The 72,089-nt window shown below is 37.6% G+C and overlaps 1 protein-coding gene across 2 annotated transcripts; it reads right to left on the bottom strand.

Annotated features, from left to right (window-relative positions):
• Positions 1 to 13,000: 13,000 nt before the first annotated feature.
• On the bottom strand, positions 13,001 to 57,091 carry Pcsk1 (proprotein convertase subtilisin/kexin type 1). 2 transcript variants are annotated; one of them, XM_042690876.1, is made up of 14 exons: positions 56,767 to 57,091; positions 53,204 to 53,308; positions 49,121 to 49,231; positions 46,035 to 46,181; positions 44,176 to 44,252; positions 38,833 to 38,921; positions 35,692 to 35,864; positions 33,316 to 33,528; positions 30,940 to 31,040; positions 22,340 to 22,573; positions 20,876 to 21,033; positions 19,502 to 19,635; positions 17,764 to 17,925; positions 13,001 to 15,865 (listed from the first exon to the last, which is right to left on the bottom strand). In XM_042690876.1, the coding sequence occupies exons 1-14, from the start codon at positions 56,944 to 56,946 to the stop codon at positions 15,491 to 15,493; spliced, it is 2,259 nt and encodes a 752-aa protein (XP_042546810.1). In that variant the 5' UTR covers positions 56,947 to 57,091; the 3' UTR covers positions 13,001 to 15,490. The 2 variants fall into 2 exon arrangements, with proteins under 2 accessions (XP_042546810.1, XP_042546811.1); XM_042690877.1 differs by lacking the exon at positions 17,764 to 17,925.
• Positions 57,092 to 72,089: the final 14,998 nt, after the last annotated feature.

Here is a 72,089-nt window from a genome sequence, read left to right as displayed (position 1 = left end):
ACCCTTGTTTCTTTGTGTCTGGCTTATTTCACTTAATATGATTTTTTTCCCAAGTCTAGTCTTTCCATTTTCTTACCAATGGGGCAATTGTCATTCTTTCTGATGGAGGCATAGAATTCCATTGTGTATATATACCACATTTTCTTGATCCATTCATCTACTAAGGGGCATTTAGGTTGGTTCCAAATCTTAGCTATCGTAAATAATTCTGCAATGAATATGGTTGTGCTATGTGCTATATGCTAGCTATGTCCTTTGACCTGCAGAAGCTCTGCTGTTTAATGCAATCTCACTTGTTCAGATTTTGTGCTTTGTTTTGTTTCTGAGTCTTTATTTAGGAACTTTTAACCTGTACCAAGGAGCCCTAGTGTATACCCTATCCCTTCCTGTAATATTTTCAGGATATCTGCTCTTAGCTCAAGGCCTTTGATCCATTTGGCGTTGATTCTGGTGCAGGGTGATACATAAGGATCTATCTTCAGTTTTCTACACATGTATAACCAATTCTGCCATCATCATTTGTTGAAAAGTCTGTTTTTCTTTCATCTGATAATTTTAGCTTGCTTATCAAAGATTAGGTGGTCACAGGTCTGTGGGATCATTTGTGGGTCTTCACTTCTATTCCATTGATCCTCAGTCCTGTTCATGTCCCACTCTCAAGCTGTTTTTATAACTACAGCTTTATAATAGAGTTTGAAGTTTGGTATTGATATTCCTCCAGCACCATTCTTCCTGCTAAGGATTGTTTTTATTAAGAGTCTTATATTATTCCATATGGATTTTTGGATTGCTTCTATTTCATTAAGGAATGTTGTCAGGATATTGATGGGTATTGCATTGAATTTGTTGATAGCTTTGGACATTATTGATATTTCCATGATATTAATCCTCCCAATCCAGGAGCATAGGAATTTTTTAATATATATTTTATTGCAAAAGTACTGTACAGAGGGGTTACAGTTACATGAGTAGGGTAATGAGTACATTTCCTATCAAGAATTGTTACCTCCTCCTTTGTTTTTCCCCTACCATCCCTTCCCTCCCACCTCCCCAACTCCTCCCTCCCCCCCCTACCCCACCCACCCACTCCCCCCCCCCCCCCCCCCCCCCCCCCCCCCCCCCCCGCCGCCGAAATTGCAAAGTTTGCTGCATGGGAGGTCCACTTTCTTAAATCTGCTTTAATTCCTTTTTCAGGTTTTTAAGGTTACCATCATAGAAGTCCTTCACCTCTTTGGTTAAGTTAATTACTAGGGTTTTTCGGTTTTGTTTTTTTTTGAGGCTATTACAAAAGGAGTTGCTTTTCTGATTTCAGCCTTGCTTTTCTCATTTTTAGCATAAAGACAAGCTACTACTATTTTTTTGGATTATTTTTAAACCCTGCTACTTTGCCAAAGTTTTAGATCAGGTCAAGTAACTTAGGACAGGAGTCTATGAGATTCTTTAAATATAAGATCATGTCATCTGCAAAGAGGGGGGTTTTACTTCATCTTTCCTTATTTGGATCCCTTTTATGTTTGTCTCTTGCCTTATTACTTTAGCTAGGAATTCCAGTACTATATTGAAGAGGAGTAGAGCTAGTGGATATCCTTGTCTCATTCATGATTTTAGTTGAAATGGTTCTAACTTTTCAACTGTAAGTTAATCATACACAGCCTTTATTATATTGAGGAATGTTCTATGGATTCCTAGTCTCTCCGGAGCTTTCATCATAAAGGGGTGTTGATCCTTGCTGTAGTTTTTCTTTTTACTCAAATTCATTTAATGCTGATTTAATTTTAATTTTTTTTTGTTTCTGTCTACTGGATTGGAATTTGGCTTGTTGCTTGTTTTCAAGGAGCTTAAGGTGCTTCATTTAAATTGTTGGTTTGAGACTTCTCCAATTTTTGGATGTAGGAACTCAGAGCTATAATTTTCCTCTGAGTACTGCCTTTGCTGTGTCCCAGAGGAGCTGCTATTATATATATTCATTTTTGTTAAATATCATGAACATTTGAATTTCTTTTCTGATCACTTCAGTGACCCATTGGTGACTCAACAATGAGTTGTTCAGTCTCCATAAGTTACAGAATTATCTATGGTGGCTTTTGGTCTTGAGCCCTAATTTTATTCCATTGTGGTCTGAGAGAACACAAGGAATAATTTCAATATTTCTGAATTTGTATAGATTTGGTTTATAACTTAAAATGTGTTCTATTTTGGACAAAGTTTCATATGCTGCCAAGAAGAATGTATATTCTGATTCTGTTGGGTGAAATATTCTGTTGATATCTGTTAAGTGTAGTTTGTCTATACAATTGCTTAGTTCTTTGTTTCTCTGTTGCATTTTTGCCATGTTGATCTATCCAGAGGCAACAGTGGTGTATTAAAGTCACCAACTATCAATGTGTTTGGATTTATGTATGATTTTAAGGTAAATAGTGTTTATTTGATGATTTTGGGTACTTTAGTATTTGATGTATAGATGTTTAGAATTGTTATATTCTCCTGTAGGAAAGATCCCTTTATTGGTAGTAATGTCCTTCTTTATCTCTTCTCATGAACTTTAATTTGAAGTTTATTTTATGTGATATTAGGGTTGCAACTCCAGCCTGCTTATGGGGGACTGTTTACATGATAGATTTTATTCCAGCCTTTCACTTTCAGAGTGTTTGTTTTTGAGGTCAAGGTGTGTCTCTTGGAGACAGAAGAGAGATGGATCTTTCCTTTTGCTCCAAGTAGTCAATCTATGTCATTTAATTGGAGAGTTAAGTCCATTAATATTGAGAGTTAGTATTGAGAGGTGTTTGGTAGTTCCTGGCATTTTTTTGTATTTTTCTTTTCTTTTTTTTTAATTTTTTTTTTGTGTGTGTGTGAAAATACTGTACAGAGGGGTTACAATTACATGGGCAAGATAATGAGTACATTTCTTATCAAGCATTGTAGCCTCCTCCTTTGTTTCCCCTTCCCATCCTTTTCCATCATCCCCCCTCCCTGCCCCCCCCAATCCTCCCTGCCCCCCTCCCACCAAAGTTGTAAAGTTCGTTTTCAACATAACGACTTGTACTTCTTATTGTTGCAATGGGTCCACCTGTATCCCTATTTAAACGACTTGTTTTTTCCCTTCCCTTCCACCAATTATACCGACATCACATACAGTGAAAGCACTGGTTATACTGTGCCATAAAAGAAATGCAAATCAAAACATCATTAAAATTCCACCTCACCCCAGTTAGAATGGTAAAAATCAAGAGCTCTAATAACAACAGATGCTGGAGGGGATGTGGACAGAAGGGAACCTTACTGCATTGTTGGTGGGAGTGTAAACTTGTTCAACCACTTTGGAAAGTAGTATGGAGGTTCCTCAAAAGACTCCACATAGAGCTCCCCTATGACCCAGCAATCCCACTTTTGGGCATTTACCCAAATGGTTACAAACAAGACCACACTAAAGCTACCAGCACAACTATGTTTATTGCAGCATTATTTACTATAGCTAAGATATGGAACCAACCCAGATGCCCCTCAGTAGATGAATGGATCAAGAAAATGTGGTATATATACACAATGGAATTCTATGCCTCCATCAGAAAGAATGACATTGCCCCATTTGTTAGGAAATGGAAAGGCTTGGAAAAAATTATATTAAGTGAAGTAAGCCAAGCAAAGAAACATAGGTCCCATGGTTTCCCTTATTTGCAATAACTAGTATATGTCTGAGTCAAGCAGAAAAGGTCAGATAAGGTGATGTTAGGGAAATGAACCCTAAGATATGTATTCAAATGTTTTTTTTTTCTTTCATGTGATTGTTTCTAACACATTTATAAGATAAGTTCTTTGTTGCTTTGTATGTCCCTCCCCCACATTTCCTGGCATATTTTTATATACTTTTTATTGTAAAAATACTGTACAGAGGGGTTGCAGTTACATGAGCAAGGTAATGAGTACATTTATTATCAAGCATTGTTACCCTCCTCCTTCGTTTTTCCCCTACCATCCCTTCCCTCCCACCTCCTCAACTACATTTCCCCCCTTCCCCCACCCACCTAAATTGTAAAGTTCGTTTTTCAACATAGTGTCTTGTGCATCTCATTGTTACAATGGGTCAACCTGTATCTCTATTTAAGCACATTTTTTTCTCTTTCCCTTCCCAAAATTAGATGTATATATACAAAATCCAGGGCACCAGAATCAAATGCAGTGAAAACAGGGGTTATACTGTGGGGGAGGAACATACAAAGAAACAAAAAAAATCAGATGGTACATTATAAATACATTAGAAACAATAGCAAGAAAAAAAGACACCATGTCCCTATCTTGGGGTTCATTTTGCTTAACATCATCTTATTTGGTCATATGTACATAGCTTTTGATCTTTTCTGCTTGTCCCAGACATATATTAGTTATTACAAATAAGGGAAACCATGGGACCTATGTTTCTTTGACCCTGGCTTACTTCACTTAAAATAATTTTTTCCAAGTCTTTCCATTTCCTAACAAATGGGGCGGTGTCATTCTTTCTGAATGCCATTATCTATCTATCTATCTATCTATCTATCTATCTATCTATCTATCTATCTATCTATCTATCTGTCTATCTGTCTGTCTGTCTGTCTGTCTGTCTGTCTGTCTGTCTGTCTGTCTGTCTATCTATCTATCTATCTATCTATCTATCTATCTATCTATCTATCTATCTATCTATAGCACATTTTCTTGATCCATTCATCTACTGAGGGGTACCTGGGTTGGTTCCATATCTTAGCTATGGTAAATAATGCTGCAATAACAAAAGTGAGATTGCTGGGTCATAGTGGAGCTCTATGTGGAGTCTTTTGAAGAACCTCCATACTGCTTTCCAAAGTGGTAGAACAAGTTTACACTACCAATAATGCAGTAGGGTTCCTTCTGACCACATCTAGTCCAGCATCTGTTGTTGTTAGAGTTCTTGATTATAGCCATTCTAACTGAGGTGAGGTGATATCTCAATGTTGTTTTGATTTGCATTTCTTTTATGGCTAGAGAGATTGAGCATTTCTTCATATGTCTATTGGCCATTCTTATTTCCTCTTCAGAGAAGTTTCTCTTTAAATCTTTAGCCTATTGATTTATTGGGCAGTTGTTTCTTTGAGGATTTGTTGTTGGGGATTTAATTTTTTGAGTTCCAAGTATATTTTAGATATGAGACCCTTATCCATTGTATGGCTAGTGAAAATCTTCTCCCAATCTGTGGGCTTTCTATTGATCTTGCTAGCTATGTCCTTTGCTATGCAGAAGCTCTGCAACTTCATGCAATCCCATTTGTCCAGCCTTTCTTTGATTTGTTGTATTTCTGAGTTTCTGCTAAGAAAATTTCAGCTTATGCCAAGGAGCCCTCGAGTTTCTCCTATTCAGTCCTGTAATGTTTTCAGGGTGTCTGCTTTGACTCTGAGGTCTTTGATTCATTTGGAATTGATTCTGGTGCAGGGTGATATATAAGGATCTAGCTTTAGTTTTCTACAGGTAATTAACCAATTTTGCCAGTACCATTTACTGAAGAGGCTGTCTTTCTCCATTCTATTATTTTTTTAGCTCTCTTATTGAAAATTAGGTGGCTATAGGTCTGTGGGTTCATTTCTGGGTTTTCAGTTTTATTCCATTGTTCCTGAGGTCTGTTCTTGTACCAGTAAAAAGCTGTTTTGATTACTATGGCTTTGTAGTAGAGTTTGAAATTTGGTATTGATATTCCTCCAGCACTGTTCTTTCTATTAAGGATCATTTTTGCTATTCGGGGTCTTTTATTGTTCCATATGAATTTTTCAGTTTCTTCTTCTATTTCATTGAAGAATGAAGTTGGAGTATTGATAGGTATCACATTGAATTTGTAGATAGCCTTGGGAAGTATTGCCATTTTCATGGTGCTGATCCTTCCAATTCAGGAGCATGGGAGGTTTTTCCACTTCTTAAGTTCTGCTTTGATTTCCTTTTTCAGGTTTTTAAAGTTTTCATTGTAGAGGTCCTTTACTTCTTTAGTTAATTCCTAGGTATTTTTTTGTGGGACTATTACAAAAGGAGTGGCTTTCCAGATTTCAGCTGCTCTCTTTTCATTGTTGGCATATAGAAAAGCCATTGATTTTTGAGGATTAATTTTATACCCTGCTACTTTGCCTAAGTTTTGAATTAGCTTGAGTAATTTGGGAGTGGACTCCGTGGGATTCTTTAAATACAAGATCATGTCATCTGCAAAGAAGGAGAATTTTATTTCATCTTTCCTATTTGGGTCCCCTTTATGTTTGTGTCTTGTCTTATTGCTGTAGCTAGGCATTCTAATACTAAAGGGCTACGCCCTGTCAGTTCTTACTATGATGGGGAGCTGCTTCTTGATTCTCAAAGTTGTTACTTTAAGTTCTCTCTTGGCATTGCAGTCTAGATTATCTTGATATCCAGTGCACATTGTCTATGATTAAACAGTTTCCAGTGTGACCATAGGTTCACAGTGGAATGGCAAGTTCAAAGTTAACACAATCTTAGCTTGGGGTATTTTAACTACCTTTCTATATTCATTGATGCTGGATATTTGCTCTTTCTTTTTGGGGTATACAGAAAAGGGCCACAAATGCACATCTGTTTGGCTCTGAAATTCATTTTTTAAACATCACAGTCATAAGAAGAGCAATAATTACACTAATGACAAAACTAACATTTAATTTGTTAGGTATAGGGATCATATGAAAACTTTCCCTGCTTTATAAAATTAAATACTAACTGTAAACCTATAAGAGGTAGATATCATTGTTATAAATAAGGAAATAAAGCCTAGAAAATTGTAGTATTCTGTTAGAGAACACACAGCTGGAAGGTGGAATAGCCAGGATTCATATATATAAGACTGACTCGAGTGTACATATCCAACCATTCTGTATTTTTGCTTTATTTTCAGAATTTTTGTGTACTTTTATAATTAAAACAGTAAAATTTATAGCAACTATCTTAAAATATAAGGCTGGTTTTTTATTTCTATAAGGAGAAATAGTGACATAACAAGACAATGACAGGTCTATGCTATCCTTTATATTATGGGTGCTTAGAAAGTGTCCATAAAGAATCACCAGAACTAGTTCTGGATGTTGAGGCATCCAGCTGTTGAGACATGAAGATATTGAGACATCCAGATTTTGAGCATCTGTCTGGAATAAACATGCAGATAAGCAAAATAGGTTTGAAAGGCCTGATAGATGGATAGAAGCTCATGCATGAACTATATTCTTTCTGGATCTCTCTGGTAAGAGAATTTGAAAGAACTCAAATGCCTATTTTATAAACTATAAATCTCTGATCTTCACAAGTTTTGGTTCCAAAGGTCAACTACATAAGAAGAACTTTTCTCATCCAAACAGACTGGCATCATGCCCACTTCAGGAAGACATCAAGTGATACTCATTTATTTAAAAGTGACTGTGAAGTGAAACCTATGCATGAGATAGTTGTGAACCCTGGACCTCCTCAAGAGTGAGTTTTACGATAGAAAAGAAAAGGCGATGATACAAGAAGTAACTGTAAAGTAATTGGGCAGAGCCAGCTTGCAGGCTACTCTACACAAATTCAAGCATCATCTAAGTTTATAAACTATGCTTTGTTGTGCTACTAGGGGCAGGGATAAAGTAACTCAAGGGGACAATTGTGACAGACACAGTGAGACATACCTGGCAGAACATTTTACCCATGTGCCCACTTCTGCACATAAGAATTCCTTTTGCACTGAAGCCATACCTTCAAGTAAAGATTCAATGAGCTTATACAGATAGAGGAGACCAAGGTGCTCTGTGGCATTCCATGCAAATTGACTGTAGGTTACACACATGGTAGAAGAATGAGGAGAGTAGTCTCTGCTTCTCTGGAGAAATAGCATGAAAATGATAGATGTATAATGACTACTGTTTTTTTCTTGTCACTACATTGATGAGAGAATAATGCTTGCAAAGTATCTTTATGTAGCAACATACAAGCAGTGTATGCAAGTTTCTAGCCAAAATCTCAAGTGAGAAAAAGTACCTTTTTTTTTTTTTTTGTCATCATGGGGCTTGAATTCTGGGCCTGTTTGTTATCTCTGAGCTCTTCAGCTCAAGGCTAGTATTCTACCACTTGAGCCACAGAACCACTCTCAGTTTTCTGGTGGTTAATTGGACATAAGAGTCTTAAGGACTTTCCTGACCAGGCTGGCTTTGAACTGGGATCCTCAGATCCCAGCCTCCTGAGTAGTTAGGATTATAAGCGTGAGCCACCGGTGCCTGGCCTTTTTTTTTTTTTTAAAATACCAGAATTTCTCTTTGTTAAAAGTTGGCTTTTTAGCTACTGTAATCCTACCTACTCAGGAGGCTGAAATCTGAGGATTGTGGTTCAAAGCCAGCCCAGCAGGAAAGTTGGTGGGACTCCTCCAATTAACCACCAGAAAACTAGAAGTAGAGCCATGGCTCAAGTGGTAGAGCACTTGCCTTGAGCTGAAGAGCTAAGGGACAGCCACACACCAAAAAAAAAGTTGCCTTTCTAATAAATGGCAAGAACTTGATCTTTGTCACTCATGCTTTCTTCTTATCCTAAAATTACACCAAACTTCTGACATTTGTAGAAGAAATGCCAAAGCAGTGGATAGAGGAAGGGTAAGGGTGGCCACAGTTTGTTCCAAGTTGTCTTCTACTAGTAGTATCATCTGAAATAGCCATTTCAGCTTTCTGGATGCTCTATGTGTTTACTAACATTAGTCAGTATTTCCATGTTACTTTAATGGTATGTGTTAGTTACTTCTTGATATAACCTCCAAAATACATGTCATTATCCAGAGCTGTACTCTGAAGAGTAACTTAGCAAAGGCAGGTGTTTGAAAATGAGAATTTCAATGTTTGGCAAAGTCTCTGCTTACTTATGGGATCATAGTAAGAGATGAGTGGTTAAACACAGGATCTTTTCTTTTTTTTTTCTTCATATTTTGGTGAATGGATTCAGCTTAACATGACTGTCACCATTTTGAGTTGCAATTACCATGATTGTCCCCAAAGTAACCCTAGCTAATTTTTCCTATACGGTTTTCCAGCAAACTAGAAATAGTTATATGTGGTATTTTATAACTGGGCTATGAGTACAGGATGTGTCTAATTCTTTCATATTAGCCTAAAATAAACTGGGTACATTCTAATTAAGATGAAGTCACTTTTTTCCCCTTATGTATCAATTCCTCTTTTTCACTCAAATTATGGGTATTTAACTAGACTTGCTGCTGTCCAGGACCACAAGTCCCCCCCACCCCAAAATTGCCTTTTGCACAATCCTACATCTATGTCCCTCTCATTCCTTGGTGTCTTTGGACCTTGTGGGGGTAGGGGGAGGGAGGTGGTACTCATAGTCTAGAGCTAGAACATCTGGGATCAAGAAGACACAATTTGATGATAGAATGAATTAATTAATATATATTTTATTGATTTTGTTACACAAACTACTCCCCAAGACTTACAGCAGGTATTTAATTCCTATACCCACAAGTTGAACAACAAAGAAAAAAAATTTAGTTTAGCCTGTATTCAACAGGGCATCTTTGCTGCATGCTTTCATGCTATGAAATGGCAGGATTGAATTTTGGAAAGTAGTATGGAGGTTCCTCAAAAGACTCCACATAGAGCTCCCCTATGACCCAGCAATCCCACTTTTGAGCATATTTACAAACAATGTTTACAAACAAGACCACACTAAAGCTACCAGCACATCTATATTTATTGCAGCATTATTTACTATAGCTAAGATATGGAACCAACCCAGATGCCCCTCAGTAGATGAATGGATCAAGAAAATGTGGTATATATACACAATGGAATTCTATGCCTCCATCAGAAAGAATGACATTGTCCCATTTGTTAGGAAATGGAAAGACTTGGAAAAAATTATATTAAGTGAAGTAAGCCAAGCCCAAATAAACATAGGTCCCATGGTTTCCCTTATTTGCAATATCTAGTATATGTCTGAGTCAAGCAGAAAAGGTCAGATAAGGTGATGTTAGGAAAATGAACCCTTAGATATGTATTTAATTTTTTTCTTTCATGCATTTGTTTCTAATGCATTTATAAGATTATTTCTTTGTTACTTTGTATGTCTCTCCCCAACAGTATAACCCCTGCTTTCACTGTATTTGATGTTGGTATAATTTTTGGAAGGGAAGGGGAAAAACAAGTCGTTTAAATAAGGATACAGGTGGACCCGTTGCAGCAAGGAGAAATACAAGTTGTCATGTCCAAAACGAACTTTACAAGTTTGGTGGGGGTTAGGGGGAAGGATTGGGTAGGGGGCGGGAGGGAAGATGGAAAGGGGAAATAAAGGAGGAGGCTACAATGCTTGATAAGAAATGTAGTCATTATCTTGCCCATGTAATTGTAACCCCTCTGTACAGTATTTTCACAATAAAAATAAATAAAAATTAAAACAAAAAGAAATGGCAGGATTGAGCTTAGTTCTGGAATGTGGACTTGGTTTAGGTCTATTTCATTACATTTGCTCTGGAAAGTAGGCTGAAGGATCAGTAGCTATCAGGGGCATGCAAGTTGCCCCAGCACTGAGTTGCTGCCAAGTAAGAGCAAAGCCTAACTGTAACAGCACATCTAAAGGCACTGTTAGTTCACGTTGACTAATATTTTAGGGGTCAAAGTAAATCACATGACAAAAATCAACATCAGTTGTTTAGGGAAAATATACTCATCCCACAAGTTAAAAGGAACAGAATAAATAACACAGTCTATCATTTCTAATAACACTATAACCTTGCAAATTATGAAACAGGAAAATCATCACCTCTTTCTTTATTGGTTTAATTTTGTAGCAAAGGTAAAAATTTATTTTTGCTTTAGATTTGTGTGTGTTTTGTTCATCCTCAGCCTATACACAATTCAATAGTTTTCAAAAGCACATTAAGGGCTAGGAATGTGGCTTAGTGGTGGAGTGCTTGCTTTGCATGCATGAAGTACTGAGTTCAATGTTTGATTCGTCAGTACCACATAAACAAACAAACAAAAGCCAAAAGTGGCTCTGTGGCTCAAGTGATACAATGTTAGCCTTGAGCAAAAGCTCAGGGATTATGCCCAAACCCTGAGTTCAAGCCCCAGGACTGGCAAATAAATAAATAAATGTAAAAAGGAAACAAAGACCATGAATGGATGAATGGATCAAAGAATATGAGATACTGGGTCACTTACCTATAATCCTAGCTAATTAGAAGACTGAGATCTGAGGATTAAAGTTTGAAGCTAGCCCACGAAGAGCCATCAGAAAAAAGCTCATCTCTAATTAGCCAGCAAAAAGACAGAAGTGAAGGTATAACTCAAGTGGTATTGTGCCAGCTGTGAATGAAAATGCCTAATGAGAGCATGAAGCTCTGAGTTTAAGACCCAGTACTTGTTACACACTTACACACAACACACACACACACACACATAAGCATACACACTCATACACACAAAGAATGTGAGATAGTGCAGTATGCATGTGTATAATAATGTATTTTTAGATATCGATGTATATATGCCTGTATATAGCAAAATATTATTCAGTTTTAGAAATTGGGGATTCTGCCATTTACAACACATAATGATTCATTATAAGCAAAAGAAGTGTCACACAGAAAGAAAAATATTGTATCACCTCATTTATATAAAAAAGTCAAAGAGAATGGAACTGTAGTTACAAGAGAAGGAAAGGGAAAATAAATGGTGAGATGTAGGTCCAAGGATTCAAAACTGTGGTTATATAAAATGAGTAACTTGAGTGTTAAAATATACCACAAGAACAAAAGCCCCAAACCATTTATTTATTATATTTTATAAATTTGCTCTTATGACAAAGGGTATAAAAAATATGTAAGTGGCTGGGTGCCAGTGGCTCACACTTGTGTTCCTAGCTACTCAGGAGGCAGAGATCTGAGGATCAAAGCCAGTCTTGGCAGGAAAGTCCTTGACACTCTTATGTCCAATTAATCACCAGAAAACTGGAACTAGCACTGTGACTCAAGTGGTAGAGCTGAAAAGCTCAGGGACAGTGCCCAGGCCCAGAGTTCAAGCCCCATCACCACCAACAAAGAGATAAGTAAGTGAAGGCACATATAAGTTAATTTTCTTGAGCATAATAATAATTTGTGTGTATAAATGACAAAACATCATAACTGTGAATGATAATGATAATAGATGATATATATAAATAGATGATATATATATAAATAGATGATATGATGTAGATGATTGACAGATAAAGATATAAAGATAGCTAAAGAGATAGATGGATAGATAGCATACAGGTATGTCTAACATATCCTGATAAGAAGATTTGGGAGGTGTCTAGACTTAGATGATAAAGTCCAATTAGAACATCCTTTGGGAATTCTGAAAGATTATTCTAGTTCACCTGGATGACTCTAATTTGGGATAAAGGAATGGATTCTGGGGGAAAAAAAACCCATTTGTCACAGGTAGAAAGGTAAGAAAGACTCTGGTAGAAATTCTGGTTGTGGGTAGAAATTTCAGGGCTGGAGGTTTGGTGCAGGAGAGAAAAGCAGCCTGAAGACAGGAGATCAAAGCAAGGCCTCAGGGCTTCTGAAGGTAGAACCTCTGGGAAGAATTTAATGCTTGGCTGCTTTTCTTTGGCCTACAAACCTAATGTTTCCTGAACTGTGGCAAATGATTTCTCTTTTAAGATGTAAGTCCCTTTAATTTGGTTCTCTTTTTTCCCCATAACACTTCAGTTAAGGCTCAGTCACAGAACCTTTTTTTGTTAAGAGAGTGAAAGTCTGGCTAGGAAGGACAAATGAAACATGCCTTATTCATGTAGCTTTGTAATTTGCCTCCTGGAAAGCCTATTTTCCTAAAGGAGATGTAATTAGCTTTTCAATACAAACTTTCTACTTTTCTTTTTTATTATCCATTTGGGGAACACAGAAAGAAGGCGGATCCTATTTTTGTTGGAGACATGAATTTTTTTCTTTTTTCTATAGTGAGAAAACATTTATTCTTCTGACTTAAAAGCATATTTTACATAGTCTGATTAATCCACCAAGTGTATTGGGAGTTCCCTTATAAATGCTAGGACCACAAATGGTAAGCTCAGTTATTAATTGTATTAGAATATTAGACAAACATCACTTTCAATATCATAGTACATACATATATGTATATATAGTATTTTCATTGACAGAGGAACATGCCTTTCAAAAAATATTTTATTGGCTGAAACTTTCTTACTCTCACGAAAACATTTAGTTCTTTAATATAATTTATTATGCCTTTCAAAATTCTGTTTGATAAAAGCATTGGTACATTATAAATACCTGTAAAGAAAATAGAGCTTAAAATTCCAAGGGAACTATGATATAATCTTCTGCTTTAACATTTTCACAAAAAATCCACATAGGCACTAAGAAAGACCGACAAAAATATTTTATGACTGAACAATATACTCCAGGTTGGAAACATTCAAACATAATTTTTATCTAAATATTAAAGCTTCTCTAGAATGAACCTTTGGCTATAATCCAATGATCTGGTTTGGGTTTAAAAGTGAAAAGGCAGGAAGGATTTTAAAAAGCTCCATATAGTCAGCAGATTAAGAGCAGGAAAGAGATGGGTTTTTAACTCCAACTCTGTCATTTATCACTACTCATTGGCTTCTCTGGGTAAAAGGTTTTCATTGAAATTTAACAACTCTTGGATCCTGTTCAGTTTTAATACTTTTTGGTATGCTTAAATATTCAGATAGTCAAAATACTATCTAACACTTTATATCAAATAATATGTGAAACCAGGACAAAGTGTTGCTGCAAACCTTGTAGGCTTCCTGGGCATTTCTCTGGAGATAACTTGGTTCTCTACAAATTCAAGGGGCTACACTTGAAATTAAAGTAAATAAACACGTGGCCTTGTGGGCTTATCATGTTCAAATTTTATGGAAGATTTGAAATCTGAAACTCACTTGTAGATGTCAGCTTTGTGGGTGGCTGGAGAGTTCATTGCCATATTAAGAAAGAGAAGCCAAGGAGCTGGCAATTCATGAATAGCAGAAATGAATATCCAGGTGAGATGAGATCAAGTGAATAATTCAAAGTAGATCTCAAAGATATTTTGAGCATCTAAAATATGTTTTTGCTTATAAAGATAAATTATTTAATCATAGCAAACTCATAAATTATTAATGACAGAGCCTGCTTGAAAGAAGTTTAGGATAGTCTTTTACTTAATCTATTTACACTATGTACATATTCATTTAGTGCTGGAGTGGACAAAATCAAATGCCTATTTATACAGACCAGTCATGAATATAGTGGTCATACATAGTGTGAAGCAGACCAAGGGACCTGGACTTCAAATCTAATGTTGCCATCAGGGAAGATAGCTCTAGGGATCAAGTTTTATGTTATATCTCACATTTTCAATCATTTCTAACCCTCAATCCTAAAAGCATACTTTAAACAAAATAAAATCTATTGGAGGGACAAATAAAGTCAGTTTTCTGATTTGAAACATGGAAGCAATTTGATACTAACAGGATGCCATCAGCTATCAGATTAGAAAAGATCCTGTTGTGCCCAAGGATGAATATTCAGTTGCTAAAAGTCCAGAACAATCTGTTCTCATGAATACAATTAAGAAAAAGTAACTGGCATTGTTTCTTGCCATCAGGAATATTTTTCTCTTGTTAGATTGGTTCTAAAGATAAAGGTAGCTAAACAAATTTATGACTAAGAATTTCCTGAGCCTAAGTGTAAGTTTTTTTTCTGAGTCAGTGCTATGAATTAGTTATCTCAATATTGAGTTTTTAGCTAAGAAGCCAAACAAGGAAGAAGGGAAAAATAGAGGAAGACAGAGTAAATAGTGTGAATCATAGCTACCTTTAGATTCTCTGAGGTCTTTAGCCAGATAACACAGATTTCAAGATCAGTTTGTAGATCTAAATAGTCCAGGCTTTTTCTCTAATGACCAGATTGTCACTCCTGCAATGAGTAGTACTTTGGAATACCTAGGGAATGGGACTCCTTGTGAACTTTCACATTAGATACTTTGCAAATATTTCTTTGGCATCAAAATTTAAGGGAAAAAAAAAAACATGGCAAAGAGGAAAGAAGCTATAGAGAGTTTTCTTCCTCCTTCATCTTTTAAATTACATTTTCAAATTAATGGATCTTTCAGGTTTTTCCATTTCTTGTGAGAAATGAAATGTGGATTCAGGAGGTCAATCTAATGGGACATAGAGATCCTACGTCAATGGTGACTGCAGAAAGGAAAAAACACTTCACATGTGTAGGCAGGGAAGACATGTTTTTAAAGAGCTGGGATCAATTTTGGAAGTTGGATTTCCTATTGGAGTTCATTGCAAAGAAAAAGCAAAAGCAGCACAAAAGATGTTTTTAAGTATGGGACAATACCAACACAACCACTCCAGATCTAGGCCAAAAAAAAAAAAATAATCTAAAGAAAAAGAAGATGTGTGAATATTTCCAACTTGGGACCATCCACTTATTTTAATTTTCCTCACTTAGAATGTCCACTAAGGCTTGCAGCAGTCGGTCATCTCTGTGCTTGTAAGGTTTCCTGTTATAGAAAACATCAACGTAGTCGTTGTACAGACTGTCCTCGGAGTCTTTAAGCTGGGAAGGTTTGTTCAGCTTTTCCAGAGCTTCATAAAAATTTTCGTAAGGGATATTGAGCTTTGCACTTGGAGTCTTCTTAGGTGATTGCTTCGGTGGTGAGGTTTTGCTGAATGCATTTTGTAGGAGTCGCAGCATGGCCTCAGAAGGGGCTGCTTCTGCTGGCTGATTTCTTGTGCTCCCTGCACTGCTGCTGGGGCTTTTGGAAACCAGAGCATTCTCACCCAGGTTCTTTTCTGTAGGTTTCTCCTAAAATACAGAATGTTGTCAACAAAGGGGTAAAGCTCATTATTTACAGCTGGGCAAGCCAGCTGTAACCCTTAGAACAAACCCTGAATATCCCTTGAGGGGCAACTTGGAGAGCAGAGGCGCCCAAAAGCACAAGGCTTGGAATCACACAGGCTTGTTTCAGTTCTCATCGTTCCATGTTCTATTGTACCTTTGGCAACTATTTTAATGTGCTTGTAAATTTCCTGTAAAATAAGAGTTAGAATGCCTCCACTTGTGATGTTTTTGAAGGCTGATGGGAACACATGGATGAGTGTACATTGGTTTCCTTCACTGCTATGGTGGAATCCTTGGGAAGAAGATGCTATTCAATATTCACCAATTCATGTATAATGCACCAACTAGTGCTGGGTACAGTGGCAGCTTTCTAGAGGCCTGTTGCTCTGTGAGAAGCTACTGAATTGTAAAAAGAACCTAGGGGAGAGACAGATGTGCTGGGTTAGATGGAAAGGAACTGGTGAGATCAGGAAAGTGGCTTTTTGTTAACTATTATGGAAAAACAGTTGTTCTCCATGACTTTCTTTAGATACCAAGATCTGTGGTTGCTTTTATACGTTTGATTTACATGTCTTTTCTTGTACAATTTAATCATCTTTAGATTGACTATAATATCTGACATAATGTAAATAGCACTGTATTGGTTAGGTAACAATAGGAAGGAAAAAGCTTACACACGTTCAGTAAAGACACATTTTTCCAAATATTTTTTTATCTGCACTTGGTTGAGTTCAAAATAGAGAGCCCATGAATTTGAAGGGCTGGCTGTATTTCAGTATTTTAATAATGTAAGGTTCCTATTAATTCCTTTGAAGAAATCAAACGAGAGAAATACTCAAAAGATTAACCCATTTTTAAAAGGTGTTGTGGAGCAGAGGCCCTTTGCATTCAGGTTCAGGAGGGAAGCTGATTAGCAGAACATAAATTTGGCCAGAATAAAATTTTGGCCAGAGTCTAGAGTTGGTTTCTTTCTAGTAAAAAATAGCCTCTATGTTTTTTTTGAGTAAATACTATGGTACTGTACCTTCTAAAACATGCAGGACAGAGCTCAACCTATTCAAGGCAGGCCATTTTGGAAATTCTGAAAACCTATCATTTGAGGAATGGTAGATTTGAGGCACATTTGAAGCATGGTGCCAGTTACTGGGGATAAAGAAAGATTTCTAGTAAGTTTTATCTACTAACTGATAGAAGAGAAAGTAGCACCTCCTGAGACTCGAGAGCATGAGTGGCTTATGTTCACCAGCCTCTAAAACTTTATAAGAGAACCTGTGATTCCAGTGGACTTTGACTGGCTCTGAACCACGATCAACAAATCTCAGCCTCTTGAGTAGCTATGATGGGAAGAGTGAGCCACCAGTGAGTGAACAGCTCCCTTTAGTGGTGCCAAATTGTGTCAGTAAAGTGCTAATTGCTAAACAAAAATCCCTAAAGAGAAGCCCTCATGGTTTGGTTGCCTGAGCATTCGCATTCTTTCTGTAAAATGGGCACACTAATGTCTATTCTTCCTAGGTTACAAAGATATAGGGTAAGCTGAGACAATGTGGAAAATGCTTAAATATAAGTGCCATACAAATATTAGGCATACGTTATTATGAGTAAAGAGCTTTCTTTATAATTTGCTTCATCACAAATGATAAAATTCATGTTAGGGAATTAATAATCTTCAATTTATCAACTACAATAAATAAATTCTCAATTAAAGAACAAAAATGAAGAGGAAATAAAGAGCTTACCACTACCACATCCTTCCTCCACATGAGTATCTCATCCTTACCTGCCAGAATGTGTGATGCACCCTCACTCACACATTGACTAGGAGATTTCAACAGAGAGCATGCAAATTGTAGAGCCACACAGACCTCTCCTATGTCCACCATCTTCTCCACTCCTCGTCTGTCATTCTGAACCGTGTTGTAGGATGTGTACACACGGGGCTGTTTCATATGCTCTGGCTGGGAAGAGGTCCCATGCAAAATCAGCTTCCAGTTCACAATTCTTCCTTCATTTTGCACTCTTCCAGACTAGTGAATAAGCAACATGTATTTTAGTCTGTTTTTAACAAATTCATCCAAAATATCAGAAAAGAATATTATAATTACCATCTAATTTAAAGTGTATTATGTATTCTGTGTTCAGAGCTCTTTTTTTTTAAAGAAACCATTGAATTCTTTTCTTATGAATTCAGTGGCTTAAAATTCAATCTTTTCGTAATCTATCATTTAATAAAAAAAATGAGCTCTCTGATTAAATCTTTTTTGTTGTTTTTATTCTATTGGTTGTATCCTTAGAAAGTTGACTGTCTCTGAAATCTGAAATAGATATCTAAGAAAAACCTAAATGCACAGTGCCTTACTTTAGAGATTTGATATAAAGTAGGCCCGTTTTGGTAAATAGATTCCCTTAGTTTCCTGACTGTGAAACTGAATGAAAGAATTGAAGATAAATTCAAGAACAGTATCACCAACAAGGAACATTTTCTTGGTCTCGTGAGAAATTTTTATTTCTAAACAACAATTTTAGCCATCTTTAGATGAAGAAAAACTTGTTCTCATTGGAAAAAATCAGGTAACAATGACTATATAATTTTCTGATATCTTTTAGAATTTAAAGCAATTCCTTTTCAAAAGTTTTCTAGACACTGAAATCTGCTCTGTCAATATTTATTACAATTTTATCTCAAAGCAATTAGAGGTTAAAAAAACTGATGAAGAATTCACAGGTGAAGCACTGTTCATTTATATTCTTTACCTACAGAGAAGATAAATGTTGGAGAAATTATGCAAAAATAACTAATTCAACTATATTTATCTTTTTTTTTAGATATTCTGGCTCTGTTCTTTCATTATTGTGACTAAGTATTAAAATTATGAAAACATAAATAGTATTAGTACAGGTAGAGAATCTTTTACTTAAACATCTGGGATAGTGTTTCAAAATTCCAAGTTGCTCCTAATTTATAAATTTGTATGAGCTGAGCATCCCTAATCCAAAAATTTAAAAATATATCAGGAATACTCAAAAAAGGTTTTAGATTTTTATCATGACGGAGCCTGGAAAAAAGTCATATTTTAAAACATAACTTACACCAGGTGTCATGGCTCATGCCTGTAAGCCTAGCTACTCAAGAGGCTGAGATTTGAGAATCATGGTTAAAAGAAAGTCCATGAGACTCTTATTTCCAATAAACCACTAGAAAACTGGAAGTGGCTCTGTTGCTCAAGTTGTAGAGCGCTCACCTTGAATGAATTGCTGAGGGATAACGCCCAGGCCCAGAGTTCAACCCCACAACCGACAAAAATAAAATAAAATAAATAAAAGATACCTTGCATAATATTAAACTACTTTTTTTTAAGTGCTGACACTGGGGCTTGAACTTAGGGCCTACGTGCTGCCCTTAGTTTTTTGCACAAGGCTGCCACTCTACCATTTGAGCCACACTTCTATTAGGTGGGCAGGGCTCTACACACTATGCTATTAGTTCTACTAAAGAGTAGTAAAACTCTCTATGGTTCTGATTAATGATAATACAAACTGTAAAAGTGCTTTACAGTGTGGAAAAGTGAGCTCATGTTTCCTCAACCTTTTCTTAGTTCTTACCATGTCTGTAATTCTCAAAGTCCACGTGCCTATAGGATTCTCTCCCCATGTATGAACAGACATGAAGTCCCAATTCTTAAAGCCATTAGGAGATGTGTCCCGCTCTCTTTCAGCCAATAGGACAGTGCTAGTTCCTGTTTTCATACAACAAACACAAATCAATCAGTGTCTTAACAACTTTGATAGTAGGATGCACTCTAGCATCTCATAACTAGAAAGGAAAACTAGAAGAGATCAGTCCTTCAATTTTTCCCTTTTAGTATTAAGACAACGATAGAGACATTCACAAGAGAAATGAAAACATTTTGGTCTATAATAGTTAGCATGCTGCCTTGCAATAATAAGTCTTCAGTAATACTGCAGAAAAATAGTAAGGGAACATGTTAAGATTTATTCAGTTAAGACTTGACACTACATTTATGACTAAGATTGAAGAATGGAGTCAAGGATGTGAAGTGCATTTTACTAGCAGAATCATGTTTAAATATAAAAGAAAATCTTGAAAATTTGATAGGTGCTTAAGTCTAAACACTAATGAAGATATAAGAATTAACTTATTTAATTAACTTATTACTTATTTCTTAAGTACTGTTAATAATTTCATCTATTCACTAAAATACACCAATTTATTCATCTCCTAAAAACCAGTAGTTTACTAATTTTTCAAGTCTAAGCCCTCTATATATCAACAAATTTTATTACATTGTAAGTAACAGAGCCTATTTCAAAGATCTAAGAATTAATATACTAAAAGGAAAGCTCAGCTTTCCTCAAATTTTGCCTATAAAAATTTGAATTTAGTCAGCTGAATCCTATCAAAATTTGAAACTGCATTGGGACAATGCCTGGTTGGACTCTAGATTAGTACCTCTCTGTTATTTAAGACCCTATGAGGAAAAGGGCAAATGTTCATATATATTATATAGCCTTACTCATATTATCATGGAGATTTTATTAGTCTCCCTATCTTCTTTTATGGACCAGAATTCTGAATGTCTCAATGGATTCTTTTATATCTTAGATGTACCTGTAGGTTTTGTTCATTATTAATGAGACTAATTTTCACTAACGTGTTACCTAAGGAATAGAAAATGAAAAGTGGGTCAGTGCCACAGGTAATTAAGTATAGTTTGAAGATGCATGACTTCTAAAAAGTTAATTAACATGAATAGGCCACATTCTTTTCTCATTTAAGAGTCCAAGGGAATGAGCAGGACAGAGAAAAACTAACACCAAGAAAAATTAGTGCACTGCTAATATTTGAACACACCTATTAGGAGATTTAGTTGTATAAATAAGCAAGAATAGTCATTGATTTGAAGGCATTGATTTCAAAATTGATAGAGGTTAAAAGAATTTTGTCTGACTGTTTACCAGCAGCTGAAGTAAGGGTGACATGAAGGTCTCCTCTACGCGAATATTCAATTGTTGCTTCCAATTGCACATGCTCCAGGGACTTGATACTGTTTTCTTGACCTTCACAAGCTCTTGTTGGAATTTCAATGATAACTTCTCCATTGGCTTTCAGGGCTCTAAATACCATTAAAGGATCAACTTTGAATAAACTGTACGCAAAGACATCTACATCAGTCTTCACTACATACTCAGCTTGTTGTCCTTCCTGATATGAGTAGAATCCTATTTATGATGAAATATATATCAATTTAATATCTAATAAAATATCAAGAAACACAAATATTTAAATGTCATATTTCTTGCTGGAGAATCAAATTTAGGAGTATTTGTCTTGGATTTGTGAAAAGGGTCGATCATTACAATATCAAAAAGATTCTCTGAAGAAAAACAGATTTTATCCATAAAGACTTACTCCCAAATCTTTCCAGGCTTAGCTATTTTTTTGTGGGTCTTGGGACTTGAGTTCAGAGCCTAGGCACCAAGGCTAGCACTCTACCACTTGAGCCACAGTGCTACTTTCCGCTTTTTCTGTTTATGTGGTACTAAGGAATCAAGTCCAGGACTTCATGAATGCTAGGTGAGCACTCTACAATTAAGCCACATTCCCAGCCCATGGCTTAGCTATTTTGTGTGAGTGAATTTTCAGAAACATAGGATTCCCTCAATTGAAACAAAATATCTATAGCAGATTCTGTTTATATGGTCAGATATGATAAACCAGAGATAGTCTATATAAAAGGAATATGACAAAGGAACTTACAAGGGAGAAAAGTCATGAATCACATAGAAGTAAATGTTCTCGATATAGGGGAACTGGTTAGCAAGAAGTAAATTTCATCAGTCCTAAGACTGAAAAAATAGTATAATATCATTGAGCTGAGAATGAATCTTAAAACTGATGGTTGGGGTGGGGGGTGGGGCAAGGCTGGGAGGGTGGCTCAGTGATAGAGTGCTTGCCTTGCATGCATGAGGCCCAGGGTTCAATTCCTCAACACCACATAAGCAGAAAAACAGTCAAAAGTGGAGCTTTGGCTTAAATGGTGGAGCACTAGCCTTGAGCTGAAGAGCTGAGGGATAGCACCCAGGCCCAGAGTTCAGGCCCCATGACCGACAAAAACAAAACAAAACAAAAACTGATGGTTGAGCAATGATCTTCCTAAGTGGTACATAAAACATGGTGCATTCTTAATTTTCTGTGGTAGGTAGTCTGTAAGAAAAGCATAAAAATATGCTAACGGAGTTCATTGCTCTGGTCTTTCCATGGTCTTCATAGAGAGCCACAGAGGACACTGGAAAACTCTATCTCCACTTACTTAAAAGAAGGGTAGATGTGAAAAAGTATAATAATATATAGAGTAACAAGAATCTTTACCAAATTGTGTTCTGGACATATATTCACCTAAAACTCTTGGAAGTACTTACCTGGGCTCAAAGTCATTGTCTTTTACAACACATTCTTTCTTCTCAGGAACACTGGTCCAAGTCCTGGGGTCAGCTAAATCCACAAGAGCTTTGGCATTTAGCAAGCCAAATCCAAACCGACTATTCACCATCAAGCCTGCTCCATTCTTTTTCCAGCCAGGGTTATTGGCCAATGGGTCATACTCAGAGGTCCAAACAACCAAGTGCTGCATATCTCGCCAAGTGAGGTTTGGGCTAGAGGGGAAGGGACACAAAACATCTTGTAGTAACACAATGGCATTTCCTTATAAAAGCAAGTACTAAAAATAAGCGTTTCCATTCAGGGATTATAAAATGCCTTTTGTAACTGTGCTTATTTTAGGGGCTACTGGCATACTTTTTAAAATTTAGAAATCAAAATACAATATGAAAAACTCCCACTCATAATATGTACTATGAGTGTCACTCAATCCTTAGCCTCATAGAAGCATAGACCTTTGCATGTGATTTCTAATTTACATTTAATTGGAAAAAATAAATGGTAACATTTGCTCTATTATGCTATCTTCCAGTCTTAAGCTATCCATGGCTTAGTACATTTAGTGCTATAAACTGACAGACCATGTCTTGGCTTTTTCTTAAATCACATTTTAAAGAAAAAGACTAGCAACCTGAACATTGCCATCTTTCTTCACACAGTCAACTTTACATACATGTGTTCCACATTCTTGGATTTAATCAACTATGGATCAAAAATATTTGAAAAGAAAATATTGCATCTATACTGAATACTTTTCATGTCATGATTCCCTAAACAATACAGTATAACATCGCATTCACATTATCTAAACTATTATAAGTCATCTAGAAATAATTTAAATTATAGGGAGAATTCACCTAAATTGTTTACAAATACTACACCATTTTATATAAGAGATTTCAGCATCTACAGATTTTTATACCTTCAGAAATTCCTGGAACTGAACCTTGGAAGATATTGAAGACTGATCACATTAAAAAAAAAAAAAAAAAAGATAAGAAGCTGAGCGCTGGCAATTCATGCCTGTAATCCTAGCTACTCAGTGGACTGAGATTTGAGAATTGCTGCTTGAAGCCAGAATAAGGAGTGAAGTCTGTGAAACTCTTATCCCCAATGAAGTAGCAAAATGTAGGAAGCGGCACCGTGGCTCATGGTGGTACAGCACCAGACTTAAGCAAAACAGCTACAGGATAGCACCCAGATCCTGAGTACACACCCAATATTAGCACAAGTGCATGAATGCAGGTTAGTGCACATATATACAAAGAAACTACATGAGCTTATATTTACAAGGAACAAAAATTGTAGGTATATGTAAGATTTTTTCTTCCTACTAAAGATGATTACAATCCATTTTTTTAGTATTTGTATTTGTTTATTGTTATGTTCATGACAATAAATTATTTTATATATCACAGTCTGCTCTACTGGTACAGAGAGGCAACAAGGAATAAATATGGTGACAGAATAATAAGGACCACAAGAAGAAATGCCACCAAGTGGAGTTTAGCATTTGGGTAGTGAGGATCCTTGAGGATGTCTGAGCAAGGAAATGGTAAAATCAAAACTTTTGGTAAGATTAGTTTGGCAATAATATGAATAAATTGGAAATGCAAAGGATTGTTGGATTTATTATACACCAATCTCAATTTTCCCCACAGACTCTTCTATTGCTAAACATTCTCTTAACCGTAGCATGATCACCTACTGAGCAAATTCACTTGTTTTGTCTATTGTCTGTTACTCTAGCTAGGATTTAACATGAGAAGGGGTGAAAACTTTATTTTGTGTTCCCTGTGTGCCAAACACTCAGAAGAATGCTAGGCACAAGAGTGTATGCTGGATAAACTTGGTTAGTTTGAATGATCAAACGAATGTGTCTACATTAAATAGCCTGCTATAATTTCAAATGTTATGGCTACAAGCAATTAGATTGTTTCCAGACCTCAAGCTTTTTCTTCCATTGGAGACCTACATTGTTTCCCTGGAGCATTGTTATAAGTCATAATGCCCTAGAGGCTACTCCATAAGGTTCCTATCTTACTACAGGACTGTAGAACAATCATCAGGGGGGTCTGGCTCAATTTGCTGCTCTCCAGAGCCAGTAACATCCCCCAAACAATAATACCCTGGTAACCAAAAAAAGACAATGCATACTTCTAAATATTGAGAAGTTAAGCTCCTGCTTAAAAATCACTGTTTTTTTTTTTTCTGGCCTGACCAAAGACAATTATAAAGACTTCCCTTTCACTAAACATCATCTTATATGGTCACATGTACATAGCTTTTGATCTCTTCTGCTTGTCCTACACATATACTAGTTATTGCAAATCAGGGAAACCATAGGACCTATGTTTCTTAGGGCCTGGCTTACTTTCTTTAATATAATTTTTTCCAAGTCTTTCCATTTGCTAACAAATGGGGCGATGTCATTCTTTCTAATGTTAAGCGAAATAAACCCCAAGATAGGGACACAAGCGTTTTTTTTTTCTTTTTTGCTATTGTTTTTAATGTACTTATAGTGTACTGTGTGATTTTTTTGTGTCTTTTATATGTTCTTTCCCCATGGTATAACCCCTGTTTTCACTGTATTTGATTCCGATGTCTTGCATCTTGTATATACATTTTTCTAATTTGGGGAGGGGAAGGGAAATAACAAAATGCTGAAATAAGGGTACAGGTTGGCCCATTGTAACAATGAGATATACAAGACACTATGTTGAAAATGAACTTTACAACATGGAGGGGGGTTGGGGTTGGGGAGGTGGGGAAGGAAGGGATGGTAGGAAAAAAACAAAGGAGGGTGTAACAAGACAGGAAATGTACTCATTACCTTACTTGTGTAACTGTAACTCCTCTGTACAGTATTTTTACAATAAAAAATATAAAATAATAATAATGATAAAAGTAGAAAAAAAGACTTTCTTTGGGAGCTGGGAAGGTGGCTCAGTGGTAGAGCGCTTGCCTTGCATGCATGAGGCCCTGGGCTCGATTCCTTAGCACCACATAAGCAAAAAAGAAAAAAGCCAGAAGTGGCGCTGTGGTAGAGCGCTAGCCTTGAGCTGAAGAGCTGAGGGACAGAGCCCAGGCCCAGAGTTCAGGCCCCACGACCGCACCCCCCAAAAAAATAAATAAATAAAAAGACTTTCTTTGGTAGGCCATGTGGTTAAACCTGCTGCTAGCAGGAGATTCAATACATAGTTTTTGTATGTGTCTCTGAAGGGAGTTTAATTCAAGGCTACATGCCCTCAGGGCTCTAGTGCTCTTTGTGTAGAAGTCTAACACTTTCTGGTGAAAGCCTTTGTTTTTAGGTCACTTAGCCTGAGGCTAACTTCCACGGTTCCCAAAGGTGGAAGTTTACTTTAAACACCTCTGTGAAAGCTTCTTAAGAAGGCCGGGGGAAGTCCTTGAAAATACTTTTCCCCACTCAAACTCAGTAACCTGTACTTGTCTACTGCTATCTTCCCTCAAGCCCTCTCGCTATATACAACACAGGGTCCAGACAAATATTGGAGCCTCTTGTTTGGGGTTCCCTCAACAGTAAGCCCATGCCCATTCTGGCCCATCTGACTGCGGAGCTGTTCTGCTGTACGAAATGAAACCCGACTAGTCCATGTTTTCTCTTGTTTGATAATCTGGCTTTTGCCACAGCAATAGGTGATGAAATTTTAACTCTTTCATTTTAGTTTGCTGTTTTAAATAGGAACGCCAATGTCTGGTGGTTTGCATACTCTTATTCAGCCAAACTGATTTATGCAAAACATAGCATTTAACTCCTGAGAATGACTGTGCCAGCTCAGTGATTCTGTGCAGGTGGTTTACCTGCACATCGTCACCTGTAAGTAATGGAAAGTCCTGAGCCCCTCCACAGTCTTACTGATGAAAATATTTGAAGATAGGACATTTTAAAATAATTATATTTTAAAAATATAAAGCCTATCCAGTTCTGTATTACAGCAAAAAGGGGGGTTTTAAAAATAAAGATAATGAACATATAAACAATTAAGATAATCATGTCATTTCAAATCATGAGGTTATAGTAGGAAGCAATAGAAAGCACAATACATTGTATTCTACTTCTAAAGAACTGTGCACTGTGACTCTGACAGCCGATGGTTATTCATCTCTAATGTAGAGTGTTAAAAAATGACAATTCCTAGAATTCCTAAGTATCCAGATCTTCTTCTATATGTCTAATAGTACAAATCTCTGTCTGTCTCTCTCTCTTTTTTTTTTTTGGTCGGTCATTGGGCTTGAACTCTGGGCTTGGACCCTGTCCCTCAGCTCTTCAACTCAAGGTTCAACTCTACCACTTGAGCCACAGCACCACTTCTGGTTTTCTGGTGGTTAATTGGAAATAAGAGTCTCATGGACTTTCTTGCCCAGACTGGCTTCCAACCACAATCCTCAGATCTCAGCCTTTTGAGTAGATAGCATTACAGGTGTGAGCCACTGGCTCCCAGCTATAAATATCTCTTTGTACTTCTTGTTTCTTTGTCAAGGATTCCACATTCAGGCATGATTAGCTACTAGAGCAGAAACGGCAGTTTTCTCAAGGTAGATACTTATTCTGTCCATGAAGCATTTTATTGAAATGCGTGTTTCTCTAAATTTTTTTAGAGGAGTTTTGAATAAAAACTTCCATCAGTGTGATCAACAAAAATGTTTTCCACAGGGATCACCAGTGTGGGTAGAGACGTAGAAGAGGGATGGGGGTGGTTAAGGGTATTCAGAGGGCATATGGTTGGGTACTAGCAACCACAGTAATTGTACACAACATGTTGGCTTTATGTATTTCTATAGTAGAGCGTTTATTTTATATTTAGTTGTAGTTATTATAATGTTCTTAATTTTTTATCTAGCCTTGGAAAAATACTTATGGAACATCATTGTCACACAATGAGGAAAATTACTTTCTTAGCTGGGTTATTTCTCATTTATGTTCTTGCAGCCCATAGATGTAAAGGCTCTGCTAACAATAGTGCAACTCATTCTGACAGCCTTCCCTTGTTAATTAGTGTGCAACAGCATCCACAATAATTAAAAAATTTAAACTGCATTGCACTGCTAATCAAAAATGTGTTAATAGAAAATAAGCTTAGTGGGATTAAACATGGAAGTAAAGCTTTGATTATAATTAGAAGTGAGGTAGGTAGTCGGGAGACAAAATTCTACAGTGAAAGTTCTTAGGAACATTCTAGTTTGGCTTCTAATTTTATCTACATGGGTCCTGAGGTTGAAGGTTTACTAACTTTTGACTTTTCAAAATTTCATAACCCATATGGATTTTTGTTATAATTTTCCCCCCAAAGCCTTCATGAAACATTGAAAGTTCATTTCTTTTTCTCCAGACTTTAATAAAAAATGAAGATAGGGTCAGCTGTTTGCTTAACAGCTCTAAAGGTATGAAGAAATTCAATGGTTCACTTCAGAATTTTTCTCCTTTATTAAAAATTATTCTGATTCTTTTGATCTTGGCTCTGAAGATTGAAGCTATTGTCTGCCAGCTTTCTTAGATGTATTCACTACATACTAATGATGGTGCTACAGGGACTTATGAAAAGAATTTTCTTCTCTTAGTTTTATTTCTCTCCAGGATTTGCCTGTTAAGTGCCCTTATGGATAGCTTCACAATCACAGCTGGATAAAATTGTAGGAAATATACTTTCTTATAGCAGTTCTCAAAGTTTTGATTAAAAGTACTAGCATTAAACTACCTGAGATGATTGCTAAAAATGGGGTATCCTGGGATGCATACCAGAAACTTCAGGATCTGCATTGCTAGCAGTAGAAACTGGGAATCAGCATGATAAATAAACTTCCCTGGTGTTAATTACATGCACTGGTATTCAAGGTGTCCTAGAAAAAGAAAGCATTCCTCTGTACACATTTCAGCTAGAAACTTTTCTTTTTCCTTTCTTTTCTTCCTTTCTTTCCTCTGGCTATATCACATTCAATGAAACACAGTAAGGGAACTCATGGGTCATGTTCCTTTATAACAGCCTCAATCTTGTTAGCCTTCCTTTATTCGATGGACAACAGGCTTTCACCCAGCATTCTAGTCCCTATCAGGACTTTGGGAGGCAGCATAGTGTAGTTGATAATGGCACAGCTTTGGGGTTAAACAGTCCTGAGTTCAAATCTTTCTGTGAGACCTGGGTTTCATTTCTTACCCTCTTGAAGGTTCAATTGCTTCATTTGTAAAATGTAACTAATAATTTCTATATCATAAGAATGTGAGGATTATATACATACACTGTATGTAAAAGTTAGCATGTCTGGTCTACAGAAAGAACCCGGTAAGTATTGAACGTCATTACTCTTGACATGTTTAGTCAGTCTCTCCATAGTTGTGCCTTGACTGACTGTGCACGTTTTATGTGAGCGATTCTTTCACTATCAAGTTTCTAAGGATAAAGATTTGAATCTGTCATTTGTGTTTTTTGACATAATACTCATTGAATAGGTAACTGAATAGAATTCAGGTTCAGAGAAGCATAACATTGAGAACAGATGTCTCGATAATCAATGTACAATGGCAGGGGAAGATATAAATGTTAAGAAAGATCATGTCTACCTTACTGTGAATGAAATCAAAATGAGGGAAATTAAATTCTTATAATATACACATAGAGGAGCGTAGACTCTTAATGCCTTTTAAATTAAGTGTACTATAAGAATCTGTTAGAACTCACAAGCCATTCCCCAGAAATATTCCATTCACATATCCTTAAGCAACTGTATGTGCATTTAGCAGTAGTGATTCACTGACCCATTGATAACACCCATACATTTTTATAACAGTACAGCTCCTGTTTTTAGGAAGAGTCTATCAGAGAAAAATGAGATTAATGAGGCTGCATCATGCTTCAATAACTTTTTCCTTATATAGAAAGAAGGCTTAAATCCAAAATGCAAGGAAATATGGCAAAGTAAACATAACTCGAGAAACAAAGGACCTCTTCTTAATTTGTCACATCATTTTTAGATGACTCCATGTTCTTGACCTCACATATAGTATATACATGTGCACAACTGAGGGAAGTTAGGAGAAGGGCACAGAATCAGAGGGAAACGGGTGAAAAAATACAGCAGAGGGGCCCATCAGCTGCACTGGACATTGATGAGAGTGAACTAAGCAACTCAAGGGCAGAGATGTGAGGGAGGGAATGAGAGAGAAAGAGGGAACAGCTTACACTAAGCAAAAGGAAAGAAATGTACATATTACCTGATTTGGAAAAAATAGTTGTAGTGTCAAAGTTTGTAGAGTTCATAAACTTTATAGACCAAGATAATATTAATGCGCCTTGTGAAGGTTAAAATGTGTTTGTAACTTTAGCTAAATATCACTATCCCACAATACTATGAAGTTTGTGAAATTTATGTATCATCACTTAATCTCAATAAAGAAAAAAACAGAAAACAAAAAAGCAGGTATAAAAAAAGAAGACTTACAGCTTTAGAAACAGTGGAGTAAATTTATTTATTTATTTATTTATTTAATTTATTTATTCTAATACTGGACTCAGGTAGATATTCTACCATTTGAGCCATAATTCTAGCCCAACCCTTGTTTCTACTGATTGCTTTCATGGTAGGGTCTTGCTCTATGCCCAGGATAAGCATGGGCTATGAACCTACTTCGATTCTCCCATGTGACTAAGTATGACAGGTGCACACCATTGCACTCAGCCACTGTGTTTCCCTGGAAGTTGGAGAAACAGGTGCATGTCAGGGACCAAGCCATTGGATGAGATGGAGACCCATAAACTTTTTGTGCTGCAACTGTCCTAAAAATGCAATACCCTAATCTCTGCTTCACAAATAGCTACGATTGCAGGCTTGAGACATCATGGCCAGAAAATTGTCAGTTCTTATGTGAAATTAACGTTACAACTATTTTGGCTATGCAGGTAAATATTACATATTGGTCAGTAGTCAAAAATAGTCAAGGCCTGGCTAATTATATTTTCATGCATTTCACAGGTGTTGAGTTGAGAAGAAAGGCTCTAGACTTTCAATTTTAAGAATAGCTTTCCCTTAACATCTCTCTGTGGCTATGGTCTGGGATCATAAGTACCATAATCTTGCATCTCATCTTGATATGTCTCAGAACTCTGACCCATCTCCATGGGGAGTTCCAGAGTCCTCAGAACTGCACTAGAACTGCAAATACTACCCATAGGAAATTATTTTGGACAAATTTCTTCCTGATAGGAATGCCTTGTAGCTTATTGGGAAGAGGACTAGGAGAAGAATCTGAATTTTTGAAGCCTAAGGAATGTTGACTTAGACAGGAGAAAGTAATTTTAATGTATTGTTAGGTGGATTAGTAGATTACAAAATTATATATATACATATATATACATATATATACATATATTCAGGTCCCACATTTTTTGTCTATTGAATCTACATTGACAGGTTAAGAATGGTTATCGCTAAGAGGCAGAGAGTTTGCCTTGTTTTGTGCAGTTTTCCAACTGTTCTCCAGTAACCACCTATTTGGAAAATAAGGTATGCTACTAGAAAGAAGAAATAGTGTCAGCGAAAAGGTGATGAACAGCTTTCTGGAACTTACTTTGCTTCCAAAGCCAGAGCAAAGATGCCAGCAGCCAGGGGTGCAGAGGCCGAGGTGCCTGTGTGGGTCTCAGTGCAGTCATTGTGCAGGTCAGCACTTGTCTGGATGGCATCAGGAAGGAGAGAAAGATGGGGACACATGAGGAGGGTGACAGGGTAGCCATACTGAGACCTGCATCTGCTATGAACAGGAAACTCAGCTGATTCGATTCCCCACTTCCTCCTCTAAGCCATGAGCGGATGTTTGCCATCTGCTGATATTTTAGTTCACTTTCCTCTATATGCAACTTGTCTGTAATTCTGGCAGCAAGATGCCTTTTCTGGGGATGAAACACTCCCACTATGAATATTCTCTTCTGTGATTCCCAAACGAAATGCTGTCTATAAAAAAGGAACTATTTCAAAATCCTGTGAATCATACTGGCCCATTAATCATCAGGTCCATTGTGTTTGGTCTGGCAAATTTAGAAATTCTGCCTCATGCAAAATTCCCATTGGCCTTCCCATAGATAATCTGTCTGCCTCTATGGCACAGAGATGTGATCTTTGCCACATGAAATGCTCACACAGATGTTGCTTAGTATAGTTTGCACTCCCTGTTCAGTAGATTGGACAATTAGTAGTGGTTTTCCACATTTTCACTTTGATGGAAATAGTGTGAAAGCATTTTATGCATGATATTACTGCATATAAAGAATTATGTAGAGTAACTCTGAGGTAATGAAGTTACTGAGATGAAGCAAAAAAAGATTTCCAATTAGTCTACATTAAGGACTTTTGAGTGCTGCCGGCTGAACTGACAGTTGGGCGAAAGGACTCCTAACAAGCTGCCCATCCGTGCGGCAGTGCTGTAATTTTTAGCTAGAGATTTCAGTGTGTAGGAGTAAGGTGTAAAAAAACATATTCTATTAGCACCTCCTTTGGCTTCCCACTTAGAGTCATGGATTTCTCACGCTGTAGTGGCTGTGCTCCTCAGAGAGTTGCAGAAGCAAAGATGCCCTTTTTACCTGTTGACGCAAATAAACTCCCAGAGGTGACTATATGAGGAAGACGCTTGCGTAAGGAAAAAAAAAAAGCCATGTGGAACTAGCTGGAACGATCTCAAATAGAATCCACCAGCTGTCTCTTTCAGAGCTGCTTTACCTATGAAGGGATCTTTACAAAGGTAGAAAATCTTCCTCCTGCTCGGGTGCCAGGTAGCACAGATAAGGGGCAGGCTGTGGAATGATGATTCTAGAAATCGTAACAGGCCATTTTCTAAAGGCAGCTCTGGTCACCCAGGGAAATGGAAAGAGCCAGAGGCGTAGAACACAAGTGGGGCAGATGTCTCATCTGCCCCTTTCAAAGGCAGAATGTCACTGTCTGTTATTATTCAAGTAACTGGACATAGAATGTGTTTGTGAGGAGTCTGGCACTTCTAAGTGGAGACACAGCTTTGCTGCCTTCATTAGTTACAGAAACACTCAGAGTTACAGAACAGTGATCCTGTGTGAAGATGGTATTAGTGCTCATCATTATGTTGAAATGCCATGAATGGGAATTGTGTATACATTCCAAGGTAATTATTATGGGGTTTCTGCACATCTAATTGGATTGTAACCTGCTATTTTATTGAGATTCGAATCTACGTAATTTAAGCTATGTGGGGCTTTCTGTGTCCAAGGTTAATTTTGAGGCTTTGGAATTTTTTAATTAGAAGTGCTTCTCTTTGTTCTCAAAGCCTTCATCATCATATCCTTGAAGGGAAATCTAGTAATTTCCCTAGGCATTCTGACTCTCAGAAGTAAGGCCCAGGGCGCAGGTCAGTGCAAATAGGGGCTGCAGGCATTCTCAGAGCATATAAGCTCCCTGAGCTGCCTGCCCAGCTGCTGTGAAGTTCCCATCAGGGGAAATTGAGACTGTTATTTCCCTTCAGGTCATCTGTTCTTTGGAAGCATCACTGGTACAGATACTGTATTTTTATCATTTGCTGAAGGGCGAGTCAGATTCTATCCCTGCTATTAAAGGATCAGTAAGTACAAGGGTGACAAATCCCCTACAACCCCGAAATCTCCTTTTAGCCTGTTTGCAGAGAAGCATCAGACCAGCAGAGAAGCCATTTGGAGACTCTGCCGTATATAATGACAGGTTTGGTGGTTTTTCAGGGCTGAGTTTAAAAAATGAGAGAGGCAAGATCGTCTTGGCAGAAGTGTCATTATCCCTGGAGAGAAAATGTCCCAATATGGGCCAGCCTTTCCAGTGAGTAAGCATCAGTCTCCCTGACTGAAACATTAAGTTGAAGCAAACCAATTCTATCAAAGGTCAGTTTGCAGGATTGTTCTGAACACCAGCCAGGCTTTCCTATCTAGACAGAGATACTTAGACAAATGCAACATACGATTCTCTGGTCGGTATAATCCCCGCTGCTGTAGGAGGTGGCCAGTGTGGAGGAGCACTTCTCAGCATACCAGGGTGAGAGACCTTGCTGGGAAGCACTGCTGATGGAGATGGTGTAGATGCTGTCCGTGTAACCATCGCAGTCACAGTTATCTCCCTGGCGCCCTCCGTTTCCAGAAGCCCAGACAAAGATAGAACCCTTTCCTTGTCTCCCCTAAAGGAAAAACCAGAATAAGTGACATCTATTATCATCTGTTGGGGTCACTGTCAAACCCAAGGAAGTTTCCCATAAATATGTGCACGAGCTTTGCAATTATTAGAGCTTTATCTTTCACCCTACATCTTCTAGCATCAGCGTCAGAAATCTCACTAATCTGAACATTATAAGCTAAGATATTGTGGTCCTGACAGCCTTCCACAATCTGTGCCCTCTATAGGGTGGGGCAGAGCAAGCACTTTTGTCTCTTTTTTTCACTATGCAGATTCAAAATCTAGCCTTTAGCACTTGTTCACAATTTTTGCCACTCTTCCCTTGGCGTCTGACACTGTACTTGAATGTTTGAACTCCCTCTCTTTCTTTCTGCTCCAGTCTTCTGCCTGACTGATAGAATGACAAAATCAGGCATTATTCAGAACTGCTTGGCAGCTGTATTAAAGGAACTTTTCAACTGAATGGAACTCGTCAAGGCCCCTCTTTCTATGATTTTTCAATCTGTGTCCTCCAAAGTTTCTACTTTTGTCTTTGCTTGTAAAGTGCAAGGACTTAGAATCTATGCAAGAATGTAGAGCCAAGTGACAGAATGACAAATGAGGCCCATGTAGAGGGACCGTGTAGAGGAAGGTGACACGTTGTTGTATTGGAGAACGTACTTTCAAAATAGTAGGGAGAAATCTGGGCACTGGTGGCTCATGCCTATAATCCTAGCTCTCAGGAGGCTGAGATCTGAAGATTGAGGTTCAAAGCCAACCTAAGCAAGAAAGTTCATGAGACTCTTATCTCCAATAAGTTGCCAAAAATGCTGGAAGTGGTACTGTGGCTCAAGTGGTAGAGCATGTGCCTTGGGCAAAAGAAGCTCAGGGTCAGCACCCAAGCTCTGAGTTTAAGCCCCAGGACCTGCAAAAAACAAGACACTAAAGCAGCAGAAAAATGAGAAAGGTAGAAGACATAAGAGGTATTCTTAAAGTATCTTAAAAGTTATGGGTCTCTGTTCCATGTTAAACCCAAACAAGGAAGGTCTGTAACCCTGAGCTTCCATTCCTCTGAAGAATGATTTGGCTTTCCAGTTGTGTTTAAAATTGGGAAGATTTTACCAAGAAATTCACCAGCTTATTCAGTGGTACAATGGTTGCTTAGCATATGTGAGGCCCTAGGCTTAATCCCACATGTACATATGTGTGTATAAAATATAAATAAATATGTAAATTATAAACATATACTTTGGGATTATCACATACTTTACAATTTTTTCTGTATATATATATATATATATATATATATATTCTCTCTCTTTCTCCCTCTTTCTCTCTTCCTCTCTCTGGTCTTGATAATGAGACTTGAACTCAGGGCTTTATGCTTTCACTTGTCTTTTTTGATCAAAATTGGAACTCTACCATTTGAGTAGCAACATCTCCACTTCCAGCTTTTTGTTAGTTAATTGAAGATAAGAGTTCTTATAAACTTTTCTGACTGGGATGGCTTTGAACCATGATCCTTGGCCTTCAGCCTCCCAAGTACCCAAAATTAGAGGTATAAGCCATGAGTGCGTTTCATTCTCTCTCTCTCTCTCTCTCTGTCTCTCTCTCTCTCTCTCTGTCTCTCTCTCTCCCTCTCTGTCTCTCTCTCTCCATCTCTCCATCTCTCTCTTTGTTTGTAATGTTGAGTGCTGAATCTAGAGCCTCAGACTTACTAGGCAAACCACAGTTCTATCATGAACACTCCAGCTTTGTGCACTTATTAAACACTGTGAACTACCTATAAGTTACTATGAAAAGAGATGCAGAGTCTTCCTTCCTAGTAGGAAGGACTGCATATCAATGTTAATTAAACAAAAAGTCTAAGAAGAGGGCTGGGAAGGTGGCTCAGTGGTAGACTGCTTGCCTTGCATGCATGAGGCCCTGGGTTCGACTCCTTGGAACCACATAAGCAGAAAAAGCTGGAAGTGGCACTGTGGCTCAAGTGGTACAAAACTAGCCATGAGCTGAAGAGCTGAAGAACAGTGCCCAGGCCAAGAGTTTAGGCCCCACGACAGACAAAAAAAAAGTTTAAGAAGAGTCTTTAATAAAGGTGAGAAGAAAAGGATTTTACCATCATTTCCTTCCCATGTAGCCTAAGTTTTTTCCCTTCTTTTCATGTGTGAGTCTGTGTTAAGCATATTACCTGTTTGACACCATACTCAAAAGCTTTTTGGGCTAGTCTACCAGGCCCCTCCACAGTTTTCCCATCATCATTAGGGCCCCAGCTTGCACTGTAAATATCCACGTGTCCAGGGTTGAATCCAATTGAACTGGCCTCAATAGCATCCGTCACGATGCCATCCAGCATTCTGATGCCTGAGCAAAGCAAAGAAACAAACACAAAGGCTGATATCAGTGTGGACTTACAGAAAAGCAGATTTCTCTTTATTATTATTTTTAAAGAACTAAAAAGTGTCAAAATCAGTTTCTGTCTAGAATGAGGGTAGTAATGGAGAGGGGAAATTGTAAAGGAGGGTGAATACTGTAGAAATACTTTTAGTACCTTATGAAAAAGAAACAACAGAGCTTGCAGGTAGTAGTTTTGGAAAGAGAGAAGGAGGGAGAATGGTGGAGAAGTTGAGTCTGATGAAGATACAGTGCACACATCTATGGACATGTCAAGATGAAATATTGTTGTACAATGAATTAATATCGATAAGCATGTTTACAGTAAAGTACATACTGAGCACTAAAAGAAAAACAAATCAAGATAACCTCTGGATGTTTTCAATGCCTGTGACCCAGCTACCCAGCCCAGAAGGGAAGGGAAGTCAGTGACCCTGCAAACTTCACTACCTGCCCTTTAGAGATGATATCATGCATTGTGTAGCAGCTGTGCAGTCTTTGTTCCCTTGCTTGTTTGTTTGTCAAGGCTCTGTTCCCAGTAAAACCCCTGAGGTTGAAAGCAAGTAGTATCCTTGAGGGAGAGGAAGTGGCTATGGTTGCCAATCAATTATAAATATCTTCCTTTCCTCCCTCCCTCCCTCTCTGACCCAACATAATAATAGAAAAGCTTTCAGAGAAAAAAAGAAATCAAACAGCCTTCCCTCAATGCACCTGCTCATGACTGTGTTACAAATGGCCGTGGCCATACAAGTACCCTGATGGGAAACTGTGCAGCTTGAAAAGATCCATTCCATAATAGGAAACTAACAAATAGGGAAAGAACTCTTGTTTCTAAGCACTGATTAAAAATAACCCAGAGGCCATTCTTTTATGTGTTTGCTAAGAAACATTTTCAGGGAATATGCTTCCTTTTCTTCTAAGTAATCTCAAGGATGAAATCATTGCCACAGACTTCACTCCGGTGGGGGAATCATTTTTCATCAGGAGAAGGTGGACATGGTAGCTCTTTGTGTTTTCCAACACGCTGTCACCTATCATCAGACTCATGAATTCAAGAGCCAGAAAGGGAAAAGCAATTTGGACAGTACAGGCAGATACCTGGTTATTCCTAGCTTCAGGCTAATAGAGCAATAGAGTGTACAACCTCAGATTTCCATGCTACTATTTACTATGGAGCAAAGGTAAATAAACATATAATTGACATGTTTAGTGTAAGTCTTGTGGTTTTTTTCTTAAGAATTGCATTTGGATGAAAAAAATTAGGTCTCCTTTTTATAGCTTTGTAATCTAAACCAAGACTCTTAACTTCTCTATGCCTCAGTTTCTTCAACTGTAAAATGCAGATAACTCAGATGCATTTAGGCTACTTTACATAGAGCTATTATGCCACAGGCATGACACATATGAACTCATCTACCTTTAAGACCATTGATGTAGGTGATATAATTTGCTGCGTTTTGGCCAGAAATTCACTGTGATTTGCCCAAGACCACCTTGCTTAGAATAGGAAACCTGGATTTGAACCCTTAAACTCTGGCACCCACTCTATCCTACTTCTGCATTATGTTGCTGGTAATAGGTGCCTAATAAATAAAAATAATTGTTTATATTGATGCAAGATCATCCAAGGATGGAAAAATGAAAAAAAATAGGAGGCTTAAGGTCACAAGTGTTGTGCTTCAGTTCCACACTCAGTAGGTTCTATTATTTTAATTTTTTTTTGCTCGATTCTTCTTCAGAATGAAGGACCAGATGATTCCCTTAAAATTTTAGAAGTAAATTCTTTACCTACTCAATCACATATTTTTTACTTCTGCTTTCAATTTCTTTAGATTAGCACAGTGATTTGAAGATGCCAATGTGAAAGAAATTAGGAATGTTACTTAAAATCTAAGAGCCTAGTACTTTAGTAGAAGTATGTATATTATCTATCTATCTATCTATCTATCTATCTATCTATCTATCTATCTATCTATCAACCTATGAACCTTCTTCCTATCTATCATCTCTGCCTGTCCATCTACCCATATACCAGGATGTATATTTATTTGGTTTCTAACCAAATTCGGGTTTGTTCTATATAGACTTTAATCAGATTTTACTGTAACAACATGCTTTATAAATAATTTTTTTGTGGTTATAGATTTTGAAAATCAAACAAAGTTCAAAATGCATTATGTGAAAGCTTGAAGGAGAGAAAGGAGACAATTTTCATCTTCTCTGTTCATGCTTAAAACCACTCTCCACTCTTCCTCACTCTCTACCCCTCAACATTGGAACATTAACTTCATCAATAAGTTTCCCTGCCTTCCCACTGGATTCAGCCAGCTGGAGACACCAGAAGGATGGAAGGAGTGAGAGCCAGATGAGGTCTAATTCCCCTAGATCCTTACTGTCCAGAAGCAGCTCTGAGGTTGTTCAAGACCATAACTCCTATCCACTGGCTCTTTCTATGGCAACAGTTTTCTCTCTCTACTTCCCACCCAGTTCTCTCTTTAATCATTTGAGCCTAAACGGTGATAGCATTTTCTAATATTCATTAGTCCCTTGTTGGTTTCTTCTAACTCATGTAAATTTATTTCTTTATTAAATATCCTCAATTACTGTATTGGGATGAAAGGTAACCTTTGGCTACTTAATATAACAAGAATGTATGTAAAATTTCTTGGTGAAGCTATTCTTTGCTAAAAAAATGATGCACTGCTACTGCTAGGAAAAGCTGCCTAAATTTACCCCCTCCTTCTGGTCTCTTAGCAAGCACTCAAAAACTTTCCTTCCTAAATCAGAACATAGAGAAAATTCGACTTCATTCAAATGCTATTCAAGATTTCCATTATTTTCCCTGTAAAGATATATAGGCTATATTCAGCTATCCATTTTCTAGGAATCCAGAGCCACTGATTTGCTTGCAAACCATAGCAACAACCCCCTGCTTTACCTCCAACTTTGGAATTGTATGCAATGCCAACTCCACATTTGTGATTATTTGCTTGCATGGCAATTTCGCCCGCACATCTGGTCCCGTGTCTAAAAATTAAAAAGAATTATAAAACATAAATATGAGTAAATATTTACTATACAGATAAGTATGTGAGTTTTACATGTGAATCCATTCACTTTTTATCAACCTTACTGTTGATAAAAAGTTAATAGATTTACACTAGAATTACATTATTTTTGCCAGTACTGGATTAAAGCCAAGGACTTACACTTGGAAAGCAGGCAGACCATACTTCCAACCCTTTTGGACTTGGTCATTTTCAAGGTAGGTTCTCAATTTATGCCCAAGTCGCCTGGGCTGAGATCCACCTACTTGTGCTTCCTCATATGCTGATGATCATAGGTACATACCCCCAAGCCCAGCCATTGTGCTTCTCCTTCCTGTGCCTGGATACCAGACACATGTCACCTCGCACAGCTATTGAATGAGATGGCATCTTGAGAACTTTTATGTCCAGGCTGGCCCCAATCACAATCCCTGTATATCCACCTTTCACATTGCTAGGAGTGCAGCTTTGAGCCACCATGGCTGGTCAAAATTTGTTTAGACAAAGGGAACATATATTTAGGCCAAAATACGTGAGTTCAAATTCTGGTTTCTGCCACTAATTGCTGGTGTGACCTTGAGTAGTTGTGAAAATCCCATGATCAAGCATTTAAGATTGGATATTAGATTTAAGATTAAGATATTAGGAACCCAATAAGTGTTAGCTATTGACAGGATGGTGAGAACTTTGACGCTCTTGATCAATGTTGCAGACATTTTGCTTCTTATTCCATGGATATGAAGTGATTCCTCCCTAATGTTGTCTTGAACAATTACTGGACCAGCATTATGGGAATATGGTAGAACAGAATCCCTTGTAAGCCTCTGTCACCTATTCTAACCAAATATCACACTAAATCTTATCAGAATTTTCTGATCACAAGATGAACATGAGATTTTCTCAGGACACTGCAGACTAATTGGAAAACAGAGCACCCTCAAACTCTGGCTGAGGCAGTTTGCAACTGGGCAAAGAGCCTAAGTGATTATTTAGAGTATTTGGTAGAAGAACTCTATCTCTAAGATATGCAAGATCCCATCATTAATGTATCTGTTCTGATATTGTAGGGATAATAATTGTCTGTTCCAATACCAGCCTGACTCAGAAAGACTAATTTGCTGAGGGAATATTAATATGAATCCATTTCATGAACTCAATCTAATGCAGAAGGTAGAAGCACCTGGGGATGATGTGAAGGCAGCTGGTGACTTAAAGGATCCATTGATTTCATAGTCAGACATAGACATAAAGGAAGGAAGGATTATCTCTCAGAAACACCACCCAGCTACTTTTAACAGTATGACTAGAATTGTTTATTAACTCAGAATATTATATATAATATACAATATATATATATATATAATATTCCAAATATTCTGTCTCAAACTTTCCCTGAAATGTATGCTCAGAAGTACCACTGTTTATACTTCTATTTGTACATGATGGGGACAGGACCTAGGATAGTAAAAGAATCCAGTACAAGTCTCCAGCCTAAACAGACTTGAAAACATCTTCAACACTGCCTCTGTCAACAACAAAGAGATGTAATATGACACCACCTATTATGTATCTGTGTTTATACACTGGGAATTGACTTTCTTAGTGAAAATTGTAGTCAGATCATACTACAAACACAGCTTGATTTCTCTCTCCTGTTATTCTCACTTCCCACAGTCATACACTGACAAAAGGGAAGATCTTATCAAAGTGTTTCCATGTCATCCTTCACAGACCCACAGATCTTTTTCTTTGCTATGTCAGGCACTGAGATAAGACATCTCTCTATTAACTTAGAACAAAGGTGGCGATTGGCATTTAAATAAACCAATTTTTAAAAACCCCAGTGCATAATACAGTTTAAAGACTGCTATTATTCTGGCTAAAATATCCTGATCACACATGGTATTGAGCATACAATAATCTGTAATTGGTGTTAAAATCTTGAATAAAGACTCATGCTAGTTTAATAGTAAGTTTTATGATTAAATGATTCTTTTGATTTGTAGAGAAACATTCAAATCTGGCTTCTACTAGTTTCATTTACATAGTAATAAAGGACATTGGAAATAGAGATAATTTGAAGAGATAATCTCCTTGGAATTGGGAGGTAATAGATCTCAAATTGCTAGAAAGGCCAACAAAATGGGACCATTCTTCTGCCCGACTTAGGGGATTTGTGTCTGACAACACACTAGAAGAGCAACTCTTTGTTACTGTATCTTCTGATAAATGATAGAGATGCTATCTTTATGGCTGATAGTCAAGAGGGCTCTGAATTAGCTGAGAAAATTGACTTGTCATTGTTGCTTCTTTTCCTCTCAAATGATTCTGTTCTTGTGCTGATTTTTCATTGAAATAAGGTTTCTCAGCAGCACTACTCGGTGGATCATCATTATCACCCCTGTTATTGTCATTATTATAATCATTATCTCCTCAGCAAACATTTAACTTTTTATTGTATCAAGCAGTGTCCATTACAAAAGATATGTGTGTGAAAACACATGTAATCCCCATAATAACACAATTTAGTTGACTACCCTTTATTAAAACATTAAAACCAAAGCACAAAGTTGTTAAATTGTTCAGTCATTTGAGTATAAGTAGAAGATCTAAGATTTGATCTAACTTGTCTCTGAAGTCTGTTCTTATCTATTGAGGTATATCCTCCATGCCATGTGCTAGGTCTATAGCAGTGAATGCTCTGGAACCTCAGACTTTTCTGGCATAAAATAAATATTATCTAAGGTGTTTGGGAGCTCTTTAAACTGGAGAAAATGTATCTATTATAAAGGTGCTATGAATTTCCTCCCTATGTAGAGGTAGGAAGAGAAGAAGTTCTGTTTTAATTTGTATCTGGAATATCCTCTAAAGGCCCATGTTGTCCCCAGCTTGGCACTACTGGAAGGCGGTGAAACCCTGAAGAGGCGGAACCTACTGGGAGCTTTGCGGTGATTGGTGGCATGTCAATCCCGTCTAAAAATGATTGTAGGACATAGGTCTCTTCTGTCTTTGCCACCATGAGATACACACTTCTGTCATGCTGTACTGTCATAAGTCAAACAGCAACACAGCTCTCTGGCTATGGACTCAAACTTCAAACACTGTGAATTAGTTTTTTAAAGGTAATTTGTTTTAGATATTTGACAAAGATGTGAAGCTAAACACAAGGTCTTAAGTCTTCTTTCTCATAATCAGAGGAATTTTAGAGTAGCTTTCTATCGACTATTCACCAGCTTTGCAGTCACTACAAAAGTTAGCATCTATATTGGCCCCTGTCTGCCTAAGAAGGAGATACACGGCCTATCAGAGAGGATGTCACCTCTAAATTAGTTCTGGTAGCTTCAAGTAGACACCCCTCTCCGGACCTTCATGTCTTAACAAGAAGATTGAAATAAAAATTATAAGAAATTTTACAATTTAATAATTCTAAGAAAGTGGCTCCTCTTTTCTAAGCACTATTATTGACTATTTCCACAGGAAGTTTCTTTCAGAAATGTTGGCAGCACACACCTTATCTCCCAGTCTAGGGGACAAAAATAGTAGAGACAGAGAGGGGAGGTTTCCCTATCACTCTCTCTTTCTCTCACTCTCTCTCATATACATTATATATATATATATATATATATGAGAGACAGATCTACATCTATATCTATATATAAAACCAGCAGACAGCTGCTTCCTAGATTAACATTACAAGGCTGGACTTCAAATGAGCAGATGCTCCTGAAAAGCTTACCCAGTCCTCACCTGGAAATATGGTTTAAAGTGTGTCTAAGACACTCTATTTTGCTTTATCAGAAGTATTGTGGTTGGAATTTTACTCTAAACCTGGAAGGGTTAAAAGTACCAAGAGGAGCAGTAATTTTTAACCTCTCCACAGGGCCTGACCATTCTCTCCAAATAAACACATGCCCAGAAGATGAGGCCTAGTCCATATGTCCTAGCCTCTCTTCTAGGGTTATGCTGGATTTCTGAAAAGGGAACAACCCAAGGCAAGAAATATGTCTGTTAGTAATACTGTACCAAGAGAGGAGAAGGATTGGAAGATAGTGGGACAAATGTGACTGACTCAATTTTGTTAATAATGCAAGAGATTACTAAGGAAGCATTTCATGTTTCATGTACCAAGAATTTTGTTTTTTACTGTTTCGTTCTTTCTAGCGCCACTTACAGCAAACAAGCCCTGACTTTGACTTTGGATTTAATCTATTTTGGTGCAAATACCTTCTGGGTAGAAAAAAATGAAGAGGAAAGTGTAAATTGTACAGTTGGGTTCTATGTGAAATGTCAGCACAAAAACCATGTCTTTGGGCCTCCCAAAGACTACAATGGAACAATGATAATCTGATAGTAAGATGTCTTCCTCTTTTTCTTTCCTTGGCTTTGCACCCAGTAGGAACTGGAAAAGGTAACTAACCGCTTCAACATCATGTCGATTGGGTTGGACTTAGAGGTTTAGCCCCGGCTGCCCTATCTCAACTGTTGTCTGCCTTGTTTTGCTAGAGGAACTGGCTAGTAATTGCAACCACCATAGAAATTTGTGGGAATTTTTTCATGGGTATTTCTTCATATTTCTTTTAATGATTAACATAGTCAATGATTCATGGTGAAACTGGGGTGGGGTGGGAGAAGAGTATAAGCTAGGGCTCAAAGTTTATAACTACAATGCCATAAACATGTTTTACAGCTCTGTAAGTACTCCGTAACATTCCATAATGTGAGGAGAGCTTAATAGTAAGATATCTATTTAAAATGTGGTCTCTAAACCAACAGAACTTTCATATTCTGCATTAAAAGCAACAGCATATGCAGCACAGGTGTTCAGCATTAAAATTTTTTTGAATGCTGAAGTTTGGGAAAAAAAATTATAATGCATTTCTCTAACAAGATAAAACCATTTGTGTGCGTATGTATGAGGGTGCGTGCATGTAGTGGGGAGGGGTAGGTGGGTGGGTGCTGGTCATGGGGCTTGAAATCAGGGCTTGGGTGCTGTCTCTGAGTTCTTTTGCCCAAGGCTGGTGCCCTACTACTGGAGCCACAAGACCACTTCTGGCTTTTGGTGGTTAATTGGAGATAAGAGTCTCACAGACTTGCCTGTCTGGGCTGTCTTCTAATTGTGATCCTCAGAGCTCAGCCTCTTGAGTAGTTAGGATTACAGATGTGAGTAACTAACACCCAGCCCAAAGCATTTTTGAAGTACTTTATTCCCTCCCCCCAAATGCACATTTACTCACTTGTTCTCATTTGTGGGGTCATATCGAGGAAATGGATCATGATCATTATCGTTAAAATCATAACTAGCCTCTGGATCCTAACGAGACAACAAAAATAATACTTTAGTTTCATTTTTTAGGGCATCCTAAGCTTCCTACCACTGCCTCTTCGCATCCTGGAAGATCTCTCAAGAGCTTGCATTCCAGTTTCTAGCCTAGACTCTGTACATTTATTATGCCTACAAATCAGGCAACAGTGATGAACAGAGTCAAGTGAGCCTGCATCCAATGATAAGGGAGTTTTGCCAAACTCACCTCTCATAGATGCTCACAAACTAGAAAAAGGGGCTGGGAAGGTAGCTCAGTGGTAGAGCGCTTGCCTTGCATGCATGTGGCCCTGGGTTCGACTCCTCAGTACCACATAAACAAAAAAAGCCGGAAGTGGTGCTGTGGCTCAAGTGGTAGAGCGTTAGCCTTGAGCTGAAGAGCTGAGGGACAGTGCCCAGGCTCAGAGTTCAGGCTCCGCAACCGACAAAAAAAAAAAAAAGCTAGAAAAAGTCAGAGTTTAATAATTTCGATTGCTTCATGTTTCTACTGAGAGTAGGGAGGCCCAGAGAAGCTGAATAACTTTCCTAAGACTATAGGATTAGTAAGTGATGTTTTGCACTAATCACCACCATGACCACAGATGTAGATATGGCTGTGTAGTGGGGCTCCTTTAGTTTTGTCAGGTACAGTTTAAAAATCATTCATTTTAATTCAAATGTAGACCAGTTTGCATGTCTGATCCCATTTTTTGGGGGGAGAGGGGATGGTAGTGGGGCCTGAACTCTGGGCCTAGGTGCTATGCCTCAGCTCTTCAGCTCAAGGCTAGCACTCTACCACTTGAGCCACAGTGCCACTTCCAGTTTTTTGTTTTTTTGTTTTTGCTTTTTTTGCTTATGTGGTGCTGAGAAATCAAACCCAGGGCCTCTTGCATGCAAGGCAATCACTCTACCACTGAGCCGCCTTTCCAGCCCCATGGCCCCTTTTTACAATCAAATTTCTACACTTAAATCATCTTTCATTTAGAAATTCATTACCACTATCACTACTTCTTAGTAGTTTCTGTATCTTTAATAATCCTTAATCTCTACCGTGTGCTTCCCTGTGCTAATTGTTTTTGCCTCTTTATTTCCTTGCTTTTGTCTTTGCTCTTTAGCTTTAAGTTATAGCTGGGGAATGCTAGGCGGGCAAAAGAAGTAAGAGAAAGACAAAGGGCACTCTTACAGATGAAACAGATGTGTTTCATCTGATATATCAATCCTGATATATCAGTCCTGATATAAGGACTGATGACATATTAAGAGTTCATTTTAAGTTATCTACTTCAAAAATAGTTAAGCACGCCATTTTTAATTATATATATTTTCCATTCTCTAATTAACTTTTCCTTTATCCGCATGGCACTTCTGCCTTCTGTGATATTTCTTTGAACTTGCATGGAAGGACTAACACTCACATAACTGTCATGCCTACTGAGCCATAAGGGATATGAGAGGAAGACTGTGAAAATGATCTCAGATATGAGGCTTGAGTTCATTATTTTATTGCTCTAAATTCTGAGTGGTTCACAGTCTGACTAGCTCTTAATAATTTAAGTGGTGTAATTTAAATTTTCCCAATATACATGTCCCTCACTCCACTGAATTCTTCCAATATCTACTGGTACCAAAAAAAGTTCAAAAGTTCATATGGTCTGATAGAAGGATGAAGGGAGGAATAAAGCCTTGGATTACCATCCCAGGAGCTGGCATTAGAGTAGTTTCTCTCTGAAAGGAAGGAAAACACTGCATACCTGCATAGATAGTGATCATAGTTACAGGATGCCCCAGACTCACATAATTGGGATAAATATCTGTGTGATTCCACTCCAAGCCATCATCCAGTACGGTGATAACAACTCCTTTGCCTGTAATGCCCTTTTGCCAAACAGGTATCACATGAAGATCCAACTTGGGCAGGGCTGCAGTCATCCTGGTATCTTGCTGATTAAGAAAAAAGCATTGGTAAAAAAAAATCATAATTTACTTGACACAAAATGGAAACATATTCTCTGATCTGGAAACTTATCCTTACGATACTCTACCATTTGTGAGTGACTAGGTAGAATGAAGAAACAAAAATGTCAGTAGGGCCAAATGAATCAGCAGAATGTGGACCTTCTCCCTGTCATCCCAATGGAAAATCACTTGAATGGATGAATCATCTTAGGCCCCCTCTCTTTGAACCACACAGATTTAAAGAAGTTGCTTTTATTTGTAAGAGCATACTCAACTTTTCATCTACTTGGGCTTTCTTTTTTTTTTTTTTTTTTTAATTTTTTATTTTTGCTTATGTGGTGCTGAGGAATCGAGCCCAGGGCCTCTGGCATGCAAGGCAAGCGCTCTACCACTGAGCCAACTTCCCAGCCCCTCTACTTGGGCTTTCTTTGAGGTTTCCATCTTCCCCCAAAGTTCTGAGCTACCATTGTCAGAATGAACTCTCAATATATTATCTGATGCATATCATTCATGCATGGCACGGATGAATTTAAAGGAATATCAGAACCTGGAATGCTCAGGAGATAGTAGTTTCTTTGGAATTGCAATTAAATTGTTGGTTTCCAAGTGTGAGGAACTTAGGGAGTAAGCTTTCCTTTACAGTTAATATTTCCCTTTCAGTTAATTTTTCTGATGCTCATAATGTGTGAGTCTATGGGCGAAGAGCTGATCAACAAGATGACACAGAAATAAACACATTTCTAAGAACATGAGAGATGTAGTTGAAGAGTACCAGGTACTCAGTGAGGGAGTCAATTTTTTAAAAAAATTTGGAACAGTATATATCGCATCCCAGCTATTTAAGAGCTAGAGTTAGAGAGGATGATAGTTTGAGGCCTGCCTAAGCAAAACGTTAGCAAGACTCTCATTTCAATTAGTAAGGTTAGTGTGGTGACATGAGCCTATAATCCCAGCTATACATGAAGCATAGGTAGAAAGTGCACTGTTTAGGACAGTCCTGAGCAAAAACACAAGACTTTATTTTTTTAAAAAAACAAAAGCAAAAATGGCTAAGGCAGTGGTTCAAGTGGTAGAGTTCCTGCAAGCAAGCATATGGTCCTGAGTTCAAACCCAAGGAACACACACACACACACACACACACACACACACACACACACACACACACACATACACACACGAATTTCTAAGAAATAAAAATCATCTGGCCTTAGCTTCTCAGGAGGCTGAGATCTGAGGGTTATAGTTCAAAGCCAATCCCAGGCAGGAAAGTCTGTGAGACACTTATCTCCAATTAACCACCAAAAAAAGTTGGAAGTGGAGCTGTGACTCAAGAGGTACAGTGCTAACTTTGATCAAGAAAAGCTCAAGAGTTCAAGTGCCAGAATTAGCACACACACACACACACACAAACACATAGATATGCATGCTTATATACATGAAAGTGTCACAAATAGACTATTCCCTTGTTGAAGCTTTCAATTACAAAGTGGGGGAAGGCAGGGCAAGAATTTACCAGGCTGGTATAAAGATGATCACAGGAGGTTGGAATGACACACTTTCTGTTGGCTAAAGCTAGAGAAGAGCGCTTTTAAAAAAGTATGAGTGTAGTTGCTAAGAACATGGCCACCACAAGGTCTTCACTACAACTAGTAATGTGATTTAAGTGAATTATTCAACTTGCCAATGTATTTTTCTTTATCTGTTAAATGAGCATAATTACAGTATTTACAACATAAGAGTCATAAACACTAAATGAGTTAGTTCATATTGAACACTTAGTATACAATTTGGCACATGGTAAATGCACAACAGGTGTTAGCTAATAGCTAGTTTAAGAGATTGGAAGGGAAACAGACTCTAGTTCATTCCATTATTCAACAAAGGTATCTAAACCTTAGTTTATGGTTGTCATGAAAAATTATCTTTTGTAATACTCCAGGCAACAAATCCTTCTATTAACATGTATAAAGGCTTACCATTAAAACAGAAGAGAAATAACTTTTAGTCAAGCAGCAATAGTTGCAGTTTTTAACTCAAGGCCCACATATTAAGAAAGATTTTGGTAAATATCTCAAAGGTAGAATGGTTTGCAAGCACAGACTTTAGCAAATACACTTTCCTAGAGCTTCTTTCATTTTGAAGGTAAATTTTCCTAGTGGTTTCTTCCTTCAGCTTTACTCATAGAATTTCGCCTGAACTGTCTAAGAGCTCTCTACTTTGCTGTTTATATATCTAATCATGTTAACTGTGTTCTCAGAGTACTTGGAGGGTGTTTAAGAATAAATTTAGCCAGGCTCCGGTGGCTCATGCCTATAATTCCAGCTACTCAGGAGGTTGAGATCTGAGGATCGCAGTTCAAAGCCAGCCTGGGCAGGAAAGCCCATAAAACTCTTATCTCCAATAAACTACCAGAAAACTGGAAGTAGCATTGTGGCTCAAGTGGTAGAACGCTTGCCTTTAGCTGCATAGCTGAGGGACAGTGCCCAGCACCATGACCCACCCCCTACCAAAAGAATAAATTTAAGCAACAGTGATATTAAGACAAATATTGTTTTTGAAACCTCTAACCAAGCAATACATGATTCTTCTACACAAGTCCCAGAAAAACTTGAGACAAAGCATAACAAAGAAAGATCTGTTTTAGTCATCTCACCAAGCAAAACAGAAGATCCAAATAGGAAAGGTCCCTTTACATGTACAAAATTCTACATCTACATAATACTACTGAATTAAAAGAGATCAATTAGATAGACAGGTGGATTAGGTAGATGATAGATTGGTGGATAGATTGGTGATAAAAAAAAAGATAGAATATTTGCACAAATGCATAGATAGGATACATACACATAAATGTATAGATAGATAGATCCAATAGATGATTGTGTAGATGATGCAGGTCTCACAGTCTTTCTGTAAATACTTACCAAGTACCATTGTTGATTCCACATTGGATCATTGAAGAGATTTAGAGCTGAGTCTCTTAAAGTTGAACGTTTGCTTCTTTCTTTTTCATACTGTTGTTCAGCCCATATCACCTATGAGGATTTTTATACCAAGAAAATCAAAGGTAAATCAACCACGTCTGTGCAATCACAACCCTTCCAATCAAGATTCAGAATTCCACTGTGTGTTTGCTTGACCACAGATCAAATGGGCAGCCTAGTGAGAAGAAGAGATTGCCCACTGAGGAGACAAACAGTTTCTCCATTACAGTAAAGTATATCTCTAGGGTGAGAAGTAGTCAGTGAAAGGATGATTCGCACAAATTATTTACATTGCAACTGCAGTGTAAGTAAAAGTTCTGCCTGCTTTTATCAGAAAATGGAGCATTATACTAAGTTCCAGGGTAGCTGAAAATATGACCATTTTCATAGAATGAGTCAACAAGCTAAAAGTGAAGAGACTGCTGTTACAGAGCTCTTGCAGCTTACTTTTGCTTTATGTAAAAGGTAGAAATTGCAAATGTTACACAACATAAGACTGGCACTCTGTCTTTGTGAATTTAAACTCTGGCTCCTCTGTGCTTCACCTCTTGCCTTACGGTATTGAATGTATTTGAGAAAGACAGATTTAGGGTGATGAATGAACATTACTGACCAGGCACACTCACCATTAATTTAGTCTCATATATTATGCAGAGAGATATGACATTATAAAACCTACCTGACCCACACTTATGGCATAATCCTATTATATTCAAGGCCGTGAGAGAATGTGGGGCTGCTTTGTAGTTATAATCATTATACTAATGCTATACTCTTATTCTGCTGAGCAACATTACTATTTTCTGTTCGAAACATGGCTTTTTTGTTGTATATATGGTGAGGTGGGATATTGTTAATGTTAGAGTCTTCACAAATAAATGAGTCATGTTCACAAATAAAAAATGAAAATAATTTGCAGCTGAAGGATAAAAATCATCCACTAAGCCTGTCCTGAATTTTCATTTAGAAAACATACTGCCTGTATATTATAAACACAGTGAGGGACTTGAGAGCTAGAAATTAGTCACTATAATTTATTTTTAAAGTGCTTGTGTTTTCAGGCTTAATTGTTTTGGCTTAAAATACCACAATGCTTGGAAGACACAGTCTGCTATCTAAGTTGGTCTTTGGAAGCTGGCTGCTAGGGAGCAAGTACTAATCTTTGAGAGTGAAGATCATTTAATTTTGGTGATCTCATTAGTTTATAAAGAGAAACTGTTGCTGCATTTCACAAGGCCAACTAAAAGAATATTATTGAAAATAATATTAAATATTTCATATTGAAAATATGAAAATTGAGAGCAATTTTTAAAAATGGAATATAAGAAGAGGTACTTTGCCAGCTGATCAGGTAAACATTCAATTATAAGAAAAGGAGTTGTGATTAATGTCATTAACTCAGAATTGCATATTAATCATGAGAAGGGAGCATAAATGGAATAGAAAAAAACTGTCACTGCTTTCTTATTAGGAGTATAATAGGTATTGCATACTTACTTGTAAATAATACTTTTGACCTGGAAAGAACACTAAAGATCATTTGATCTAGTCTTCCACCATAAGCTCTATGGCTCTGATAGGTTTTCTAAAGTACAATTATTCTGAAACAATCTTTTCATAGGATTATATTAACTCCTTTTTAATAAAATTATCTTGAGGAACAAAATCTTAGCTTTGTAAATTATGCCTTAGGCTTCCCCTCAAAGTTAATTATAAAGGAGACAACAGATGAGTAGAATTGGCCCATCTCCATATTTTCATGAATTGAGTAGGAATAGCAGGTATACTCTATACTTTGTCCAATTTATCTTATGAAGATCAATTTTACTTGTGCACAAATACTGAGTGTATATTTACATAAAGGAAGAAATCTGTCTCCTGCCTTGTCCAAGGACAAAGACTAGTCACATTGTTGGAAAGCTTTTTAGAGTTCACAGTGAGCTATCTGACTATGGGTGGGTAAGATATGAGGTCACTAGACAGGACAAGTTTTAAAGTAAAGTGAGCCTAACTTGTTTCCCAAATCTAGTCATAATTTTGCTTAAAAAATCAAACAGGAACTTTGTGCTCCTCTCCTAAGAATATCCTCCTTTGGTATCATTGGGTGTATGTCTAGCATCCTGTTTAATTTATCATGTCCACATGTATTTTTTTGTATTTTACTACCCAGTATGTTCATTTATAAGCACATTCTAGTTACAACAAAAAAGGAAAACCATACAGCCTATGTTTATTTGGGTCTAGCTTACTTCACTTAATATATTTTTTCCAAGTCTTTCCATTTTCCTACAAAGGGTACAATGTCATTCTACCTGGTGGGAGTATAGAATTCCACTGTGTATGTATAAAACATTTCCTTGATCTTTTCATCTGCTGAGGGGCAGTTGGGCTTATTCCATATCTTGGCTATTGTAAACAATACTGCAATGAACATGTTTATGCTGGTAGCTTTAGTGTGGCCTTATTTATGTTCTATTGGATAAATGCCTAGGAGTGGAATTGAGAGGATCAACAGCTATGTGCATATGATCATGTACAATAATGTTTATCGAAATGAACTCCAAGAAATGGAAACAAAAGGTTTCCTGTTATTTTGCTCTTGTTTTAGTTTTTGTTGTTGTTGTTAATTTTCTCCTGTGTTGCTGTTTTTGTTTTCTGTTCTTTTTGTCTTGTATGTAAGTTTGTTTAGGAGAGAGTAAGGAGGAACACAGAGAAAGAGTGAACAAATGCAGCAGTGATACTAAGTTGAAAATGAACTATACAACTAGTGAATGAGGTATCAGGAAGGAAAACCTAGGAGAAAATGTGGGAAGAGATGACACTGTTCAAAAACAAAGGTAGTCATTGCCTGACTTATGTAACTGTAACCTATCTGTATGTCACCTTTACAATATAATTTTTAAAAAAATCAAACAAGAAAACTAGCAATCCCTGAATACGAGCTATAGGTTTGCTGTCCATGGTCCTGATATGAGAGGGGTTGGTTCTTGTAAATTTGAATTCAATAATTTTGCTGGCCTCATATTTCATCTTTTATTATTTAAAAATTCAGTTGGTTTCTTAACAAATAAATCTGAAAATTTATTTCACAGGCCTCATGAATTCCATGTACTATCAACTATCCTATCAACTTTCTATCACTTAAATTTTTTTCCAAAGCAGGAAGTTGAGAAAATATATTGTTTCTCTTGCTATAATTCTCTAGTGTGTCCTAAACAACAGAAATTATGTATACAGATATCAAGACGGCTAGGATGAATTTTTCCCAATATGTCACAGTCTTGAGAAATGGAAACTTTGTATATGCAAATTTCAACATTCCTAATGTAGACATTTTTTTTGTTTGTATGTTTGCTGTCCTTAAAAATAGACTTCTCAAATTCAATAGGTGTATCAGATATGAATTCATAGTTTCCCCACCCTATTTATTTTCATTTCAACATTTCCAGCTATTTTCTACTAATGAATTGGTATACACGGTAAAGAAAGATGATAAGGTTTGGAACAAACAAGACTATACTTAGGGACACTGATATCTTATAAAGACATTTATTTCTTTCTCATAAACATTAATAAGTAGAAATGATGGAAACTTCTTTAACTACACTGAATTGGTGAAAACAAAGCTCATGTGTTTCTTTATCATCATTGAATTGGTTTAAAGTTCCTTATACTTACCATATAAACAATAAAAGGTTGTTGATTGGTTGTATTTTCAAAATTTTTCAATTGGTGCTGCTACGTGATTTTCAATATTCCAAATTCAAAATTTATATAAATACATAACAGATTATATGTAATTACAGTGCATACATATATAATTAACTTTGTTGGTTCAATCTAAACTTATTACTAGTGTGCAATATAACCTTATGGAAAGAGACTAGAAATACTACAGATTAAAAAATTATGATTACAATAAAAAAAGAATCACATTTGCTTGCAACATACATTTTGTCTTACTGGAAATCACAAAGAAAGCAGATTAAGTCACTGAGTTGAGAACAAATGCACAACACTTACACGATCATCGTCAGCTAATCTCTTAGTGATATGAACAGCACTTCTTCGAGACCTTTGGGGATGGCTTTTATGTTTGAATAAGTAGTGGTTTTCAAGTGATCCAATCTATAAAAAAATCAAAATCAAAATCTGCTTTCCAAATGAGTATGTGCAGACAATTTCAAAACCAAGTAACAGAGAGACAGGAAACCTTTATTCAGCCCATTCCGGGTTGCTAGTTCCTTGAAGGCAACTTTTTTCTTCATGTAGAAGGCAGTGTTATAGGTTTAGACAGGACCTTAAAGATATTATTGCTTGGGCTCACAGTCTGTATGGGAACTACTGATACATCTGATTCATACATATTAGAACTAACTTTGATAAATGTGTGTATGTGTCTGAGAAGTTATTCTATTTGAAGATCGTTCCCCTAAAATATCTATGCAACCAAATGTATTTTGTCCATACAGTTTTGAAAAGCAAGCAAACTTCTTTGATACTATCTGTAGTTGGCACTACATTTTGCTAAAACAAACATTGTTAATATAAATTATATTCATTGCCGGGCTCCAGTGGCTCATGCCTGTAATCCTAGCTACTCAGGCGGCTGATATCTGAGGATCACGGTTCAAAGTCAGCTGGGGCAGGAAAGTCCGTGAGACTCTTATCTCCAATAAACCACTTGAAAGCCGGAAGTGGCGCTGTGGCTCAAGCGGTATAGTGCTCGCCTTGAGCTGAAGAGCGCGGGGACAGCGCCCAAGCCCAGAGTTCAAGCCCCACAACCAACCAAAAAAAAATTATAGTCATTGAATCCATAATAATAAACATTAAAAGCTATTATTGGTGTTCTTTTGATTTTCCAGTAATTCAAGGTTCTCAAGAAATAGTATGCTATGTTTAAGGCAGGTGTTCTACTAGATTGTACATATTTTTTCCTGGATGGTCATTAACACCTAGGGTTCATTTATAAATGTAAGTATTCTTTCAAACTAATGCGCCTTTACATAAAACAGAACCCAATTTGAAGCTACAGCCTCTTATAGATGCCCTGCATATTTTAAGTTAAGAAAAAAAGAAAAAACCTGACACTTCTTTCCAAAGAAATGTGGTGGGGCTGGGATGTAGCTCAGTGGCAAAGCACTTGCCTAGCAAGTGCAACGTCCTAGGTTCGATCCCCAGTACCAAAAAAGAAAAGACAAAAAAAAAAAAAAAAAAAGAAATGTGGTGGTTCCCATCACCTGGAGAATTTTTTGATAGGGGTGATTAGTCCCTGCTATAAGACTGCTCTTAGGCAATGAATCTGATATGAGCTGTAAATGGATTTGGGAGAGAAAAGAAAAAAGATCACTTAGCTCTGTTTCTGTTGCCAGCTGCTTTTGCTCCTTAACACTACCTTAGTTTTATCTTGAGATCATAATATTTTAGGGTAGTAACACTAATTACATATAATTACATTTTTAAAATCTTTGTTAATAATGTATTTTAACTCGAAATGACTACAAGGAAGACAGCATTGCAAATCTTATGTTAACATACATGATGAATTACTTTAAACTATTGTCATGACTATGCCATTTCTATCCCATAGAGTGTATCAACAAAGCTGACTTAATACCTTTTATTTCTGGATTTATGTTTATTTATTTTGAAAGGGAATTTTCATATTGAATGATCCGGGTTTGAATGTGTGTCTGTGGTTAATAGGTGAGAAAGGGAGATTTATTTTATCGTTCTCTCCCAATCTCCTTCTATAAATTTACCAAGCTGTCCAAGGGCTAAAATTTACATTTTTACCCTCATAAAATATATAGGATATCCATGATGCTTGTAGTACCCACTAATAGAGTTCTGTCTGCTACTCACCTTCTCGTTTGGATTCCAAACTCCCAATTGCATAGCTACCGGACTTATTACTAAGGTTCTTGAGTTTTCTCTGTTCCTTCCCACCCACACGCCACCCCACCCATGCTGTTTTCTATGACTAGAGTGCCTTCTCCAACCTCATTATTCCTTCCTGGCAACCTCTGCTTCTTTTTTCCTAACCCCTGTGCAGATGTTTCCTTCGTTGGGCAGGCTTCTTTCACGCGTCTCCATTCACTTTCTTTCCTTCAGTCAAAAGGTACCGTATTGAGATTCCAAGCTCAGCTTCTCTTACTAGACAAATTACATTTGGTTACCACCATTTGTTTCTAAGCCAGTCTCGGTTCCTAACACAGGGCCCCGGCACAGGGCCCGGTACAAATGCGAAAGGCTAGGTCTGCTACTGGGGACGCTGGGAAATCAATCTGGGTATTGACTTTCCTGCCTGGCTTTTCAAAGACAGCTTGGCTCACAAAGTTGGAGAACTAAGCCGCTAGCGAGAGAAGGCGTTTTCCCCGGCGGATTCGATCTAAGGAATCGCCGACGCCTACGCGGGCCGATTACTCATCCATGACTTCAGCATCTCAATCACCACCTCCAGAAAAGAAAACGCGCCAAAATGTTTTACAACTCCCTCCTCCCCCGCTGCAAGGCAGACCAACTTTCAAGGAGGGCGAGGGGGGGTGGGGGTGAGGGGCTGTGGGGGCGGGGAGAAGGCTGGATGAAGCATCAAAGAAAAGGAAAGATCCAGATTAGAATTCACCCTCCCCGGGATCCCCAGGGAACCGTTCGACCAAGCAGGCTAGCTCTTAAAAACCCTTGGGCTCCCCTTGGCAGCAATTAACCCAGCCCCACCCCCTTCCCCAATTTAGACAGGCAACAGTTTCTCTGTTAATCTGGGACCTCTAAGGAAACCATTACGCACCAGCCTAGGAACAAGAAACACGGAGATCCTTTTCCCCCCAGGGGTCGGTTCACAGCTCAGCCTGGCAGGGGCATTGACCAAACAAAGTTACGGAACTGCCACTTCCCAAGTTCCCAGGGAAGGATTCTGGGCTCCCGGAGTGGCAAAAGAGAGGTTCCCGCGTCTTCCAGTCACCTCCTTTCCCGCCAGCTTCCCCAGACACTCCTCTGCTCTCTAATTTCCGACTCGCTAGTCCCAGCAGCTGGCGCGCTCTCCGCACCATGGGAGCCCCCGCCCCGCTACGCTGCGGGCGGGCATCCCCCCCCCCCGCCCCCAGCCTGCTGGCCCCTCACATCAGGACTTGCATCTGATGCTGCCATATTGAAAAGAATGGAAGGGCCGGCTCCTGACGCAGCCCGCCCGAGTCCCGGCGAAACTGAGCGCACCGCCTCTCCCAGGGGCGCCCGAGAGCCTGGTGCATCTCAAGTTCCCTGAACCAGCGTGGAGGGATTTTCCCCCCGCCCCTCTTCGTCTTTCTTCTTCCTAGCAGCGCAAGAATGAATTTCAATTCTGGAGCGGACAATAGTAAGAATAAGCTGTCCACAGCTGCAGCTGCTTCCTTCTGCCTGGCTCAGACCAAGCCACCCAGAAGATCACGCAAGCCCTCTCCCTTTAAAAGCGCGCCAGGGGCGAAAACTAAACGGCCACACTGTCACACCGTGCAGGACAGTGTAACCGAGGGCTCCACTCGGGACACCGTGGACCGGTCCCACCCGTTCCCTCGGGTCCCAGAAAGTTTCTTGGAAGTGTCAACTCTTACCTGACCCAAAAGGTCATAGCCCAGTTCCTCGGCGATGGCCGCAGCTGCCTCCGGTCCCCCGGGGATCTCTGCCGCCCATTCATTAACAAACTGCCTCCTGGCTGTGACTCCGCTCAGTGCACAGCAAGCGCCAAAGAAGGCGAATACCATCCACTGCCCAGTCCAGGCTCTTCCCTCCATGGCTCAGCCACTCGCGCCCAAGTGGGAAGGAGAGCAGGAAAAGAAGCAGTAAGAGGAGAAAGAACCAGGCAGACTCGATCTTCCCAGCCTCGGGCTCCGGAACCCCTCCTAGCTCCTGATTGCTCTGGGAAGAGCTAGGAGGCGCGCGAGGAGAGCAGAGTATGGGCGGCGGCGAGCGCTCACTGAAGCGCTGCGGTCTCGCGGCTGAGTGGAGCCCCAGCCCTTCCCAGCCAGAATGGAAATGAGTGTTTACACGTCAAATCGACGAAAGCCATCTCTTGACGTCAGATCTACCTGGACTGAGATCTGGATGGTATTCCCAGCGGGGTGGAGAAGCTGCTAAAATAAGCAGCCAGGGATCAAGAAAAGGAAGGAACTGTTTGCTGGGATCAGTGAAATCTGATGTGTGCCCATGAATATTGTCGCTACGAGAAACATCTTCACTTCTCAAAGACAAGTGTTTGTATTTGAATGCAACTACCCAAGAGCTAAAGGCTAGAAGTGGAGCACTTTTTGTCTCTTCCATCCATTTTCTTTATATTATCTCGAGTGCATGGGGGCGGGGCATGGGTGTAGGATTGTTTTAATGTTCCTTTGGGTATGTACCAGCAACTGTCATTAAAAAAAAAAAAAAAGCTGTTAGAGCTTTCAGATCAGAGAGCGTCTGGAAGGGCTAAGAGCAGTCACTACCCCAATTTGGCTTTAAATCACATAAGAAAATGGGCATTTCCCCAAGACAAGGTTAAAGCAACACTGTTTAAAATACATCTTTAATCACTCAAGTCACCGTAGTTCACAAGTTTCCTTCTTTCTCTACTGTTTCTAAACCTTAATGAAACATTATTTAAAAGTCTGTCCCAGAGAGCAAAGAACCCAGTACCACCACCATTACAGCGCTTAATCAGAACAATGATTAATCCCATGATTGTTCAAACAGGAAATTATTTTTAACTGACAAGGGGACTTAGGGCTCTAAGGGCTGTTGTATTGAATCAGAGAGAAAACACACATTAGGTTTCATGAACCTTGAACTTTCCATTTCTACCCCTTAGAGCTTTTCATTTTGGTGTTTAATAGAAACTGTGCCATTACTATGCCATGAAATGCATAATGTGTCTTTGTGAAGGACTGTTCTGATGAAAAGAAAGGAACACTTAAATGAATTCCCTACCCCGCCCAACCCCTTAAGAGAATTATATTCGGGGTCTATCATAACAAAACCTCTTCAAATGGTGAGGATTGAACCTGGCAGGAGACACGCTCAAACGTGTAATATTCAGCACCGGGATCTGGACAGCGCCACCGCTGCTGTCGGCTTGCTCTCTCTTCTGAGCACCAAAAAGCTGGGCTGTTCTGCAGCTGGCCAGCTCCAAGCTGTTTCGCTTTTGACCTGTGTGGCTCCTTTCCTTTAAACAGCAAAACGGGAAAATGGCCGGAAGGGGGTGTGTGGTTAGGTTCATGATTGTGACTATTTGCATCTTGTTCTCTGGAATGAGTTGGACTCAGCTCAAAAGTAAAATTGCAGGGAGGAGAAAGGGAGCTTGCCAGTGTATTTCCTCTGGCTAGGGGAAATTTCTGATTTTTAAAGTTCCAAGTGCCTGGGCAGTAATCTAATTTAGGGAGGGGGGGGGGGCGAAGCAAACCGGAAAGAAGGACAGAAGAACAGAAATGTTCTGACAATTTCTTTAAAGACATCTTTACACAAATACCAAAATTGGTAAGACACCTGGTAATTGAAATGCTGTGGAATGGTCCCAGATGGATAGCTGTACCCTCTGATCTGTAAATCCACACGTGAGAGTTAGTGATCCAGTGAGCTGTCTTTTTTCTTCATGTCTTACCAGAGTTGTTGCCTCAGGCTCTTGAGACCGCTTCATTCTGACAGCAGATAGATGCTAACAGCGCACCAGCAAAGCAAGAGAAACCCGTGACAAATATTCAATGATGGTAAAATATCATCAGAGCAGGAATACGTTTATTCCTTTCTTATTGTTGTTCAAGGAAATCAGATTAGCAGAGTGTTGACCATAAGGTCAGTGTCTCATTAATGAGGCATTTGTCTTAAATGAAGTTTCATACAAGCCTAGAATAAACAGTTAGTTGATATATTTACAAGACATTTAATTGATATATTTATTATCAGAGAAACAGGGTAATATTCTAATACACAATATTATTCATACTTTATTCTGAAATTGTTTGGATTTTTGCTGATGGATCTTGCTTGCAACTATTTTTATGAGCTATAGGACAAATGGATTTTTCCAATGCTTGGAGCATAAATGTATTTATGATCCATGTTAACTTATTCACAGCAATGGTGAATTCTGTCCTGATTTGTAGATTCAAGGCCCTTCCAGTTCATATTTTACATTAGGCATTAGAAGAACCAATGATGTATTTTAAGTTGATATTCACAGTATTTCTTTGATCTTATAAAGTTATATAGTAAATAATATAATTCAGAAACTAAAAAGAACTTGCATCTATTATGAATTATCAAGAGAGTGATAGGCCTTTTATGATTAGTTCCAGCGCCCCAGCGAGGCAGTTAATCATTTACTTGGAAAGTAGCAAGAACAGGGCTACTATGAGAACAAAGCAAGAATATGTTTTTATAGATCACCATTCTCTTTAGGCTTAGCAAATATTTAAGATTTTTGTTATTGTAAAATATAATATGAACCTCCATGTATACTAAACAGTATTATTAATGGTTTCTTGCAAAATGAACATGTAAACACTTAGGTAAAAGGAAAGAACATGTCATGATATTCATAATTATGTTTTAAGATTTTCTTTTTTTTTTTTAATTTAATTTAATTTTATTTGTGAACATACTGTACAGAGGAGTTACAGTTACATGGGCAGGATAATGCGTACATTTCTTACCAAGCATTGCAGCCTCCTCCTTTGTTTACCCTTCACATCCCTTCCCAGCCTCCCCCCTCCCCTGTTTTAAGATTTTCAAAGAAGAGGCAAGAACTAGACATGGTAGTATGCTCTTCTAGTGCCAGCTGCTAGGTAGGCTGAAGTAAGAGGGCCACTTAAGCTAAGCCTGAATAACATAATGAGATTCCATATCAAAATGAAAAGAAAGGGCTAGCAAATAGGTTTGTCATTTCCTAGTTATCAGGTAGACTTACCTACACTAATTGTGTAATCAACTAGGAGGTATTTGGTAACAAATTACAGAAAAAAATTGCCTTTAACAATAATTTGACAATGTTTGTCAAAAAAATCAGGGGCTGGGAATGTGGCTTAGTGGTAGAGTGCTTACCTAGCATTCATTCATGAAGCCCTGGGTTTGATTCCTCAGTGCCATATAAACAGAAAAAGCCAGAAGTAGTGCTATAGCTTAAATGGTACAATGCTAGCCTGGAGCAAAAGAAGCTCAAGGATAGTGCCTAGGCCCTGAGTTCAAGCCCCTGGACTGGCAAAATTATATATATATATATACATACAAATACATATGTATGTGGTTTTTTTTTTGCATGGCACACTGAGATAAATTGGAAGAAATTTGAGGGCTGGAACTTGGTGTATGGGACTTGTTGAATATATTTTTTTTCTCTCCTCTTCCTTCTCCTCCTTTCCCTCCCTCTTCTCCTCTCCTTCCCCCTCCTTCTTCCCCTCCTATTCCCTCTCTTTCCCCCTTTCTCTTTTCTTCTCCCTCTCCCTCCCCCTCTCCCCCTCTACCTTCCTTTTCCCTTTCCTACCTTCCCTTTCCTCTCCCTTTCTCATTCCCACTCCTTTTCCCCCTCTCTCTCCTCCTCTTCCATACCTCTGTCTCTCTGTCTCTCTCTCTTTCTTTTTGTGACTGGGGCTTGAACTCAGAGCTTTTTTTTATGCCAATGCTTGACCTTGCCTCCACATGCTACATTTTTCTTTATATGATATAGGTATAGGAAAGGAAACAGCATATTTGGGGTAATACACTAAAATTAATTATAGATAACTTTACATTAAGAAATAGGAGTAATATTCTATCAATATAACTATTGTCTGAGGTTTTATACAATTTCTGTTTCTAATCAAAACATTTTAATAAACAATGATCTTCTCAGACTTTTGATATCTACCAAAAATGAATTCTTTCTGCACAAATAGTGAATAGAATTATTGCTTGTAATCTCACCTACATGGGAAGTAGAGATGGGGAAGGGGGAAGCTGTCTAAGCAAGCCTCAGGCAAAAGGCACAGGAACCTACCTAAAAAAATAAAAGTAAGGGGCTGGGAAAGTAGCTCAGTGGTAAAGTGCTTGCCTTGCATGCACGAGGCCCTGGGTTGGATTCCTCAGCACCACATAAGCAAAAAGAAAAAAGCTGGAAGTGGCGCTGTGGCTCAAGTGGTGGAGCGCTAGCCTTGAGTTGAAGAGCTGAAGGACAGTGTACAGGCCCAGAGTTCAGGCCCCACAACTGGCAAAAAAAAAAAGTAAAACAAAAAAATATCTGGGGTAATGACATAAAACATGAGAGTGCTGAATTCACAACCCCAGTGAGATGCAAACACACACACACACACATGCCCTAGAATGAATCAAAATTTCGCAACAGTTGGTTATGTTATTATACAGTTGGTTATTAACAAATTTACAAAAAATAATTTTCTATGAAGGTGCATATAGATTTAAAGTCCATCTAATCTTTGTATGTCAAGTATTACAAAATAATATTAAAACTACCAAATATACATTTCTCTTAGAGAAGTTTTATGCCAGTACTTGGGGGTTTAACTCAAGGCCTGGATGCTTTCCCTTTACTTTTCCGGTGTGTGTGTGTGTGTGTGTGTGTGTGTGTGAGAGAGAGAGAGAGAGAGAGAGAGAGAGAGAGAGAGAGAGAGGGAGGGAGAGAGAATGAGAGAGAGACTCTCCTGTGTGATTTTTCTATCAGGTTGTTAACTTAACAACCTGATTCATGCTCTCCCAAAGCAACCTATTATTTGGTTTAGATGGGCACAAATAGTCACAAAGTCTTTCCTTGTAAAGATATAAATCTTCTCTCATTACCTGCCCCCTACCAAGTGCTAATTTTACCCTATAGTCCACTAAATGTCTTAGTCTCTTTTCCACACGACAGCTGTAGCTATCCATACTTTGCAGACAGGTTATTATTTCTTGCTCTTTTCTATTCTAGGTTAAACATTGCTAATCTTTTTAACCAGGATACTTTTGTGTCCTGGTTACTCATGCCTGAATAGGATTTTTTAAACATATTTTCTTTAGCATGACACCTATAAAAAGTGTAGTTTTATAGTTTATCAAACCTGTGCTGATCAAAACAGGAATTTTATCTCTCTTAGAAACTTTTCTTTTGCCACAAAAGTCTAAAACAGAGTTAATTTTCTCCTTTCTTTCTTTCTCCTTTTTTTTTTTTTTTTTTTGGTCATGGGGCTTGAACTCTTGGCCTGGTCACTGTACCTCAGCTCTTCAGTTCAAGGCTAGTGTTCTACTACTTGAGCCACAGAACCACTTCCAGTTTTCTGGTGGTTTATTGAAGATAAGAGTCTCACAGTCTTTCCTGCCTGGGCTAGCTTGAACCATGATCCTCAGATTTCAGCCGCCTGAGTGGGTAGGATTACAGGTGTGAGCCACTGGTGCCCAGCTTTTATTTTTTCTTAAATGAATATTCCTTCCACTAAAATCTCTATTTGTATTCATATATGCTGCTACTAACTCACATCCAGCCTGACTTGAATAGATTTTATGGCTTTGATCTGTACATATGGGGATAAGGTACTTGTGTGAAGTCAGATAATTTTTTTTCCTGAAGTTCAGCCTGTCCAGATGCTAGGCATTTTGATTTTGTTATCCAGTGTTTTTTTTCTTATCTTTGTTGTTATATATAAATGTCAGCTATCCATTGGTGTCTTCCTTCTGGGTACTAATAAAAATTAAAATATAAAATATTAAAATATAATAAAAATTAAAATATAAATTCAAATATAAGGGAGAAAGAAGAGACACCAGGAAATCATCTACAAGTTAAAAGTTGATCTAATAATCAGTACACTTTGGAAATATTTACTAATTTACCTTAACAGATTACAGAAAAATCTCTACTCATGATATAAGGATTTGGGTATATAGTGGCTGCCTTACAGGAATGACTATGGCTGGCATTATTAAATTGGCTTGCTGTATATTATTCTAGGTGCCAGACATCAATATTTCTTCTGTGAGCGATACAATCCAAATTTTTTAATAATTTGTTCTAAAATTGGTGGTAACCCACTGATGTAGTTCATGAAACTTACGTTCTGTTTGCTTTTGGAAATAAGAATTTTTACCATCTCTAGCTTGAGAACTGATCCTTATTCTATCTTTTAATTGTCTATATTGTTTTCAGTTGCTAATGTAGGTGTCTGTCTTTTAGAATACATTTATTCTTACATTAAAATTTACTCATATTTCCTGCCTCCTCCCTTGTAATCAGGCACAAATGCCAGAATAAGTAATATTGTCTGATACACAACATTTTCATCAATCAAAACAAAATCGTTTTGGATGAGTCAAAACAGTCTTGATTGCCAAAGACAGAAATCTAAATCCTAACTAAAACTATAAGCAAGAGAAGGAGAATGTGTTTGCTCACGTGATTACATTGTGGTAATTATGTTGTGATCAAAGAAATATAGAGCTAACCAAGGAAAATGAAGTCTCAGACTTCACTAACACTGATGAGTTCTTTTCCCTCATTGCTCCTCCCTTTCTCCTTCACAATGTTTACACTTTTGTTCCTCTCATTGTTTTGACTCTTGTAAAGAGTGGAGCACATGATAACTTGCATTTTTTTAAACACAGCTTTCCAGTTCATGATACACTCAACATTATAGTCTCAAAGGAGACTATGTACAAATCTGAAGCAATATATTCATTCTGGACCAGTGGCTGGAGCCAAGGCATTGGATTATTTGATTGGTGAGGTGTAGACCATGTGACCAATTTGGGGTTTGAAAGTGGGAGGAAGGTGTTCTTCACCATCACCTACAGCCAACACACTTGTGAGGGCAGTTTTCCTAAAAAGAAAGAGTGTGGTGAGAGCCAGTCCCATAATAAAAGAATAAAAAGTGTTTGGTACACTGACAATCTACAATTTCTCATTGTGAATTTTATCCCTCCTTCAGTTCATGCATTTAGGCATCAATCCCAGTTTAAAAGTTAATATCAATGTTGGCTTAACTCAGACAAAATAATATTAATATGACAGGTAATCAATTAAAATTATTTAAGATAATTTAAAGTAGACTTGGGTATGATTACAAAAATATATAATTTGCTATTCTAGCTTCTTATTTTTTAAATTTTTATTAGCATAAGTTAATTGGTCATTGTGATATTTACACCATGTATATAATGTACTGTGATCAAATTCATTCATCTGTTACTCTTTCTTAACCTCTTTCCACACTTCCTTTCTCTTTTTAAGTTGTTTTAATATTTTATTATATATGTTTCACATATATGTATATATACACTTTTGCTTATATTTTTATATAGTACTTTTTATAGTAATCACTTCCTGTTACCATCTTCTTTTCACTTACCTACTGACTGTCCTCTCTCCGATAGTTGTATTATTAGTTTTTGGTCTAGATTTCATATATGAGCCCCTAACCTTTTAGCTTGAAATGGTTTTTAGATTTTAAAATACTCACAAAAAGGTATAGAACCTTTTTACAGCTTTCACTAATGTTTCCTAGAGATGCACATTTATAGGACTAACTTCCTATTTGTTGAATCACACCATTAAAATAGCTCCAATACTATTCACTAAGCTGTAGATCTTTATTGAAGTCTTACAATTGTTTTGTGATCCAGCATTCAATTGGAACTCCTCATTGCATTGGTCTGTGTTTCCTCTAATCTGGTGTGTTCCTTTATCTTTATTTCTCTGTCATAACCTTGTAACTTTTGAAGAGTATTACTCAATCATTTTATATAAATCCCCTCATTTTAGCCAGGCACTGGTGGCTCATGCTTATAAACCTAGCTGCTCAGGAGACTGATAATTTGAGGATCAGAGTTCAAAGCCAGTTTAGGCAGGAAAATCTGTGAAACTCTTTTCTCAATTAACCAATCTGGAGCACAAAAGCTCAGGAAGAGCACCCAGGCCCTGAATTGGAGTCCCAGGACCAGCAACACACACACACACACACACACACACACACACACACACACACACACACACACACAAATTGATTTCTTATTTTAATTTTTATTTCACAAATGGATTTCATGATGACATTTTCTCATCTCTTTTTGATACTCTTTTTGCAGTCTCCCTTCTGGGCCAGTTCTCCCCCAATGGTTCCTTCAGCAAAGAGAATTGGAATTGCAAACTTATTTTATTTTCACAATCTTAATACTAGTCCATAAGTAGCAATACTTATTGTTCAAATTAAATGTCTTATAACAATTGAAACATACCATTTATATGAATGTTGTATTTATCACACTCACTGTTTATTATCCCATGTGTCAAGATATTACCTTTTAGTCTTGCGAGTTTATTTCTTGCTTGTTATAACTGGAATCAAGTTTAGATCACTTTTTGACCATAATTAGAGATAACTTTTGAATGTTTATTTTCTCAGCTTTCTCAAGCTGCTTCAATACAATCTTTCATTTAAACAATAAGTTAATTATTTTCAGAACTCATGACATAGAGATGAGAAACACAAATAAAGTTAGGTGTCATTAATTATTTATCCCTCTGTGGATAAATACCTGCTGACCAATCATATAGCTTCTGCTAGGAAATTTAAGCTATTTCACCCCCCTGATCTCAGACACTTGTTATCTGTTCTGACCTCCCAAGATCATGTGATCACCCACAACTGAAAAGGGAAAAGAAAAATACGAAGGTAGAATCTACTTTAGAAATTCTAAATTAGTTTCTTATATTTTCAATTGAGGAGATGGCTCATGAAAATCTGATTTCCTGATGGACTTTCCCTTAGAACCTGGAAAAGTCATATTCACTACTCTCAGATACAGATAAAGTGTCAAATTATGTTTGCCCCAGCTTCTTTAATTCTCATAGAATTAGGAATGCTGATCTCTCAAAATTAAGAACCTAGCAGAGAAAATCAAATGCATGGAGAAAATTTTTTCTTATATCTGCCTTACCCCATTCATATATGGTATCTGCTTGTGTCCCATGAGCATCTCTGCCTCTAATCATCTAATCATTCAGAGCCCCCTCTGAACCCTTCCTTAAATGGTTCAGACCTGGACATACTGCAGTTACAGCAGTAGAGAGGCAAAGATTAATGGCTATACCCCATCTCAAGCAAATGCATATGTACATTGCCAGTTCTGAGTTGCTATATCAAATGGCAAAAGTTTATTTAAGGGCATGAATGTGAAAAAGAGATGGGCTTGTGGGTGGAGGTGGGAGACATGACAGCAGGGCAAACAGTTTAAAGCCATTCAGCTTCTTCAATAGTTCAGTGTCAGTTAATCCTCCTATGAAGGAAATATGGGGGTAGGTAACATGGGGAAAGTTGGGAAAGAAAGGGATATAAGACAGTACTATGGGAATAATAGTTAACCAGCTTCTTCTTTCCTAGTTGTCTGTACAGAACAGAGGCAGTAGCTTTAATTTTTCTGCAAAGCTGATGAGAATTGATGGAAAAGCTAACCTTATTTAATAAATAGTGTCCAAACTCAAGGTGAAGCTATTTCAAAAAGTATTAAGCATGAAGTTAAGAGCCAAATCCTAGAAGACCATGTGAATCTGAATCCATGCTCTGCCTCTTCTCCACAGGGACATTTGGACATACTTTTAATGCTTCTTTGCCTAACTTTCCTTGTTTATTGCATAAGGTATGGTAGTGAGTGATCTGATGGACTTATACATAATCTACTTATAATGCTGTCAAGCTTAAGTAAATGGTAGTCATTTTTATTGAGAAAACAGCTCTGTCATTACATGACAGCTTATTTTGCAAGTGTTTTTTTTTCCAAGTCTTGGAGTGGGGAGGAGGTGTGTGTTTGTGGAGGAAGGTTGCATAGGAAAATGATTTCAAAGCCTCCAGCTGCCTAGCTGGCATATGGCTCTTACATCTCTCTCATTTCTCACAAATTTCTTATGTGCTCCCCTTCATCTATTCTTTCTTTGTCTCTTAGTCCTATACGTTCTAAATCATTTTTTTCCTATCAGCCTGCTAAAAAAGGCAGGAAAAACCCGCTTAATTGTAGGTCACCGAACTGCAGTATAAAGTAATCTACTCATAGTTTACACATTTGACTTCACACATCTGACTGGGTACAAGATTTCTTCTTTGAGCTCTTGGCATCTCATAGGATATTGGAAAATAAGCCATCACTGAGTAAAGGTTACTGGGAAAACAACCTTCTGGTTGTGTTCTTTGAACACATGATATAGTATGTTGACTCAACATTGTTAAGTATGCTGAAAATATGTGAAGTACGAAAGAGGATGTTTCACATATCTAGCATCAGAAGTAGTCAGATCATGAGGTGCACAAAGAAAATATGTGAAACACGAAAGAGAATGTTTCACATATCTAGCATCAGAAGTAGTAAGATCAGGAGGTGCACAAAGAAACGAGTCAAAGGGTGAGGTACTTTATTTACTCCACCAGCCTGTCTGCGATTAACCCTGTGACTGAATAATATCACAATTTTATTTCAATTTCCTAATTTCACATGGCAAAGTATATTTCTAGCCCACAATTACATTACTGTCATATTAATTGTCATTAATATGGTACTTTATAATTTTCACAAGGACTCAATTCTTATTTTCTACACCATTACAACCATTTCTATTATATAGACAAGTAACTAAGACACTGGAAGATAAGGCCACTTGAGTTTCCATAGTTGATCAGACAGAGCTAAAACAGCAACTCTGTGTCTAAAAGAGCTTCTAGCTCTAAATTAGGTGGGATTGTTTGAGGCCTACTATTTTGAGCAACCTAGTTCTTTCTGTTTCTTACCACTTGCGTAGGATAACTTCTGAACCTCCATAGTCCTCATCTGTGAAACACAGGAAATAATATTGCCTATGATTTATGAAAATGGATGTGACTAATGCACACAGATCACATCGGGCAAGGATTGACCCACAAGAAGTGTTCAATGATGGCTGGCTGTCATGCTTATTGGACTATCTTCTCATGTCATTTTTCTTGTTTTTTTCACCAAAGAAAACTGTTAATGAATGTCAGATTAGTTCTAGAGTATTGTTCCTGAGTTTATATTATCTTAAAACAGTTTCATACTTTATTGCTTTAATATGACTTAGAAGTTTGGCATTAGTGCCTAAAATATTGTAGGTCAATATTTTTTAGTGTTTTATGTGCATAATACAAAACTGAGGTATTTGTTTTATTTTTTATCTTTATTTTAATTTTGTCAGTCATGGGGCCTGAACTCTAGGCCTGGGTGCTGTCCCTCAGCTCTTCAGCTCAAGGCTAGCACTCTACCACTTAAGCCACAGCGCCACTTCTGGCTTTTTCTGTTTATATGATGCTGAGGAATCGAACCCAGGGCCTCATGCATGCAAGGCAAGCACTCTACCACTGAGCCACCTTCCCAGCCAAGGTATTTGTTTTAAATGCAGATTTAAAGAACTGTCTATCACTCAATTCCAAATTCTGATTCTGAAGTAGTATAGGGCCCAGAAGTATACACATCTTAACAAATACTCCCCAAGATCATAAGAAACACCTTTGAAAGGATGTAAACAGTTTTTGACCTAGTTTTGGCTGCCTCTCCTCTTTCTCTTCTCTTTCTTTTCTTCTTTTCTGTGTGTGTGTATGTGTGTGTGTGTGTATGTGTGTTGTTGTTGTTGTCGTTTTTTGCTGGTCTTGGGGCTTGAACTGAAGGTCTGGGTTCTGTCCCTGAGGCTCATTGTACTCAAAGCTAGTGCTCTACCACTTGAGCCACAGCACCACTTCTTTTTTTTTTTAAGTAGTTTATTGAAGATAAGAGTCTCAGAAAATTATATTAAGTGAAGTAAGCCAGGCCCAAAGAAACATAGGTCCGATGGTTTCCCTTATTTGCAATAATTAGTATATGTCTGGGACAAGCAGAAAAGCTCAGATAAGATGATGTTAAGCGAAATGAACCCCAAGATAGGGACAGAAGTGGTTTTTCTTCCTTGCTATTGTTTCTAATGTATGTATAAGGTACCATGTGATTTTTTGTTGTTGTTTTGTATGTCCCTCCCTCATGGTATAACCCCTGTTTTCACTGTATTTGATGTTGGTATAATTTGGGGAGGGGAAGGGAAAAAACAAAATGTTTAAATAGGGATACAGACTGACCCATTGCAACAATGAGATGTACAAGACGCTATGTCAAAAAACAAACTTTACAATTTAGGCGGGGTTGAGGGTGGTATAGTTGAGAAGGTGGGAAGGATGTGATGGTAGGGGAAAAACAAAAGAGGAGGCATCAATGCTGGATAGGAAATGTACTCATTACCTTGCTCATGTAATTGTAATCCATCTATACAGTATTTTCACAATAAAAAAGTTATTTTTTTTAAAAAGAGTCTCATGGACTTTTCTGCCCAGGCTGGCTTTGAACTGTGATTATCAGCCTCCTGAGTAGCTAGAATTATAGGCCTGACGCACCAATGCCTGGCTCTTCTCTTCCTGATCCACTTCCCATTTCTCCTGTTACCTCCTTCCTTCTCTTTCATTGTTTTTATCTTCTTCTCCAGCTTCTCATTTCCTTCGTTCTTCTTTTTTTCCTTCTTTCTGTTCCATTTCAAATAGACTGCCTGAAGTTATTTTCTACCATTAGACTAGGCCTATGATTATCATCTGTATAGAGAAAATGCCACTGAACTTAGGGAGAAAAAAAAAACAAAGTAATTACTCAAGGGAAAATATATGTGTATAACTTCCCTGAATCCAGTTAAGAAGTTAATCATTAAGTTGACAATTTTTAATCATTTGCTCACAGATCATTGTAGTACTGCCCTTTTTAGAAAAGAGTAACACAGACCATAGCTGTTTCTAGAACATATCAAAATGTCAGACCCACATTTAATAACCTCAAAGCAAGTTTAAAAGTTTTCTTATAAAGATCTACAATTATATATAGAATAATGATGTTTATAATCCAATGAAAATCTTATGTTTATTGACATTTCACTTCAAGCTTCCAAGTTTGTCACTAGATTCGATCCCATTTCCTATTCTCCCAATTTATTACAGTTAAATGATGAGGAACTAAACAATAAAGCTAAGTGCCATATAGGACATAATTTATACTAAGTGTGGTTATAACATTGGACACTATATCTAGAAAGTATCAAAGAATAATTACCAGCCCTTAAAAAAACAAAAACAAAAACAAAAATAGCCAACAAAAGTGATAGGCTTCAAAGTATTTTTAACCTAAATGACATATTTGATTATCTTGTATCAATGGTTAATAGCTCATATTACTCATGACAATCATTCAGCAGCTTTGAAATACTGATGTCATATCTCTAAACCCTGAGATTTTTATTTTGTTGGTCACATGGATGGAACATACTGATTATCATGGAGTACCTTATTGTTATAACATGAACCAAAATATTATTTAACTATCACTTGTTTGTTACATCCTTCTGTAGACACAGACTAAGCCTAGATGTAAAAGCATATAACTTAAAAACTTATATTTCAACCATCTGCATCTTTTAGAAGAAGTGAAATATTCATCTGTGATTTCCTCTTGTCTCAATTATGTTTTTCAAGGTATACCTTACAACATACAGAAAACTCAAAACTATTCCAAATTAATTTTAATTATATAATAAATTAATTAGTCTGAACACAATAACAAGTGAAATGAAGGTAAAAGAATTAAGGTTGGTGTGAACACCAACCTTAGTTGAATCAGAGTTTTTGTAGACACAGCCACAAGAGTTGAAATTCATGCCACCTTACCCTTTATGGAGCTTATAAAGATAAGCTTCAGAGATCCAGAGTAAGAGAGTATTAGTTTTACTGGAGTTTCTAGCTTATACCTTTTCCATTTTTATTGAGAAATCATAGTTAGGATCATGACTTCTCAATGAACTAACTGTAGCAGACTTTTCATTATTTGGTGCTAGACATAAAACATTTAATTTATTAAGCTCACTAATAATGTTCAAGAATTTTCTATGTGCCCTTAATTTCTGGAACTATTATTCATGCTTAATGTTTAAAGACTAAAACTTTTTTCAAGTCTTCTGATTTTATCACATAAAATTTACTGGTTACTACTATTTTCTTTGAGGTTTTTTGTGAAATCATCTATAATAGAAAAAGTTAACATTTTACATTTTCTGAGGCACTTTCTTCTTTTTGATGGTGTGTGAGCTTGTGTGTGTATTGGTCCTGGGGCTTGAATTTGAGTCTAGGTACTTTTTCTGAGCTTTTGTGCTCTAGACTAGCACTCTAGCTCTTGAGCCACAGTGCTCCATTTCTGGCTTTGTTTTATCCTGGTGGTTAATTGGAAATAAGAGTCTAACAGATTTTCCTGCCAATGCTGGCTTTGAACTGTATTCCTCTGATCTCAGCCACCGAAGTAGTTGGGACTATAAGCATGAACCACTGGCACTAACTTTTAATTTTTTGCTATAGTTCATGAGAAATGTTTATCAGATTATATTCTAGCCCTTTTATTTTCACTACTGTATTGTTAATTTCCTAGCCATTTTTGGATGTGACCATTTAAATGAGTACTGACAAGTATGAGTTTGTCAAGATGATCTGCCATGTGAATAAGTTGAGAATACCAAATCTTAATAGCATAGGATCCATATTCATATCAGTGCCATAGTTATTAATGCTTTTCTCTTTGTTCAGTCAGATTCCAGAGAGCTTTCCCTCCTGCTTGGAGGGAAAGTAAGTGGCTGCCAGAGGGAAAGATGAGAACCTCGAGTAACTCATCATTAGGTATGCCTCATCTAATGCCATGGTTGATTGGAAGCCTCCCACTCTAGGTGTTTCCGGAGAATTCTTGCCTTACTCTTTAAGGAAGATACCTTCCACCTTTTTACTAGGGCCAAGAAGGGCTGGTTTCTTGGCAGAGTATGAAGAGGTGGGGCCAGGATTGTTTTGAACCAGACATTCAAGTAATCTTTCTGTTCAGCATCTCTTTTTCTCCCAATTTTTACAGT

Source organism: Dipodomys spectabilis, unplaced genomic scaffold, assembly GCF_019054845.1.
Source record: "Dipodomys spectabilis isolate Male_0828 unplaced genomic scaffold, ASM1905484v1 ptg000140l, whole genome shotgun sequence".
NCBI lineage: Eukaryota > Metazoa > Chordata > Mammalia > Rodentia > Heteromyidae > Dipodomys > Dipodomys spectabilis.
This window is presented reverse-complemented; position numbering and strand designations above follow the sequence as displayed.

What these genes read in the sequence shown, in the direction of transcription:
- Pcsk1 (XM_042690876.1), bottom strand. Translation starts at nt 56,946, where the DNA reads ATGGAGGGAAGAGCCTGGACTGGGCAGTGGATGGTATTCGCCTTCTTT. An exon ending in TTGAGTATGGTGTCAAACAG is followed by an intron (nt 33,529 to 35,691) that starts GTAATATGCTTA and finishes TTTTTCCTTTAG; the next exon opens with GGGAGACAAGGAAAGGGTTC. An exon ending in ATTATACCGACCAGAGAATC is followed by an intron (nt 31,041 to 33,315) that starts GTATGTTGCATT and finishes GATGCCATCCAG; the next exon opens with ACAAGTGCTGACCTGCACAA.